The sequence below is a fragment of the Diabrotica undecimpunctata genome, chromosome 6, assembly GCF_040954645.1.
Source record: "Diabrotica undecimpunctata isolate CICGRU chromosome 6, icDiaUnde3, whole genome shotgun sequence".
Taxonomy (NCBI): domain Eukaryota; kingdom Metazoa; phylum Arthropoda; class Insecta; order Coleoptera; family Chrysomelidae; genus Diabrotica; species Diabrotica undecimpunctata.
Genome location: NC_092808.1, coordinates 28664697 through 28720585, shown reverse-complemented (window position 1 = coordinate 28720585; position 55889 = coordinate 28664697). Strand labels below are relative to the sequence as shown.

Sequence of the window (55889 nt, the reverse complement as noted above, 5' to 3'; positions counted from 1 at the left end):
GGATTTATTTTTAAATTTAGAGGGTTTGTTATTCACGAGGTATAGCTGTATTGTAGGCCTTGTGTATGCGATTTTTGTACAGTTAACGAAGATATCTTATGTGATATGTATTTGTGCAGAGCTACAATACGTATGTATTGTAGTAAGTATGTATTAGTAGTAATAGTATGTATTAGTACTATTAGAAAACGGTTAATAAATAAAACGCATAACTTAAAACAATCATGTATATTATATAACTCCGTTACTTTTATATACATTTTTATATTAGACACCGGCTGAAAAAATCTGTCATTTTTCGTCAAAAATTGCCTTTATCTTTTAATAATATAGAGTGGCATATCACAGAAAGTTGAACATCTTGATACATTTACCAAGCAGGTACCTTCAACTTTACGTTATTAATTCATTTTTATGATTTTTCACTGCCAGGTTTTTTATACTCATTCGCTATCTTTTTGACTACAGGAACTTTTTCTTTCAGCTTTTCTTTTGCATTTTCTGCTTCCGATCCTTCGCTCAACATTAAGGTAACAAAATCTAAAAAAAACGAAGTTTTTAAAATTATTCGTTTTAATTCCAACCTAACCTCAAAGTTGATCACATGTTTTTTATGCCTGCGATTAATTTCCGTAATTAAACTAAAATAAGTGATTAATAATAGGTAACTATTTTCATACAAAAAAGTAAAGACTGATAAAGATCTTTGGGTCAAAGTTGTTGATTAGGCAGATATTGTTAAGACTTCATTTTTTCTGAACCAAAATTTTTGAGGTTATATTGTGAAAATGAAATCTTGTAAAAAATGTTTAAAACCAATCAATGATGATCAAATAGAGATAGCTCCTAGATGTGACAGCTGCCGTGTTCTTTTCCACTTGGAGGAGAAATGCTCATTTCTCAGTGCAAGACCTAAGCATTTCTCAGGAACAACAAGAGAGCCATTGTTGTTCAAAAACGGATTATTTCCTGTGAAGACTGTGTGCTTTCCTTAAAAAAAATACCTGTTTTAACTAACAAGTTCATTCAACTTAGAGCAAATCAAGTCCTTAAAGGAGTAGCTAGTACTAATGTCATAAAAACATTATTGCATGATGTTGAGGATCGTGCTGAACGTTTTAATAATTTGATGGTGTATGGCATTTCGGAATCAACAGGTAGTATCATTCAAGAAAGAATAAATGCTGATCACAGCGCACTTACTCCCATCTTCAACAACATTGGTCTTGCCTAGAACGATGTGGTGAAGATATTATGAGTGGGGTAGACATCTGATGGCAAAAACAAGCCCATAAAGGTGGTAACCAAACACCTCAATTAATAAGCGCAATCGCATTGAGGATGGCATAAAAATAGGCTATGATAAAAGAAAACTTCAACAGGAACAGTGAAAAAATTCAAAGAAGCTGAATAGAAAATGATATAAAACAGCCAAAAGCTAAGCTATGATATAGGGAACTTAATGTTGGGCAGTTAAAAAGAAAGAGGAACAAATGCATCTGGCGGAAATGAGAATGCTTAGATGGATAAATGGAGTGATAAAAAGGATAAAATTAAGACTGAGTATATTAGGGGAAGTCTAGGGGTGGCACTAATTGACAACAGTTTACAATGGATAGGGCCAATGAACTGGCGAAACAGACTTAAGAAGGTCGAGGCTCTACTATAGAGCTATAGCACCAATGATGATGATGATAACTATGTATATAGTATTTATACATTTAGTCACATAAGGGTTAAGCTCTGATTTGGCGCCAAATAACTTCTTTTTGGCAAAAAAAATTATTTAAAACAATTTAAAAAAAAATTATATTTACCATGATATGAAGTAAGTTCTGAGGTCTGCTCTTCTGTCAAATATTGCTTTAAAAAGGACAGCACTCCTGCAACATGCCTACCGCTACAATGCAGCATCGTTTGTGTAGCAGCCGTAAAAATAGCAACCGTAGCTAGATGTAGAATTAAAGCTAAATCTTCAGATTTGTTTAGTTCTTCCAAAAGCTGATGCTTGTGATTGAGCACAGTAATACGATCTTTCTTCTTATCGATTTTCTTCAAAATCATACTGCAAGATGCCAACGCACTCTCAGCGGTTGTCAAAAAGTCATCAATGCTTTGTCCAGACAAAGTTTTAACGACCGAATGAAGAGATTCTTGATACTCTTTAGGTAATTCGTTAACGAATTTTATTCTCTGATCTTGGTTGAAATTATCTGTTAAGGAGTTCAGGTTCTCTTCTGCCGATACATAATTCAATATCTCTGTAACGATATCTGTGCACAGTGATTTTAGAAGATACTTCACTAGTTGCGATTGTAAATCAGCTGGAAAAAGTTTTAAACCTAAAAAAATAAGATTAGTAATTATTTTCATATTGTATATGTTCAAAAATGATTATCTTAAAAAATATGAAGTTATTTTAACCTGTAGATATTTTTCAATTAGCGCTTTGTTTTTCAAATTTGACAGGTGAATTACTTGGCCTCGATATTGTAGGGAAATAGTCACGTTTTCAGTTGAAAAAATTCTGAGGGTGGTATTATATCCTTGAGTTGATATCAAATTCGATTTTTTGAGTGTTTGCAATTCATTTTACCAGTAAAATTGACTGTTTCCCTGATATTCTTTAAGGGAACTTTTACTTTCTAAATTGGAAAAAATACAGTTTTTAAATATTCAACAAAAAAAAAACATTATACTTATATTGTAAATATAAAAAATTATATTTATAGTCATAATTTTTTCTATTCATTGTTAAGAAGATTTTGGGGCATACAAAATTTTTTTTGACACTTTTAGTTGCTTTTTACTACTGCAGATGGCGTCTTCCACACGATTAATTTTAATTTGGGAGACACTTTTCTGCCTTCCTGTAACAATTCATTTTTTAATTCCAACGGGATTCAATTCGTGAGACTTAAGCTAACAAATAAAGCTTTAAAAAGTTTAATTTTTAACACCTTTCGTAGGCAATTTTGAATGGAGAAATTTTTTTAAATTATAGAATAGAGAAGGCTAGCAGTGATAATAAAAGCCACAACTTTATTCTGAAGATAAACTCTTCTCGAAATAATCTTCTCGATATTATACTACGGAGTTGAATCCTGGATACTCACTGAAGCGATGGAGAAAAAACTTGAAGCCTTCGAGATGTGGCTATACAAAAGAATCCTAAGGATATCATGGACGGACAAGTTAACCAACGAGTCTGTACTACAAAAAATGGGGAAAGAAAGAGAGGTGATGTATACCATTAAAAGGAGAAAGTTAGAATATCTCGGACATATAATGAGAAACGGCACTAAATACAGATTACTGAAAATAATCCTTCAAGGCAAAGTATTCGGAAAGCGAGGAATTGGGAGAAGAATATCATGTTTCTTTTTTAATTGTTCACTTAGTCGAAATCCACGTTTGAAAAGCTAAATTAATGTTTAATTAAATGTTTTCAACTTAGAAGATAAACAACGACTACAGAAAACAACAACATAAACGTCAAAACTGTCAAAAACAAGCATACATCATCGCAATAAATTTTTCAATTGAGACGCAATATGAATCAGTACATAAAACTTCCAATGAATTTTTATTTTCGGAAATTTATAGGGTGGCCACTTTTTTGCCGTTCAGTGTAGAATAAAATGGCCATATTTACTTTTTTTTACCTCTAATCAACGATTCCTGGTGCATATATATCTTCTATTGGTTTGAGCAATACGAGCTTCGTCGATATTTCCAGACCAACTCGTTGCTATTTCTCCAATTTTTATTTTTATTCAATTTTGCCCAGGAACTAAGTAATTCAGAATTTTTTTCTACAGTAAATTGATTACCTTTGAATTTCTTTTCATACTATGCTTATTTCAATGCGTCCCCTTATTTCGACCACCTTTTAAATGACCTCCAGATTCAGGCCTTTTTTTTTATTTTCAAAACAATTTTCGATAAATTTCAATAATATAAAACGAGTTTTAGAAAGCAATTGTCAAGTTGCAGGTGCACAGGTAAAACAGGGCGTGTGGTGTTGTATACAAACGAGTTTAAGCTCAGGTGCGTACCGTTATAAATATAGCTATAACGACGTTTATATTTCTAATTTCTTAATAAAATTTTACGACAGTATTTTTATGATATTCAGGAATGTAAAAAAACAAAAACGATTTTTTGAAAATTTAGAAAGTAAAGTCACCCTAATAGGGTTGTATTGGGTCCACAATAAAAATTAAATAAACGAATCTCTTAGTCTTTTTATAAACTTCATTCAGTTTTTTCAATAAAATGAAAGATGTTAAGGCGCGTACAGACCTACAAACGCATGCGGTGAGCAGCCACGAATACACATACATGTGTAAATGTGGACGGCGCTTTCGTAACCTCGCGTTGTAAATACACCGCATATGTATCCGTGCTCAAGGCGCACCATCCATTCGTGAAAAAATGTCTGCTTATGGTTAGTGCCGCATTTGTGGTTATTAGTTCATTAAAAAAAAAAAAAAAAAAAAAAACAAAGGAAAAATAGGCGATGGTGGACGACGCATTTATTTAAAAGAAGAACCCTACAAATGAAGTCCGATTTACTAGTAGATTTGGCGTTAGAATCTAATACTGGACAATTTCTGCTCATTTTTTTCTTCATCACTGCTGAATCTATATCAAGATTTCTTGAAATCGACTCCCATGCATCTTCTTTTTTTGTTTTTGAATAATAAAACGTATTTTTTGGATCCCATAATATAGAGTTTTCTTTATACAAATCTATTAATTGCAAACATTGTTCATTTGACCACTCCATTTTACACATAAATCAATAAAATGAATAAAACTCAATAAATCCGAACTTGTCTTGCAAATGCAACAAATCCGTCTAAACTGAGCGCGAACGCACACGCATGTTTCTTTGATGTGTGCGAAAACACCGACACCACTCTGGCTCGCAGCATGTGTGCTCAAGTCATTCACGAGAAGTAACGCATGCGGCGAGAGGTTACGAAAGCGCCGTCCACATTTGCACACGTATGTGTATTCGTGGCTGCTCACCGCATGCGTTTGTAGGTCTGTACGCGCCTAAAGAAACATACGTGTGCGTTCGCGCTCAGTTTAGACGGATAGCGTGGGGATTTGTTTAATTTGCAAGACAAGTTCGGATTTATTGAGTTTTATTCATTTTATTGATTTATGTGTAAAATGGAGTGGTCAAATGAACAATGTTTACAATTAATAGATTTATATGAAGAAAACACTATATTATGAGATCCAAAAAATAAGTTTTATTATTCAAAAACAAAAAAAGAAGATGCATGGGAGTCGATTTCAAGAAATCTTGATATAGATTCAGCAGTTGTGAAGAAGAAAATGAGTAGCTTACTTGGGTCTTTTAGGGCTCAAAGGAGCAACTACAAGAGGTCCGAGGGTACAGGCAAAGGTATTGTGTTTTTACAGTAAGTACAGGGTGTCCCAATTCGGACCCTTTCGTAGGTTATTTAGGTTGTTATGGAAGATAAAGCATTGCGGTTTTAACGAACTTTTTCGTCAAAATTTTAATGATGTAAACAAAAATGAGCTACCAAGGTTTTTGAGATGCCAGTTGAAAATAAAAATTAGTGTATAAATATACAAATGTGGTACATCATTAAATCCCCTGTGGCCAGAAATCTTAATGTTATCAGTAAACGTTCCTTAACAGGTATGGCTTTTCTTAAGACTGTGTTGTTTTTCTTTATTACGGGGCCTATATCATTTAAAAGGCGTTCAAATTCTTCTACTGACGTACGTGTAAAATTTTGAAATTGTCCTTATTAGTATTAGGTTCTAACGCCAAATCTACTAGTAAATCGGGCTTCATTTGTAAGGTTCTTTTAAATAAATGCGTCGTCCACTTTATTATTTTTTTTTTAGTTATTTTTCCTTTAATTTTTCATTTTTAATGAACTAATAACCACAAACGCGGCACTACCCTTAAGCAGCTCCTCAAAAAAATTTTCACGAATGGATGGAGCGCCTTGAGCACGCAAACATGCGATGATTTCTAATTTCAACGAATGCTCTGGGCGCGAATGGTTTGAGTACGCACGCATATGCGTAGCTTCTCACCGCATGCGTGTGCTAGTCTGTACGCGCCTTTAGAATTATTCGTGAAAAAAGGTGTTTTTTATGAAAAACAATCCCGAATAAGTAAAAAAATATGTATAGAACATTTTTTCTCTAAAATGCGCCTCTTTATCCATTTGTGGAGATCTTTTTTTTTAATTTCACCCCCCGAGTCGGTGTGGTATATAATAGAAAAAGCACAAATTGGAATAGAGTAGATTTTGCTTGATGATGTATCCCCTAGTTACTGTTAACATTTCAAGGAAATCGGAGGTGATAGCCTTGATAAACTGGACTATTCCGGAGTTTCTATACTAACGGATTAAATGCCTGAGAGGGAAAATAACTGAATTTAGTCTTAACGAGTAGTATTATCTGTAATTAATTAAAAAAATACCTTTATCAAACAGTCGAACATCTCCGATTAAGGCATTCAATTTGTTTTGAATTTCATTGTGAGTTTGACGACGATTAGCCGTACGATCAGTAACGGTAGTAGCGAAAATTTTTGCTGCAACTTGTATGGCATCTTCGTTTAATTTTGGAAGCAAATAGTTCACAATTTCATCCAAGATATCGTCCTGTACGCCCTCCTCCTCAAGCGGAAGTTGCAATGTATCTAAAAATGATTAATGTTGGATTTTGTTTAAAATACATACAGAGTGATTAATTAGTAATTGATTGTTTCTGAGAAAGCTCAGTAGATATGTTTAGTAAAAGATACAAAAAAAAAAGATATTTCTAAAAATACTAAATAGTATTAAACTCCATATTTTAAAATTAGTTACAATCGTATCAAGTTCAACGCCCTGTACAATTACAAAGAAGTATGGGAACAATAATTTATTGCAACCATAGTTTTTTAATACTAGTCAAAAATTATTAATTTTTATCATTTTGATTAATAGTCTAGGTGCCATTGGTGATTTGTAAGCCAATAGTATTAAACATTAAATAATTATCTAAAAAATGAACTTTGTACTTAGTCCGACGGTTATTAATAAAATTTAAGATTTGCGTAATATCTAAAATTTATATAGATTAAATAAATAAAAAAATTGCTATTTTTTGTCGGACTGCAATTTGGGTACATTATATTTTGTCGGACACATATTCCATGTAGTATGTAAATCTTTCACAAATCTAATTTTTTTTGTCCGACAGTTATTAATAAATTTCTACAGACTCGTCATCAGGTGCCACCAATCACGCACCTCGATGTGCATCGCCCTTCCTTCTGGAACTTATAATTAAATTTAATTGGTTGAGAAATGAAAAGATTTCTTATAAAAGTTAATTTATCTTTAAATATGGGACATTTTCGGATCTCAGGTCAGTGTATAGTATGGTTTTACCCGTCTAGGGTAGCTCCCTAGAGCACTTTGCTCGAAGGGCTCTGCGAATTTTCTAAAACTCTGAAGCTGAGTTTTTTTCTTCTTAGAAAACCTGTGTTTTATTTCTACAAAGTAAATAAACCATAAAGGCATTGTCTTTTTCAAGACAATGCCACAATAAGAGCGTACCGGCTAACTACGCAATATTGCAACATATTGCGCAATAGTTAGAAAAATTAATAAACATGGAAACTTGCACCAAGATGCTAACACATTTTCATACGTTTATTAATAACACCGGAGACGACATGGCGCCCAACCATTTAACGAACTCTACCACGACTCCGAGATATCAGAGTTCTCATGCTCCAGCGATCGAAAATCGCAAAAGTTCCAACACGACGCCTGCATCAAAACCACTCAAGAAAACAGCGGGGAGAAGCATCGGATGTTAGTACACCAAACTAACATGCCGATATCCACCTTCTGCAGCCCTGAAACCGTCGATGTGCCATATCTCCGACGAGCCAGCCTACTTGATGCTAAGTACCGGATGCGATGGATGTCCCCAGAGTAGCCAGTCACTGCCTGCCCTACCATTATGTGGTCCAGAGTCACCACGAAGGCTCAGGCAAACTCGCCTACGACACACCGGCGACATGCAGATGGGAAACGTATAGCTAGAGAGGACGAAGCCGCCGTAGAACGAGCACATCACCGAGGATGGACCTGCAGATGCTGTCAACAACACCGACCACCGCCTGTGAGTGTTTTGTGCAGTGTAAGTGCGTGCTACGCGAGTGTAGTGTGTGTTAGAGAACTGTAAGTAAATTTGACAATATAGACATATCCATTTTTAATATATTTTATGCATTTTTTTCTTTCCTATATGTGAATTGTAAAAAAATTGTTTTCTTAAGTTTTTTAATAGAATCAGCTTTTTTTATCAGCCTCAGAGTCTCCAAATCAGGGGGGATGTCATCAGGTGCCACCAATCACGCACCTCGATGTGCATCGCCCTTCCTTCTGGAACTTATAATTAAATTTAATTGGTTGAGAAATGAAAAGGTTTCATATAAAAGTTAATTTATCTTTAAATATGGGACATTTTCGGATCTCAGGTCAGTGTATAGTATGGTTTTACCCGTCTAGGGTAGCTCCCTAGAGCACTTTGCTCGAAGGGCTCCGCGAATTTTCTAAGACTCTGAAGCTGAGTTTTTTTCTTTTTAGAAAACCTGTGTTTTATTTCTACAAAGTAAATAAACCATAAAGGCATTGTCTTTTTCAAGACAATGCCACAATAAGAGCGTACCGGCTAACTACGCAATATTGCAACATATTGCGCAATAGTTAGAAAAATTAATAAACATGGAAACTTGCACCAAGATGCTAACACATTTTCATACGTTTATTAATAACACCGGAGACGACATGGCGCCCAACCATTTAACGAACTCTACCACGACTCCGAGATATCAGAGTTCTCATGCTCCAGCGATCGAAAATCGCAAAAGTTCCAACACGACGCCTGCATCAAAACCACTCAAGAAAACAGCGGGGAGAAGCATCGGATGTTAGTACACCAAACTAACATGCCGATATCCACCTTCTGCAGCCCTGAAACCGTCGATGTGCCATATCTCCGACGAGCCAGCCTACTTGATGCTAAGTACCGGATGCGATGGATGTCCCCAGAGTAGCCAGTCACTGCCTGCCCTACCATTATGTGGTCCAGAGTCACCACGAAGGCTCAGGCAAACTCGCCTACGACACACCGGCGACATGCAGATGGGAAACGTATAGCTAGAGAGGACGAAGCCGCCGTAGAACGAGCACATCACCGAGGATGGACCTGCAGATGATGTCAACAACACCGACCACCGCCTGTGAGTGTTTTGTGCAGTGTAAGTGCGTGCTACGCGAGTGTAGTGTGTGTTAGAGAACTGTAAGTAAATTTGACAATATAGACATATCCATTTTTAATATATTTTATGCATTTTTTTCTTTCCTATATGTGAATTGTAAAAAAATTGTTTTCTTAAGTTTTTTAATAGAATCAGCTTTTTTTATCAGCCTCAGAGTCTCCAAATCAGGGGGGATGTCATCAGGTGCCACCAATCACGCACCTCGATGTGCATCGCCCTTCCTTCTGGAACTTATAATTAAATTTAATTGGTTGAGAAATGAAAAGGTTTCATATAAAAGTTAATTTATCTTTAAATATGGGACATTTTCGGATCTCAGGTCAGTGTATAGTATGGTTTTACCCGTCTAGGGTAGCTCCCTAGAGCACTTTGCTCGAAGGGCTCCGCGAATTTTCTAAGACTCTGAAGCTGAGTTTTTTTCTTTTTAGAAAACCTGTGTTTTATTTCTACAAAGTAAATAAACCATAAAGGCATTGTCTTTTTCAAGACAATGCCACAATAAGAGCGTACCGGCTAACTACGCAATATTGCAACATATTGCGCAATAGTTAGAAAAATTAATAAACATGGAAACTTGCACCAAGATGCTAACACATTTTCATACGTTTATTAATAACACCGGAGACGACATCGTGGAAAAGCCGATTTTCACTGTCGGACGGAAAAATCGGCGAGTACATTTGTCGGACAATGTAAAAATAGTATTTTTGACGTTATTTTTGAACGATACAGAGAAAATCAGCTTGTTATTACTAAATTTTTTGAAGTTGTTTTTTTGGCATGTTTAGTTTGGTAGACTCCCTTATGAAACCAAAATTTTTATCAGACAAGATTTTTTTCGGATATTTCACGAAGTCGACTTTTGTATTCATTAAACAGCAATACGTTATTAATAAATTTGATACATCACTTCAAAATGACCACTTTTGGATAAGCTGGAGAAAAAAAGCACCCAGTACAGAAAGTATCCCAAGAGATATTTGGAGGTCGAGGTCTTACGAAGCTATCCTGAAAATTGTAGCCTGATATGTATGAGTGATATAGTACAGTATAGTATTTTTCATATAAAAATGCGTGCACGTCATTCAAGATTTACGACGTCAGAACCCCACAGCGTTGCCAAAACATCAGAATAGTTAGTAAGTGAGGAATTTTTAAAATGTCAACTATTTGTCAAACTATTATAGTAAATACAGTTTTAAGATTACTGCAACACACTAAAATACATAAGAAAACATTTTAATACAAAATTATATTATTCTAAATTTTAAACTTACTTCTATTTAGAGCATTAATAGTAAAAACGTCTTAAAAAGTATTTTAAAAGGTAAATTTGACAAGCTCTTACTCTTACCTCTTAAAATACTAGTAGACAACAAAAAACTCAATTTTACCAGTTCCTCTCCTAAAAAAGTGATGTAGTGCCAATAAGCCCGTTTTTAAAAGTGTTACGTCTATTTTGTCCTTTTAATTGTGTTCTGTTTGTCCCTAATTGTCCTTAATTGTTTTTAGTTTTATAATTTTAACATATGACATCACAATTTCTGCCAAAACAGAAATTAAGCCTTTTATCAAAAATTTAATAATTACAAATCAAAGGAATTGCACACCCACAAAATAGTACATCTACTTTCATTCATTGTCATATAATTGTCCTCATACTGTAAAAAAATTTCAATAAATTAACACACATTTCTAAAATATATCTCCTGAATAAATATAAATAACTTTAATAATTTAAATAATATAAAACATCACTTTCATTTAACAAACAATCACATATACCTTACTCCTATTTCATTTGTTAACATCTCTCCCCTCAAGAAACGTCCCCGTTAATTGTCAGACAATTAAAAAATTAACCGAAGGTCACCCATCATCAGCAATTACAGGATAGTTTGAACTATGTATCACGAATCATTATTTAAAAATTCTTGTACCGGAATGTAAGTAGTATTTTGTTTGTTTCTAATTTATTACAATTCAATAGATTATCTCTAACCAATTTGTGGGTTTTCACTTTGTCTGCTAAATGTCTGCTAGAACGAATCATTATTTAAAAATTCTTGTACCGGAATGTAAGTAGTATTTTGTTTGTTTCTAATTTATTACAATTCAATAGATTATCTCTTACCAATTTGTGGGTTTTCACTTTGTTTGCTAAATCAATTTATGCATATTAATTAACATAGACAGGTAATATTGGCATAATTACTATAACCTTTTTTATCTTTATCTTTATTAGACAGCAACCTAATATGGGCTTTTTATAATTTCAGCATTTAATTTACTTTGTACCGTTAGACCTGAAGATGCTTTGCAAAGTGTAGAAAGCGAAACCGGTCGTTTGTTAGTAAAATTAAATTGATTGTAAGTTTAATTTTATTTCTTTTATCTATTTGAAATAGACTCACACAAGCAACACATTCATGATTTGAATAATAGCTGTTTTTAGGCACTCTGGAAAAATACCTTTTTCAAAGGAATCGTTAATTAATGAGACCAGGACTCCCAACACACTTTTTGAGAGATTTAAGAAAATTTTTGTGGATAGTCCATTAGTAAACTCCATTCGCTTAGCTCGGACAAATTTTGACAGATTCATTGTCGGAAACCTACAACACAACAATTCCTACTTCTCAGTATTAATAGCTCAAGTATCCTGCTATTACAGACTTCTTTCTTTAAAAAAAGAAGAATTATTCTAAATAGTCGAAGTGTATACTAAACCCATCAAATTTTGGGTAGTATATATTTAAAAAATATATATTTAGTTGTTATAATTTAACATAACTATTTATTATATGGTGCAGATAAATAAATATTGATTGTCGGTAATTCGCAAAGTTCTATTTTATTTACTATTTAGTTTGTTTACTATTAATATTGGCTATGAGTACGGGTGCTTGGTTGTATAGTAATTTCCAGCCACTTTTAGTCTGTCAAAAAGTAACTAACTTCGCAAAAAAATAATTACTAAATTCACTAGACAGTTCGGACTGGGATTAGCGAACCGAGTTTAGTACTACAGGAAGATTTGCTTTTCATATTACTGATTGTTTGGATCAGTTTGGATTTATCAACTGGTCTTATAAAGAATCAATTCGAGACATTTTTGGAATTGGAGAGATAGGAAATAGGATCTTGTTGTAGCAAAATATTGGATGTTATATTTTTACTCACATTAACGAAGTATTCATTTAGATTTTTAGGGTTTGGAAGAAAAAATATTTGAGCTGTGTTAGTTTTATTTCGAAGATCGTTTATTATGGACCCAGTTTCCATTGCAACATTTTTAGAGCTTCCCAGACGATTCTGATAGTACATTTGTTTAGCTGTTTTGATAAGTTTTAGATAGATTCCTCTGTACTTGGAGGTATATTCAGTTCAGTTAAAAGAGATTCCACTTAATATACGTGAAAAAAATGTAGTTTTTACATGTCGGTGCCCCTATGCACACTAACGAATTAGTGCATGGTGGACTTAATAATCAGTTTGTTGAAAGATAGATTGGAAAGGAATGGACCGGTAAGGTCCATCTCATACTCAGGTCATCAAATTTCAATAAAATTTACTCATTTCTTTGAGGTTACGATATGAATGAAGTGTATAAAACACCCCCAACAAGAAGGGATGATATAAAAGATAGAATTCGAATTTCATTTAAAAATATTTCTTTACAAATGCTTCCTAATGTAAGAAACTCTTTCAATGGCCGCTTTCAAGCATGCATAAATGTTTTGGAAAATCATTTTGAACACTTTACTTAAATAAGATAAGTTAAAATTATTATTGCTTTTTATTTTTCTGTTATTTTTTTTTTCAATTTTCTGTTGGTTATTTTTTATTCATTTAATTTAAAATTAATAGTTTTCTTTTCTTTATCGCTATGTAATTACTAAACTAACTTACAATAATGGCAAACTGTCAGTTTTTGGCAAATCAATCATGGCCAACTCACAATATAATCACTGTTAAATATTTAAATATCTACTAATTTATAAACTTACTTTACTTTAACGTGTCCGGACATGTCATTCATAAAATTTCGACCCAGTATCGGGCTACGTCGGTTCCATCTTGGTTGGCGAGCCACAAATCTTCGAGGGTACATCGATGAGGACAGTTTCTGCATGTAAGAAGATGTTCCATATTCTGTGTTTCTCCACACTCACAGTTCACATCATCTTGATCTGTTTTCCCCATTTTGCCATGTTTGATTTTACTGGAGCGACCCCCGTTCTTATCCTATTCATAGTTTTCCACGTTTTAAAGTCTAGGGACTGACCGGTTTATTGGAGCCGGGGAAGAGGAAAATACTCAGGCGGTTCATCCTGCACTGTTCCAAGGAAGCTTTTCCTAGATTTTAGTCGCTTTCGTGGTGTTCGAGCTTTGTATAGGGCATGCCGCTCGACTGCGATTTGTTTAATTTTCTCTATGTGCTCTACATCGCCTGTGTGTGTTGAGGGTTCTGCAAAACCCACTGCTTTATATAGATTTGAGAGTGGCGTTGGTTTCATGCACCCCGTTACTATCCTGCGTGTCTCATTTAGCGCAGTATCAACTTGTTTGGTGTGGGCAGATCTGCCCCAAACGGGTCCAGAGTTACTGCAAGATATATAGGTTGGTTTGTGTGTTCTAATGTATTACCATTCCACGCAATTTGGAGTTTTCGCTTGGCTTCCTTTGCGCGAAGGTGGAACTTGGGTTTTAGAGGGATTGGGTCTCAGGGAATTCTGCAGGTAGTACGCTGTCATTGTTTTTAAGGCAGTTTCGAGTTTCTTCTCCACTTCTTCAAAACTATTTCCTTGAGCACATATTGCAAGATCGTCAGCATGGAGGAAGTGCTTGGTTTCGGTAGGCCTAGGTTGATCGTTTGTGTATATATTGAAGAGCATGGGTGGTAAAACACTTTCCTGTGGGAGGCCATTTTTTTGAACTCTCCACCTACTTACTTTACCCTCCAGCGTAACGAAAAAACGTCTGCATCATAGGCTGCTGCCAAATCTACAAAAGCAGCCCCTGTTATAAGTATTTTTTCAAAGCCCTCTTCAATGTGTTCTGTTAGTGCGAGAACTTGACCGGTGCAAGATTTGCCTGGTCTGAATCCTCCTTGTTGTGGGAGTAGGTGCTTGTTGACATTTTTTTTCTCTAATTTATAAAGAAAAATAAAAATAACTAAAAAACTAATATATCTTGCTTCATAACACTTAAAAAGTATGGCGGTAATAGTATTTTTCGATACTGGTATAAAATACAGGATGATCCATTTAAAACTTTACTATTTACTACATTTTACTATTATTAAAAAATTTTGTTTGCAATAGATCATTATTCCCATATTCCTTTAATTATACAGGGAGTTAAACTTGACACGATTTTCATGTAATATTGGTTGTAACTATTTAAATACCCATTATAACAGGTTAAAACTTTATATTGTTGTAATTGGAAGTGAAGCAGACCTCAAGTTTAGAATAAAATACCGATAGTTCCGTTTAAAAAAATATATACTTTGACCTGGTATCCCATTATGAAATACCCTGTAAGAATGTAACTAATTTTAAAATGTGGAGTTTACAGCTGCCTGCAATCTTTGTAAATCACTTTTTTTGTATCTTTATAACAGACCTACGAACTTCCTCACACTAATCAATCACCCAGTATTTAGTATACATATTTAGCGTTTACCATAAATTTAAAAATATAATAAAACAAAAGTGGCAACTTTGCTTCAAATATAATATGTACGTACTTACTTTTAATATCATCAAATTTAATAATTTCTAACACTATTTTCTTTTCAGCCACGTCTCCATCACTTTCTGAGTTGTTTCTTTGAGCAGCTCTGTATAACTTTTTCGTAGATTTAGTTTTCGTTTCTCTACCTTGAGTTCCTCCACCGCTTTTTCCGCCAGCTGCTTTCCTCCTCCTTTCTTCTCTCTTGTCAACCTTTTCTTCTATGTCTTCTACTTTTTGCGTTTTAGTTGAAGATGCTTGTAGACTGATATGATACTGCTGATACTTTCCACTTTCTACAATATCCTTGGCTTTTTCTTGAATTAAACTTTCACAATCTTTAACTAGTTTCTCAATGAATGTTTTACTAAAGACGTAGTTCTCCAACAGAACGGTTTGAGAACGTTTTTGGTTATTTAATACTAAGTCTAGAATCATTTCTTGATCTGTTTGATTAAATACTGAAGGTAAATTAATCTGTAAATCTATAAATGACTTGCTAGCTATGCACTCATCAATATCAGCCTCTACGCGATCCAATATAGTTTTAGAGACTATGCAAGAATTGAGAATTTGATAATCTTGATTGGCAAGCTGTTTTTTAATATACGTTTTTTGGTCCGTTATACCAAGGCGTGAAAGAGCATCAAACTCAAGGTAACTATTTTGTTTGTAGAAATGGTTTACCCATTCATTCTGCAATAAAATATTAAGCATTAATATACACTACAGGAATATTTTTAAAATGATTTGGTAGTATACAGGGAGTTTCAAAAACAGGAAACATCGTCTCTAGGATAGGTAAAAATCTGACAAATAATTGGGATTTGCTTAGTAAAAAAATTTGTAACGCCATCCGCTTTCAAGATAAAAGGCATTGAAGAAAAAAGTGTCTACCCTCAAAAAAGTTATGTTGAATAATACTTGGTACGAATCTTGTAACTAGAGCCCTCTATGAGAGTCAGATATAAAAACATATTCATGGATGTACCAGCTTCCAAAACATATTCGTATAAAATTTCATTACAATGTTGACAGTAGTTTCGGCAAAATCGTAAAAAATATGTAACGTTTTTTTTTCTTCAACACCTTTTATCTTGAAAACGGATGGTGTTACAAACATTTTTACCAAGCAAACCCCAATTATTTTTCAGTTTTTTACCTATCCTAAAGACGATGTTACCTTTTTTGAAAACACCCTGTATATAATTTAAAATGCATCAATTCTCAGAGTACGCTACATCTAACTTGGATGGTAGAAAATGAAACGACTGCGTGTCTCTGAACTAATCACCGACTGCAAAGAATTTAAAACACCTCTAAACTTTTAGGAACAAATTTCTGCAAGAAGTTTGTTCCAGCTAGAGGAAGTCATATTAAGCATCTATGTAGAAGACATGAATGCCCTGTCTGTTCTATTTAAAAGTGTGTGCTCCGTCAGACACTGGCAGATTGAAAACAAACTCGAAATGATCAAACAGTTCTGAAAAGATTATAGCCATATTTAATATTGTTTAAACTTTGTGAAATAATTTACAACTTCTTCTTCTTCATGTACCTTGTCCGTTCCGAACGTTGGCAATCAACATGCCTATTCTGACTTTGTTTACGGCAGATCTGAATAGTTCAGCAGATGACAATCCGAACCATTGCCGCAAGTTTTGGAGCCACGAGTGTCTTCTCCTCCCTTGACCCCTTCTGCTGTCTATTTTCCCTTGAACGATCAGCTGTAGTACTCTATATTTATTATGTCTCATAACGTGCCCCAAGTATTCCAACTTTCTTTTCTTTATGCTTATTCCTACCTCTCTCTCTTTACCTATCCGGCGTAGTACCTCTTCGTTGGTCACGTGCTCAGTCCAGGATATACGTAATATACGTCGGTAAGCCCACATTTCGAAGGCCTCTACTTTGTTCATCAATGTTGCGGTCATTGTCCACGCCTCCATTCCATATAACAAAACCGGGTATACATAACATTTCAGAAGTCGAATTTTGAGAGGTAGGGTGAGGCTTTTAGAGGTGAAAATTTGCTTCATGATAGTGAACGATGCTCTTGCCTTTTCTACTCTTATACGTATTTCCTTTGCTTGATCCCAATTTGAGTTAACTGTTGTTCCCAAGTAGATGTACGAATCCACGTGTTCAATTCTTTCATTGTCTAATATCAGTTGCTGTGGTGGTTGTTGGGTTTTGCTTACTAACATCCATTTGGTTTTTGTGATATTTAGTCTGAGTCCGTATTGTGCACTGGTTTTTTATATCTTACTCATTAGGCAACTCAGTTCCTCCATGCTACTTGCTAGAATCACAGTGTCATCAGCATACCTTATGTTATTAATTATTTCTCCATTTATCTTTATGCCTTCTGTGCTTTCCTCCAGCGCTGTCTTAAATACTTCTTCTGAGTATATATTAAAGAGAATAGGAGACAAGATACAGCCCTGCCGTACCCCTTTCTTCATCTCAATTTTATTGGTCAATGTAGATCCTACTTTGACAACACATTTACCCTTCAACAAGTAATTGAAAAACGAACAGCTCGAAACCTCCCTACGCATCTGGTATTTATAGATCTGGAGAAGGCTTATGATACAGTTCCTTTAAAACTCTTATTTAGTGTCTTGACGAAAACGGACCTTAGTAAAACATATCTAAAAGCAATACTGAACATCTATAAATGTCCTCAAAGCACTGTAAAAACAGGAAATACTTTCTCAAGGGTATTTACAGTAACGAAAGGCTTGAGACAAGGATGTTGTCTTTCCCCCACCCTATTCAAAATATATATCCAAGAAGCACTGCACCAGTGGAGACAAAAATGTGCGGGAATGGGGTTGAAGCTTAACAACCATCATCTGACAACGCTGTTCTTTGCAGATGATCAAGTACTAATTGCAAGCTGTGAAGGAGATGCAGATTATATGCTTAGAAAGCTCAAAGATGAATACGAAAAATGGGGGATGAGTAAGAATATGTCTAAAACAGAATATATGCGAATAGGCAGTGAAGACGAAGACCCGGATTTGGAAATTAGACAAATGAAAAGGTGCTACGAATACAAATATTTGGGAAGTATTATCTGCAGTAAAGGAACAACGGAACGAGATATAGACTATAGAGTGCAACAAGACAGGAAGAGTGTTCAAATTCTGAATTCGATACTTTGGTCCAACAAAGCTATTATGAGAACTAAACTGACTATCTACAAAGTAATTGTAGAGCCCATTCTTACATATGGAGCAGAATGTTGGCAAATGACAGTAAAAGGAAAGAAAAAAGTGGACACGGTTGAAATGGACTATCTGAGAAGAGCTTGCCGTATATCAAGAGTAGAACGTATACCTAATTCTGAAATTAGAAGAAAAACAGATAGAGTACATACAACTTCTGAAAGAATAGAAACTAGACAGTTAATATGGTATGGACACGTACAGAGGATGGACGACAACAGATGGCCAAAAAGAGCTATGGAATACAATCCAAGTAATAGAAGGAAACGAGGAAGACCAGCCAAGTCTTGGATACAAGGTGTTATGGAAACCATGAAAGACAGAGCCATTGATGAAGACACCTGGAGAGATAGAAAAAGATATATAAAGATATATATATATATATATATATATATATATATATATAGATCCTACTTTCACTTTAGCTGTTTGACCCCAATAGAGGCTCGCTATTGTTCGAACGTCTCTGTAGTCGACTCCGATCTTATGGAGAACTTCAATAATCTTTTCGTGCTTTACGTTATCGAATGCTTTTGCGTAGTCTATAAAGCATATGTACACGTCTTTGTTCATATCTCTGCAGCGCTGGATGAGTACCTGTAGACTAAAAAGTGCTTCTCTTGTCCCAAGAGAATTCCGAAACCCAAACTGCGAATCTCCAATGTTATCCTCGCATTTTTTGCTTATTCTGTTGTAAATAACCTTGGTGTATGCCTTCGAAATGTGGTTAATTAGACTTATCATCCGATGTTGATCACAAGACTTTGCTTTTGGTTTTTTCGGTATGGCAACAAAAGTTGACTCTAGCCAGTCTTCAGGAAACTCCCCGCTGTTATAAATATTTTTAAAGAGTCTGACGAGTGAGTCTAGAAATTTACTGTTTGTTTCGCACAGCATTTTCAATACTTCCCCGTATACGTTATCGTTGCCTGGTCTTTTGTTATTTTTAAGACCCTTTATAGCATTCTCCACTTCTGATTTTAGAATAGAAGGGCCAGTATCATCATTGCTCAGTGTATACCCACTAGGACGGTCATCATTAAACAGTTGTTCCACATAAGTTTCCCAGATTCTAACTATTTTGTCGGGGTCTAGTTGTAGATTTCCATTATCATCGCACAGCCCTTTCGATAAAATATTGTAGCTTTTCTTTGTTGTGAGTTCCTTTATCTTCTTATGCATATTGTGATAGTCGTATACCTTTTCGCACTGTTCGATTTCTTCGCATCTCTCCGAGAACCATTTCTCTTTAGTTTTTCTTATCTCAGATCTTATTCGTCTATGGGTTTCACGGTATTTGGCAGTATCTTTAGTTTTATATATCCGTCTCTCTTCCATTATGTCAAGGATTTCTGCAGTCATCCAGTCTTTCTTTTTTCTCTTATCAGGTAGTAAAAACTTAGTGCTTGAAGTCCTAATCTCTTCTTTAATTTCACTCCACTTTTCCAGCGGTTCATTGTTATTTTTAAGGATTTTTGATATTTCGGTATTTAAATTCTCCTGCATCTGTTGTTTAATATTACTGTTGGAAAGCTTCCTAATATCTAGCGTTTCGGGCCTGTTCTTTACATTTGGCTTTTTTAACTTTACTTCAAACTTACATACCACCGGATTGTGGTCTGATGCTACGTCCGCACCCGGGTAAGTTTTTACGGTTTTGATGGAGTTTCTAAACCTGATTGGTGCAGCGATATAATCTATTTGATTTCTGATATTTTACCAGGTGAGTCTGCCGGTGATTTCCAGGTATAGAGTCTACGGTGCGGGAGCTTAAAGATAATTTACAACACCAATAAATATTTAACACGTTAAGCCCCATATGCACCACACTGGTGCACAGCACGTTTTAACCACAGACCATGCGTACCAATTTGGCCTAAGTATGTTATCGTGTTTAAGACACTGTGGCCACGTGAGGGACACAGTTTGTGTGTTGTTATGTGATAAATTTGAAAGGTCTGGTCTATAGAAAACGGAAATCTGTCTTAGCCCGGTAAAACCTGCCTGTAGGTTAGGATTTTTGTTGACATTTTTTGAATTTCAATGTGGTATCATCGTGTGCGACAATTTTATTTATTTTCTGTAGTAGAAAAGTATTCATATCTTCGTATAATAAACAAAAAAGGATTATCAGAAGATGAACTTCGTCGAATACTAGAAGAATCTAATTTCAGTGATTATACTATATCAGATTATAACTCTGATGCTGATCCTGCTTAAAGAGAGAATGACAGTGATCAACTTTATTCGAGTAGTGATGAAGAAACTGGACCCAGTAGTTCTATTGATAAAGTGGTAATAGGTAACTAATTTCGCTCACAGTACAGATTGGTGTCTAGATTGTTTTCTTACTTTATAGAAAGGAGTGACGATGTTAGTAGACCAAGAAAGAAACATAAGTTGTATAACGCAGCAGGTCCTTCTAATTTAGTCGATGATTTAGTAATTAATAAGATGTCTTATTTGTAATTTTTTTATTGATATTGATTTTTGTATTGATCTGTTGATTATTTAGACCCAGAGAAACTGAAGAAATCGTCAACATAGACGATGTTAATTTAAGAGCAGATAAAATAATGTGGAAATAAATAGATGGCCCGTAAGAACTACATAAATTTGACTTGAAACTTTGAAACGTTTACTTGGTATTTGTTGATAATGAAATTCAAGATTTGTCAATAACAGAAACAAATAGATATGTTCAACAGAAAGTAGTTAAGGGGATTGTAAATGAAACCATAAAAAATTATTAGCTTTTGTGCAAATGGCAAGACACAGCTATAGATGAATTACTTCGTCTTTTAGCAGTTATAATGTGGATGGGATTAGACAAGAAACCAGATTCGAGAGACTATTGGAACAACAATCCACTTTATGAAAATACGATTTCTCAAAGTTACGGTTTTAGCAGGAACCGATTCGAGACCCTTTTACATTGTTTTCACATTTTCGATAATGAAAATATTCTACCAAATAACAGACTATACAAAATAATCATCTCTTATAACAGTCTTGAATAGAAAATTTCAACCAACAAAATTTCCAGCCAACAGGAAACACAATCCAAAAGCTGTCGTAAATGTAAATGTAAAGCTCAAACGAGGAGAAATTAAATCTTTACAGAGCAACACAAAAGTTATTGTCAGCAAGTGGAAAGATAAGAGAGACGTTCTCTTTCTATCCACTAAGAATCCTCCTTAAATGATTGAAATTCGTAGAAGTATCAAGTGGTACCGGAAAGTGGCTATCGAATTTTTGACTAATACGGAAGTTGTCAATGCGCATGTGCTTTACAAATATGTTACGGGTAACATAATACCTATTACTTATTTCTGAGAAAAAATAATTTTATCATTGCTACACACTAGGAGTGCTCCTGAACCACAACAAGAAAACATTAAAGAAAAAGAGAATAGAGGAAGATGCACACTTTGCACATGCTAAAAAAATACATACATGTTGTCCAGGCTGCCCCTCAACTACTTTTATGTGCATTAAGTGTTTTTTGATACTCATGCAAGTACTGTTAATAAATTTATATAATAGAATATCATAATATGTATATTTGTTGCAATATATTTTGTTCATGCATTACAAACTGTGTGGGACAACCTGGTGCACATGGTCTGGACTAAAACCAAGAACAAAAAATTTTATCCATAGATGTATGCACCAAAAGTGACCATAATGTTTTTTCCTTATTTTAATTGTCAGAACGTCAAATTGTCAAGCACACACAAAAACTAATATAATTTTGATGTCTAAAGCAGAAAAAAAATCCTTTGGTCCGAGACAAAAGGAGCGCGTTTATGCTTTGAGGCTTAACATGTTGTGGAGGAGAAATAATTCATCGAATAATATTCACACAGCTCTAAAGCTTCAACCAAAACTGAAACAGAAGTATACGGAATTACCTATTTTTTTCTTTTATGTATGCCAGTATGCCAGAGAGTAGCAGAGAACAACAAAATAAGTATGTTCAAAAAAAGCGCTGAACCATTCATGGAACCGAATTTTTATATATAGAAATAATATAAACATATTTATATAAATATATTATTTATATAATATGTACTCTCCTCACATATTTAAATTTCTCCATATATACATAAAAACCATCAATATAAAATGTTAGAGACGAAAAATTGTTTATTGTTTTGTAAAGAATGCTGATTACTTACCTGAGACCTGGCATAAACATTCGGTATATACTGAGCACCGGCCATCCTTCCAGTTAAAGATCCATAACTAACAGTTTGATCAAAAAGAGAGAAAAACAACTTATCACTGATATCAATTTGGTTTAAAATAGAAGATATTGGTGTTGGCCTAGTTAAGCCGGTTAGAGCCCCCTTGATTTTAGCTTTTGTTCTAGCAATAAAAGATTCTGTGAAGAAAACTTTGGGATCGTTTTTATCTTGTTTTCCAAAGATGATTTTTCCTAAATTTTTTTCTACTACTTGGTTCTGTAGAAAGTCAGCGGGAAGGTCATACTGAATTGTTAAATCGCTAATACTGATCTGCCCTTGTTGAGCTAACTTCTCATTAATTTCTCCGGCTATTCTCTGTATGTATGAGCTATCAATAAGTTGTCCCAATACTGACTGTATATCCTTATTGCTTTTTAAAACATCATTTAGGTGAGCATTTATGTGTGCCAAATCTACACCTATGATTTTGGCTAATTCTACTAAATTTATTCTACCACTGTGGTCATATAATTCTCCCTTTATGTCTGATACTAACTGAGCAGGTGTAAGATATTCCTTACCATCGCTGGTAAATATCAGATCTAACATTTTTTGATCTATCAACCATGATATGATTTGTATACAGTTTCTTTCAGATAACCTAAAAGTAAAAAAAAAAGAATAAATTTGTGGTCTACCAAATTTTATAGAATATTAAATAATATCAGCGGCGGCTCGCCAGGTGAAGTAGGTGAAGGTGAGGTTCACCAAAAAAATATAATTAAATTGAGACAAATAAATAAAAAATAAAAGCAACATTAATATATCTAAATTCTGAAATCAATTATTTATTCTCTTTTAATTAATCTAAAAATTAAAAAAGGCAGCTAACTTTATTATCGGTGCGGTAGGTACTTGACGGTCAAGTCCTGACCTGTGTAACTTGCTGTATAGTGCGTATGATTCAGGAATAGGACGGTGAAGATTATTTTTGAAATGCGAAATTCATCTGCATTAGCGTTCACGGTTGCCATGGCAACGTGACGTCAGCTTGTCCCTAGTGATAGTTGAGAAAATAGCAAGTGCAGTGCTGTTGAAAAATATCTTATTCGTCTTCACGCACTGGCCACTAGTTGCATGGATACCTATTTAGTATTTGCAGCGACAATATTTTGAAATTTAGTCTATTATATAGATATTTTTTATATAGTATAGTGTATAGTATAGTATTTATAAGTTTAGTTTAGTCACAGTATTAAGTTTATTTGTTTAGTGCACTTTATTAATACATTTCTCTGTGGTTTGTTTCGGATTTCGGATATAAAGTGTTCTCGTGGATTTCATTTGGACAAAAATAATTTTAGACAGACATGAATCCCATTAATGACTTGGTGTGTAATATATTAGAGACTCCGTTTAGCAGGCGAGGTGTTTTAATCGCCAAAAAACCCCCAATGAAATGTCAAGGTTCAGAACTAAAATACCCCAAGCAAGTAGAACATATCGTATCTAGTATAAGTGCCCTAAAAAACTGTTTTCAAGTTATTAGGGCCCTAAACTCTATTTTTTTAACGAATTTTTAATGAGATTTGGACGCGACTTAGGTACCAAAACTCCTTTTGGCTCCGGCAAGCTTTCCTCATCTTCACCACTTTTTTAGGCCACGAGCCGCCGCTGAATAATATACCTATATCATGTTTTGTAAGTTTATTCAACTATTGTTTGCATCAATACAGAATATTTTTGTGGTATCCAAAGTGGATATTAAATAATTTATTTTTGTCTATATAATCTTCTATAAAAAAATAGAAAATATCCTAAATAATAGGTCTATATTTTAAATTGTCATTAATAAATGCTATTCAATAAAATTATCCTCATAAAATCCAATAGGTGGCACTCCCATCCATTTGAAACCATAAACATTCATCAAAACATTCAGAATTAATTGTACTGGGGAATATTAAACTTAATACAAATTATACCCTTTAAAAACAAATAAAGTGGCCCATTTACATTGCCTCCGAAAAAATAGGGTCCAATATTATTTTTTACACTTTCAGTCCATATGTGAACTGTCTGAGGGTATTGATTATGACTTATGCGTAAATTGGGGATTTTCCCTTACGTATTACATACAATTCAGATGGTAGAACTCGTCATGTAAAGTAAAGGTGGCTTCATTGTAAAAAATAATATTTTGTACCAGCAGCAGGACTTGGTGACTTCATCATTGTTTCACAAAATTCAATTCACATATATGAATCTTATTGTTTAATTTTTTTACCAAAAACCAAACACTGAAGAATATTCCCATCATAGAATTATGGCTTGATGATTAAATTTGTCAAAGTTGACTCTGAAAAACACCACAATCACATAGGGTTGAGAAAAGACATATACTAGAGAGGCATGGTTTTTGGTAAATATACTAGCTACTGTATAAGTTTTGAAACCTTGGTTTAGGCTCTTTGCCTCTTCAGGGTAAGGGTTCTCCTTGTAGGAGAAGGTAGGACAACAAATTACAGGTTCCCTGGGATAGCTTATGCTGTTTCAAATGGTTGCATGCATGAAGGTTAGCTGTGGCTAGGTCCTCACCTAGGACAGGTATCATGTAATGAGATTGGGAAACCACAGAAGACCAATCTCTCCCTGTCCTTTGTATGTTGTGTGGTATTATAAGTTGAGTTATGGATGGTGACTGACAAGTGATTGCCTCAAAGTTTGTGTGTTATGAGAGAATTTTAGTGGAGGATGTGTAAGGATGTGGGTGAATGTCTAATGAATTGTACTGTTGTATGGAGATGGCGTGTCCATACTTGTTATAGCAAGTCTCCCTACAGAGTCAGGCCACGTCATTCATTTTATGTGGGAAACATTAAAAAGGATCATAGAAATGAAGTAAATCAATGACTTCATATCTGAGATGAGTTCATATATAGGAATTTGTTTGGGAGTAGATACAGGTTGGGTTTGGTGTGGTCTAGTTGGTAAAGCTTTCCTTATAGGACATCTAGGAGAAAAGGTGGAGTGGTTGCTTCGGCAGTTTGGACAAATTGAAAGATTTGCTGTGGGGAATGTGAGCGATTTGTGTTGTTGAATGCAGTTGTGGCAGATAGTGGTTTTTAGGAGCATTCTATGTTGGGATGTCAGCTTCTATTATTCTAATTTATTATCTAAAATCTACTAAATAAGAAAACAGACAGCTGGAATGTCAAGATTATAACAAATATTTATGGAAAACAAACATTAACTGACAGACTTAATAGAAAAGTAGAAACTCAAAGTAAATACTTTTCAGTGTTGTATACTTTCTCATCAATTTATATACACCCAATTTTTAAATAGATCCTAAATAAGGATCTTTGTAGATGCTAGTACTTTTTCTATAATGTACAAAGAAATGTGAGCTGAATATTGTCGTGAAAAGTGACGAAGGAGAGCAGGAATATATTGTATGAAAATATGGTCAGGGAATACAAAATAAAAGATGAAATATGTTGGCATCTTTCTGTATAAAAAAGCAACTAGTAATAAAAAACACAATTTTCAAACTTCCACGGCATCATCCCAAACTTACAATATTTAGCTGACAATTAATAAAAGTACTGTACAAAAATCTCAACTTGGAACCATGGACTTGTTAGTGTAAACAGTTCAATAGGGTTTAAAAAAAAAAAGAGAACTATTTTACTTTTATACTATATAATAATAATAATAGTCTCCCGTTTTATACCGCTGTCGCGGCTTTGGGAGTATAGCAGGGTAGTCTGCTATATCTAGGGCCTACGGTATACAAGAAGGTAACATGGCCAGTGCTACGCTTCAACCGTCTATTATTACCCCTGGTTTTACCCAAGGTACTCATTTTTATTCAGGCTGAGTCGACCTGGGGCCTATAGACATTTTTAAAATGTCTAGATGTTCTTGCCGGCGGTGGGATTCGAACCCCGGACCACCGGCTTGCGAGTCAAGCATCCTACCGCTTGCGCTACGCAGGCCCTTTGATATGCCCTATTTGCCCTATCATACTATATAAACAACAGAAATATGTAAAACAATATACAAGTTAACTGTAATACACCAAGAACAAACAGAATTTTCAACATTTATAAGGGGGCTTAGAAAAGCATTGATAAATTACTTATATTTAACTTTTCGTAACATTATGATCAAGTTGTTTCAATATGAAATTGAATAAAAAAGGGTTACCAGTATATTGTTTTAAAACTATAACACTTCAAAGGCTAGTAGAGAAAGGAAACCTAGAAAGAAGTCAGTTGTTGATTTCTTAAAAGTGGTATGTTCACAGTTTTAAAACTAATTGACTTCTTTCTTAGTTCCCTTTCTGTACTACACAATGAAATGTTAACTAGATTTATGACAATACACATAATCCGTTTTTACTCAATTTCTTCTTGAAACAATGTGGTCATAATATGTTACCAAAAGTTAAGTATAAATAATTTATCAATGGTTTTCTAAATCCTGTTCTCAGTGATGAAAATTCTGTTTGTTCTTCATGTACTTATGTTTATTGTATATATTTTTTTACAATCTTTTTCTTTATACAGTATAAAACTATCATAGTTCTGTTTCTTCTTTTAAAAAACATTGAACTTTTTATAATCCATGGCTCCAAGTTGATCTTTTTATACATTACTTTCATCAATTGTCAGCTACAAACTACATATTCTTAAAGTTTTTTCTTTGATATTTCCTCTATATGTGTAAGCTTATTTGGGCACTTTTAGATTAAACTGATGATGTGTATGTATTCATATATAAAATATTTTCATTAAAGGATGAAGTAGCCAGATCCTTTCTTTTCTTCTGCACTTTGTGACCAATTACACTCTCACAAGTATTCTTGTGAATATATATATATATATATATATATATATATATATATATATATATATATATATATATAATTATTATTATTATGAATCATAAGAAACAAGACCCGACACAGCCACAATGCAAAGGCTACTGGAAACGGCAGAGATGAGAGTACTGAGAAGAATTACAGGAAATACACTGAGAGATCGAAAGAGAAGTGAAGACATTAGAATAAAATGTAACATACAGTGTATAAATGAATGGACACAAAATAGAAAGGAATAACCACATAAGCAGAATGGAGGAGACCCATGTCATCAAAATAGCAAAACATAAGTCACCAATCAGCAGAAGAAGTATCAGACAACTGCACAAAAGATGGAGTGACAACCTTCCATGGAGGTATTTATCTGCCAATGAACAAGTAGAATTGCTTATAAAGAGGAAGGAGAAGAAGAAGAAGAACAATAACCTTTGTTGCTAATTCTGAAACTTTTAACTTAAGAATAAGGCAAGGAAACCATATTATTAGTTATATAATACAACATGAATGTAATGGCATTCTACTAAAGTAATGACTAAAAGTAGTGAACTTTCTGTTAGTTTTATACATTAAAAGTAAATTGGATTGACACAATAACTAAAAACCTATTTATGTTGATAAGCAGATAATCTCACAAAAAATAGAGATATATTGAACTGTATGTTACTAACCGTGAATATTTTGATTAGTTTAGTAAAAAATCGCAACAATTACTAAGTAGACTAAACGTATATTAAGGAATGGGGTGCAGTCTCTGTGAAAAATATTAAACAATTTTTTCCTATTTTGCTGCTCAAACTCAAAGGCTTATACAACTTATTATGTTAATAATTGTATTTGTCCACACTTCTTTCAGTATATTTTTTTAAACTAAGAAATATTACCAAAAAGTTTTAATAAGACATGTTTTCTTTTTGCGTATTAAATTTTAATGGACAATTGGATTACTATTTATATTTTAGGATTAAAGTTCTAATTCAAATGATTGTTGAGATACTCATTTAACTTAAAATATTATTTAATTTGTTAAGATTGTAATTGATAACTCTTAATGTAAATGTAAAATAATTCAGAATAGGTAATGAAGTTGTAGGTATAATATATAATATTCCTTCAACAAAAGAAACTTACTTTTGAGTCGTAGAACTCAGCTGCACTTTTTGAAAATCGGCAGCTAAACGTTTGACCTCTTCCCAATCTGCCATTTTTCAATCGAACTGGAGAATTTAAATAATTTAAAGAAAATTACTTTAAGGGTAAACAAAATTAACCATATGGAGTATGGACTAAGAAATGTTTTTGCAATTTTGTTTAAACGTCACTCATTGACAAATCACCCAAGACCTTTCAAAACAATCAAAATTGCCAACATATTCTTGAGGTAGGCAACTTGAAATGTCGGATATCTCTATATCTCGTCGACAAACCTGAAATTAGTCAACATATCTTACAGAAATATTATTTGATTAGATGATGCCCTCTTTAAGTTGAAATTATATAATAAAATATTTATCACATTTGAAATGTTTCCATTCTCTTAATGAAAATATTAAAAATACTCAAGTTAAGTAGCTTGCGGCAGATTTAAAATTACATAAATAAAAGTTTAGAATGTGTTTTCTCATGCACAGATTGAGAATTCTATACTGTAGGTATAAATAGTTTTATCTGAAAGAAACCGCTTCTGGTTTGTGGTTCCTATAAATATTTTTCATTACATGCCACAATTTTTATCTTCCACCTAGTTCTTTCGGTATTAGTTTTTTCCATTTCGATTGGTTGCAAGAAATTTGTACTCCTTTTCTTTAAGGAGCATCAACAACTCAATATTATCTGACAAATTTCTAAGATCCTATGACCATACCAACTTTTTCTAAACTGTAATTCTGTTTGCCCTGAGGTAATCCTCATCCCGTAATTGGATCAAAGCATGTTTTTGCCGGTATAAGCAATCCACCATTTAATGGCCAACGGCGGATTAGGGCGGATGAGCTAGTAAGTGGAAGGACACTCTGTTGTTCTGAGACTGAGAAATTGGTCTCGAAGGCGGAAGAACCAAGAAAGTGGTCAACGGCATCAGAATGCAGAAGGCAACGAGAAACCACTGCATTAAAGGTCCCTGATGGCATCTCTAGTATAAATTATAATGGTTAGCACTATTTGTGCAAGAGACATTATTGATTATGGTAATCGGAGACCAAAATCCGGCAGGGAAGGACAGCCATCAGAACGCAGGGCCTCCTCGGTCGTCAACATGCGAAACCTTTGCCCAAAAAAACAAAAAAAATACTCAACCCTCTCAGATAAAAATAGCTACCTGGAATGTAAGAAGTAGGTATGTATCAGCCTGGAAAATTACATAATGTTATTAAAGAGAAAGAGAGGCTAAATATAGATATACTTGGGGTTAGCGATGTACAATGGTCAGGAAATGGAGAGATATCAATAAATAACCACAATATTTATTACACTGGAGGAGACAAAATTGATCATCGATACGGAGTAGCTTTTATCATAAGCAACACTATTAGAAAATCAGTGCTAGGTGTGATTCAAATCTCAGAAAGAATAGTAATGCTAAAAATTCAAGCAAGGAACTGTAATATTAATATGATCCAAGTCTATGCTCCCACAGCTGATAAGACCGAAGATGAGATCGAAAAGTTTTATTCAGAATTGCACAATACAATCAAGTTAACAACATCTAGAGATATAACTTACATTTTAGGAGACTTTAATACAAAAATTGGAGTAGGTACCTACAGTTGAAAATATAGTTGGACAGTTCGGATTAGGAACTAGAAACAAGAGAGGAGAAAGGCTGATAGAATTCTGGCAAGAAAAAAATATGGTAATTGCCAATACTTGGTTTCAGCTTCCTAAGAAAAGACTATATACATGGACGTCTCCTTCACATACAGAAAACCACATTGTCAGAAACCAGATAGACTTTATACTCGTAAATAGCAGATATAAAAACTCTATTACCTCAGTTAAAACTTATCCTGGAGCAGATGTTAACTTAGACCACAATCCGTTAGGTGCTGACGTGAAAATAAAATTAAAAAGAATTTAACTCAAAAAACAACAACCAAAAATTAATGTAAGAATGCTAAAAAACGAATTAAAAAATAATGTGAATGTTAATATGCAAAAAAACACTAACTTACAACAAACAAATTATGGATCTAAATAAAAAGTGGTATAATATAAAAATCACATTACTGAAACCAGCTCAAGAAAGTTTGATACAACATAAAGATGAAATAAAGATAATGAAAGAAAGACGGAAATATAAAGATCTACAGAAGTATAAAGAAATACAACGAGTAATTAAGCAAAAAATCAAAACAGCCAAGAAAATCTATTTGATGAAACAATGTAAAGATATAGAAGAACTAGAAACAAAATATGATAGGAGAAATATGCACAAAAAAATAAGAAAAGTGACTGTAATGGGTCGAAATAGACAGCAAGGACACATAAAAGACAAAAAAAGAGTACTACTAATAGATTTACCAGAGAAATTAAGACGATGGGAGGAGTACGTTAAAGAACTTTTCCAAGATGAAAGAGGTGAAATGCAGAAAATACAAGAATTAAATCCTTTAGAGAGACAGAAGATCATGCAAGACAGAAGTACATGCTAATTACAAAAAGACCACAAAATATACATCACCTATTGACAATAAATGGTAACGTCATAGAACAAGTAGAAAAATATCAGTACTTGGGTATTTTGATCAATGAAACCAATGATCATACTGCAGAAATAAACAGGCGAATAGAGATTGCCAGATCAGCATTTATACGAATGAAGCCACTCCTAACGTGCAAAAATCTAAATTTGGAGATCAGACTACGTACTATTCGCTGTTATATATTTTCAATATTATTATATGGAGTTGAACTTGGACATTAAAAAAATGCAATTTAAAAAGAATCGAGGCTTTCGAGCTCTGGTTATACCGCAGACTAAAAAAATATCATGGATTGATAGAATTACAAATAAAGAAGTACTGGAGAGGGTTGGTAAAGAAACACAACTAATCACCACTATACAAACCAGAAAACTGGAATACCTAGACCACGTGATGAGGGGACCAACATATGAAATTGTGAGACTCATAATACAGGGAAAGATTCAAGGAAGAAGATCTGTTGGTCGAAGGCAGAACTCATGGTTGAAGAATCTACAGTATCAATGCAGATCGATTGATTTGTTTAGAGCAGCAAGTTCAAAAATAAAAATAGCCATCATGGATAGGTATCTTTACTTTGCTTTGTTTGCCGCAGATCGGAACAGCTCAGTAATACTCGTGTTATATTGTTTTCGTAAATTTTGTCTTTTAGTTGAAAACTAATTGAAAAATGCTCTAACGTTTTTGATTTCTCCTTAACTGTCCTAATAGTCATCACAATTTTACATTCGTAGGATACGCTTGGCCTATAAGAGCTATTGCGCCCCACTGCGACTCCGGTTTCAGCTAGAATTGCGGCTGGTCGAATCCAGCCAATTTTACATAGGTTGTAATGAGCCAATGCGCACGTGGCCGTTGCAGTCTACATTTCGGCGATACGACCAGCTTCCGGCCAGGCGGTCGTTGCGACCAAAGTTAGTATGTAGTCTTATGGAACAACGCGCACGAAGGACAGCCAGATTGCGGCCCGACAGTGATCTGTACGTGTATTGTATAGTTTGTGTTGCCTAGGACATGGATTTACTCAACACTTCTTTCCTTCCGTTTTATTATACGATTATACATATACTGCAACGGCTACCTCCGGGAAATTCATCTTCTTAAGCGAAAAGAAAAATTAATGTAGAATGTTGGCAGCATGTAGCTTTTCATTAGACGTCATCATTTTATTTTTATTGATGTAATTTGGCTCCCGAAAATGGGTATCATCCTAACGAACGCCGTTTTTGCTCAAATTATTTTGTTGGGAAGTGATCCCATTGGCTATTTAAATTGGTGCTGAGATATCAATAATGCTGGACTCTTTCGGTGTGTTTCTGTTACAATGAAGTAGGTCGTTTAGCAGAATGGTCTGTAACGATTTTTCTATCATTTGATGCCCGAATTCCCTTTCTAACTATTTTTGCCCGTATTCCGACTCTAGCCCTTTTGCTTATAGTGTCCTCATATGAGGACATAATATTCTTCATTTTTTATATTACTTGAACAACTGTGATAACCGTTTATTAATGTTGTCTCCATACAGGCAGACAAGAAACTTTAATTTAAAACATATATCTCCACCTATTTGTGGGTAGAAGCACTACAAAACGGATTTGAAAATGTGACGTAGAAACCATTGTGGAACTTTCCTCCGACGTTGACAAAATATCAGTTGGTAACTTTAGTGTGTTGTTTTAATGTACTGTAACAGTCGTGATATAGGTAGTAAAGAAGTGTACATTTAAGCCCAGATAATTAGACTTGACTAAAGTTATGCTAGTTTAGTTGATTTCGTTGCCTGAAAAGTATTGTGCTCATATGAGGACAGTGTGAATAAGTGAACTAAATTAGAGGTAAGTTAGTTTTTGCGATAAATATTATAAAATAATTAATTTGCTGTTTTCTTCAAGTACTAGTGCTTTAAAATGAGCAGGAGAAAGCCACTTACATATGAAGAACTGCTTCAAGAATTGGAACGGGGCTTGTCGGACGTTGAATGTTTATCAGATGACGGAGACGAATTGTGGGAAATACAGAGCAATACAGGTAATTTTTATTACTACCGAACTAAACCATACAGAAATCAATTAGGGATTCTTTTGTAGAGCAGCTGGATCAAAATATTAACGAAATTGATGACATTATAGTTGAAGAGGTCGCTAATGAACAAAATAAAGGAACTTATGCTGGTGGAAGTAGTTACCAAGAAGATGAATTTATAAGTTCAATAACACCAAAAGGTGACATCAAATGGCGTACAGGTATTACCTATGTTACACCTACTTTTGCAGAATTGCAGAGCCCATCTACTTTTTTCTTCAAATACTTTACGGACGATTTATTTTCTCGTATGGTGGAATTTACAAATTTATATGCTGTGCAGAATAATAACATCTTTTCACCTACAAATATAGTGGAAATGAAATCGTTAGTTGGTGTTCATATTCTTATGGGAAATTTACACTAACCGAGGATTAAATGTTATTGGGAACCTAAACTTGCTGTTCCGCTAGTTTGTGAAAGCAAGCCAATAAACCGTTTTTATAAGTTGAGGCAAAACTTGCATTTTGTCAATAATGAAGAGGCGGAACAGAATACTAACGATCGCTTTTGGAAGGTAAGGCCTCTTTACAACGCTATAAGAGCTCACCTGCTTTCTCTTCCTGCGGAAGCAAATCTTTTTATTGATGAGCAGATGATTTCTTTCAAAGGAAAGCTGAATGTAAAACAGTATGTTAAGAACAAACCAAAGCCGTGGGAGATAAAAGTTTTTGCAATCTGTGGAAGCAGCGGCCAGATGTTTGATTTTATATTGTATCAAGGTTCCAAAACAGAGTTTGATCATACTTTGCTAAAGACATTTGGATAGTCCGCTACTGTTGTTGCACAACTTTGCAGACTAAACAATTTAAAAAATTTCAGGATTTATTTTGATAACTACTTTTCAAGCTACAATCTTCTTCAGTACCTGAGAAATAAACAGATATATGCAATATGTACAGCACGGTTAGATCGCTTCAAAAATCCACTCTTCAGTGATGACAAAGAAATAAAAAAACGAGGCCGTGGATGTTACGAGCAAGTAGTTAGTGGGAATGGTGAAGTCGTTATGACTAAGTGGTATAACAATAAATCAGTTGTCGTAGCATCCAATTATATGGGCTCTGGTACACCTGATATGTGCGATCGGTGGGATTCAGGTGAGAAAAAATTTATTAAAGTTCAAAGACCCGATGTAATCAAATATTACAACACATATATGGGTGGTGTTGATAAACTTGATTTTCTAATTGCATTGTACAGGATTTCCATTTGATCTCGTAAATGGACATTGAAAATGTTTAGCCATGCTATTGATTTGGCGTGCTCAAATGCCTGGATTGAGTATACAAAAATGCGCCGTATCTCTTGGTGTTCCTAAAAAACATATTTTAGATTTACATTTCAGGGCATACGTGGCGAAAACACTTATTTTGGCTAATCAAACTGTTACTAGGAAAAGAAGTCGTCCATCCAATGACTTTTAACAGCCAATTTCCAAAAGAACTAACGGAAAAAATTTTCAGGTGCAAAAAGCCGGGATGTAAAGGAAAGTCAAAGTATACCTGCTGCAAATGTAACATTCATTTGTGCCTGGATAAACAGAAAAATTGTTTTTTTGATAATCACACAACATAAATACTATTTGTAATTCACTGAAATAAATTTACTATAAGTTTGAGTTTCTACCATTTTATTTCCTCTTATTCACAATGTCCTTGTATGGGGACAACCGCTAACCCGTTTAAGGGTAAACAAAAAATTTTAAAATTACATTTAAAATTCTTAAAACAATAAACAAAAATGATACCAACATAATATATCTTTTGTAATACGAAATAAAAAGTAGTGAGCAAAAGGGCTAGAAGGCAAATGTTTTGAGTATGTTTGATTACTTCTTATATACCTACGTAAAATTAAAAAAATATCTACTAAGTTAATATAAAAAACTTAAAGGACTCAAAAAATGTTGATTTAGAAAAGATTCGAATCAAGTGAATCTCTAAAACACTACAACACATGAAAAATTGAGTATCCGCGGATTATCCAAATTATTAAAATGGAAAAACAAGTCAGCTGAATATGAAATTTCAACTGCATTTATACTAAAAGAAAAATTTGACGAAATAAGTAGTATTGATAGTACGATCAAATCGTGTCTCGAAAATATAAAGGAAAGAAATAGCAAAAACGCAAAAGTCCTTACTAATGAAGTCCATGCAAGTAGGAAGAATTTGCGATATTTGTTTCCAACACTAAAAAGGTGACCTAGAAAATTACTTCCAATTATTAGAGTGAGACACTCCGTAACTCAATATCTCATAAAATGTAATTATGTTGACCACTATTTTATTGACCATAAGCAAACACCATTAGTGTATTTGATTGATCTCCTCTACTTACCTGAATTACGATTATGCTTCAAATAAATAAAATTTATGATATATAATTGCAATATATTTCGCAAAGAAATATGTCATTTCTGTTAACCCAAAACGTTGCCAATTTTTTTAAAGATCCGATAAACGTTTGAAATGTAAAAGGTTATTCCTTTTAACTTCATGTGTTGTAAAACATTGTTGTTAATAAAGCATCTTTTATGAGTCCTATTTTATTTACGGACACTATTTTTTCTGGGTAGATCTTAAGAATCACTTTTCTGCTTGTCTACTTGATTCCCATTAGAGTAGGTGTGTAACTTTCACCACCTTTCTTTTAGGGAGAAAGTTTTAGCTCTGCTCTTTTTTGTAATTTTCTCGCATAGTACTTTTGATAGATCCAGTGAGTCTAGCAGCCTACGTCGCTTCAGTTGTACAGCCTGGTATTTTCCTTCTATCCGTTCTGTATATGGTGCCATACGGTGACATAGTACTGTGGAAAATATTTTATACGCTAATCACAGCATTAAAGCATTAAAAGATATCTCCTTTTTTGTGTATGGTGCGAAGTATTCCAATATTCCAATCATTGGGGAGGGATTTCTGTGTCCATATTTCTTTAGTGAGCTCTGAGCTGCTGTAATGCCATTATGGTATCGTGACTACCTTCTTTATATATGTAGTTCGGCTGGGAGATTATTTATTTCGGGTGATTTGTTTTTGGCTAGTTTTTAACTGCATCTTTAACTTCAAGAATCGTTGGTGGTTCCTCTTCCCTCTCGTCTGTTGCTTTTAACTCATCTCTTTCGTCTTCCAGGTTTTCTTCCTTCTTCCTATATATTAAGTGTCTGGTTAAATTATTCCTACCATTTATTCAATACATCTTTCCTTGTTGTTATTCCATGCATTCTGACTTCTGTATTGTCTTGAATTATTTTCTGTTGATGTTAACTTTTTTAGAGAATGCTCTGAATTCTTTTATTCAATAAAAGACCTATATAAGCGAAGATTGGACCAAAAGCTAGAAGAGTTTCGGTATGAATCATTAGAACAAACATACGAACACATAAAAACTTGCATGAAGACAGCAGCCCTAGAAGCTCTTGGAGAAGCGGACCAAAAATACACCCACCAAACTACGAAATTAACCGAAGACACACTAACATGCATAAAAGAGAAAAAAGAACTTCATATAAAATACCTGAACACAAAAAACTATGAGGACTTGGAACTATACAGAAAAAAAAATAAAGAAGTGAAAAGAAAAGTAGCAAATAAAAAAAATGAAAGATGGGAAAAAACATGCACAGAGATAGAACAGCACATAGGAGGAACGAGAAATTCAGAGTCATGGCGCATCTTAAAATCGCTCCAAAGAAATAAGACAGAGAAAATCAAGATCGGTCAAATCAAAGAAAACGAATGGCAAGAATACTATAAAAAATTGCTAACCGAAGACCGCCCCGAATTCAAACAATCAGAAATAGACGGAATAGAAATCTACACACATGACGAAATCGAATTAAGCCTAGCAGAGGTAAAAAGAACGATCAAAACTCTAAAGAACAAAAAAACAGAAGGTCTCGGCGGAATACCAAATGAATTGATAAAAAACGGATCGGAAAAGTTATTCCGTATGATACATAAAATGTTTGAGAGAGCACTGAATGGAGAAGATTTACCGGCAGAATGGACCCAAGCATATATGACATCAATATACAAGAAAGGAAATAGAAAAAACTGCGAAAACTATCGGGGAATCAGCATTATATCGTCTATAGGCAGACTGTATGGAAAGACCATAAAGGAAAAATTAGAAATATATGTACAAGATAAAATCGGAGAAGACCAGGCAGGTTTCACAGCGGGGAAAGCATGCTTAGATCACATTTACACGGTCGAACAACTAATAGAAAAAAGAATGGCCAAAAATAGATCCGTCCATCTGGCTTTTGTTGATCTTAAGAAGGCATATGACTCAATACCTAGAACTAAGCTATGGGAAGCAATGGAAAACATCGAAGTTCCACGAAGATTAATAAACGCGGTAAAAGCACTCTACAAGAATAACGAAGTAGCTATCAAAACGGGCAATAGAATATGCAGTCCATTTAAGACGACAAAGGGACTACTACAGGGTTGCTCCACATCCCCCACCCTGTTCAAAATATTCCTGGAAAAAACCCTGAAACCATGGAAAAGAAAGTGCGAAGGAATGGGTATACCAGTAAGGAACGAATATCTATATACGCTAAGTTTTGCCGACGACCAAATAGTGATCGCACAAGACGAGGATGACCTCAGTTTTATGATGAGAAAACTGGAGCAGGAATATACAAAGAATGGGATGGAAATAAACCTAAAGAAAACTGAATACCTAACAACGGAGAATACAGAAATAAAACAGCTGGAAATAGACGAAGGTAAACAAATCAAAGGAACAGACAAGTATAAGTATTTAGGTTTCATAATATCAAACAAAGGAACAACGGAGGAAGATATAAAAAATAGACTAGGACAAACAAGAGACTGTATACGAAAATTGAACCCGGTACTATGGGATAAGAACATCAGCATGAAAACAAAGAAAAAAATATATAATACCATGACAAGAAGTATCCTCACTTATGGGTGTGAAAATTGGACAATAAATAAGAAAACCAAAAACAAAATAAGAGCAACAGAGATGGAATTTCTAAGGAGAAGCTGCAGAGTAACAAGAAGAGATAGGATAAATAACATGGAGATTAAGAGGAGAATGGGCATGAACTCCGACATAATAGACTACATCGAACAGAAGAGGTCAACCTGGTACGGACATGTCAGAAGAGCAGACCAAAATCGGTGGATAAATAGAATAACAGAGTGGAGCCCGATAGGAAGAAGAAAGAGAGGCAGACCCCGAAGATCTTTCAGAGATGAGGTGGACGAAGCAATGAGTAGAAGAAACCTACAGGAAGGGGACTGGCTAAACAGGAAAAATTGGAGAAAACGGTTGAGTGAAGGAATACAGTGAAAACTGTGCAAATCCTTGTATATATATATATATATATATATATATATATATATATATATATATATATATATCTGAATTCTTTCTCTCTGTTGAGGTTTTCTATATATCTAAGTGCCTTATTTAGTGGTTTCGTTTTTTTCTTTTGTGTATCCCCTTGTCTCCTCTTCTCTTTGTCTGGTAATTCTCTACAGTTGTTCATCAAATCATTCTCTAATGTTGGTTTTTGTCTCGATGTTGTAGGGCAGTGGTAACTCTTGGTGAATCCGCTGGACATATTTTTTTTGGAAATAGTTTTGTTTGTTATTGAAGCCATATTAACGTCCCTCTGATTTTATTTTTACTGAATTGGTGCATTTTGGTCCTACGATTATGGAAGAAATAAGGGTAACTATATACCTACAGAGTTCCCAATATAGGTACAAAACATTATATGAAACGAGATGATGCAGTCTGGTTATCCAATAGACCGTTTCTAGTAGGGTTTCACAGGGGTGAGCAGGACGCGGGACAGGCTCTTGTCCCGTCACGCGTTCCGCACTTTTCCGTCTGTCCTGTCCCGCAGCTATTTTCGCTGTTTTGTCCCGCGTCTTTAGCCGTGGGAAGTCCCGTTGTCTCGCAAAGCTAACTTAAATTATATTTTTTAAATAAATAAATATATTTTTATAGTACCTAGTGGTATTTATTAATGGTAATTTAATAATGGAATTTTCAAAATCAATTTTGTGACCTGTATGAAGATTGTGTCGATGGTATATTGGTATATATATATATATATATATATATATATATATATATATATATATTATATATATATATATATATATATATATATATATATATATATATATATATATATATATATATATATATGTTGGAAATATCGGGTATGTGGTCTATATTAAATAAAAATCTTTGTTTTTTCTAAAGCTCAATATTTCGCCATTTATTTAATAGCTTCATCGGGAGTAAAGAAATTAAAAGATTATACACATAAATAAAATTGAATATTAACATAACATTATTGTTGATGAAACTGTACATTTAATAAAATGCATGTTAAAATTTAAAATATCTTTGAGCACGTTCGTTAACAATAAATAAGATGGAACAAGATTTGTTCCATCATTTGTTCACTTGTTCCATCTTATTTATTGTTAACGAACGTGCTCAAAGATATTTTAAATTTTAACATGCATTTTATTAAATGTACAGTTTCATCAACAATAATGTTATTTTAATATTCAATTTTATTTATGTGTATAATCTTTTAATTTCTTTACTCCCGATGAAGCATGAAGCTATTAAATAAATGGCGAAATATTGAGCTTTAGAAAAAACAAAGATTTTTATTTAATATAGACCACACACCCGATATTTCCAACATATTTATAAATTGTTTTTTGGTCGAAATAATCACGTTAAATATATATATATATATATATATATATATATATATATATATATATATATATATATATATATATCTTCTTCTTCTACGGCACTACAGCCCAAAATGAGCCTTGGCCTCCTTTATTTTTTGCCTCCACCCTTGTCTGTCTGTGGCTGCTCTTCTCCATACACGGACTCCTAAAAGTGCTTGTGCGTCGCTGCTTACTGTGTCTTCCCAGCGCTTTCTTGGCTTTCCAACTGGTCTCTTTCCCTGCATTCTGGCGTTCAGTGCTCGTTTTGGTAGCCTATCCTCTCCCATTCGTATCACATGTCCGGCCCATTGCAATCTTTGTATTCTAATGAAGTCTGATATATATATATATATATATATATATATATATATATATATATATATATATATATATATATATATATACAACTACCGTATTAGTACTTCCTCATTAGTTTTTCTTGCTGTCCAAGGTATCTTTAGCAGCCGTCTATGAATCCACATTTCCCATGCTTCAATTCTGTTCATACTTGAAACTTTTAGTGTCCACACTTCTGCTCCAAACAAGTACAGACCAAATATAGCATTTTAGCATCCTTTGTCTTAGTTTAAACTAAGATGATTACTGCAAAAAAACGTCTTTATTTTCATAAAAGTAGTTGCATTTCATTGCTATTCTTCGTTTTATTTCTATGTCTGGTTATAGTTGGTCCGTTATAATAGTTCCCAAATAAGTAATTTTGCTACGACTAAAGACTAAAAATTTAGTTTTGTTTGAGTTTATTTTAATGCCCATTTTCTCTCCTACTTCGTGAATACAATCAAGCAGAATTTGGAGACCTTTAATATTTTTTGACAGAATTACTGTATACGACTGGAAAAACAATTATTATCTGATGATTGCATTTTAGATTTTAGAACATGCAGGACTTTATAAAGAATAACTTTTTTTATATATCTAAAAATAAAAAACGTCCTATTTGATGAAGACCTAATTGAACAGACATACTGTATATATAATAGATTTACAAGCCACACTTGAACAAATAAGTACTTATTTCCATATCCATTTATTTTACAAATCTTCATTTATATAATATATCTAGAAGTATTCATTAATTAAATTAAAAAGTATTTTCTCTTTTATCCATGACTGGACCCAAGGTATCGCAGCCACGGAATCCTCGCTGAGCCGGCTTCTTTATTTCCTCATGGTCAAGTCGGCTTTGAAGAAGAGCCTTTCTGCTGGGACGGACGTAGCTGGAATTGATAGGATATCCCAGGCCAAAGGAGCCATGGTAGGAAATATATAATGGTTGTTTTTCAACCAAGATAAGATGTTCACGTTTTTATATTTTCGATGTTCTGCTAGATATCGATTCAGTTCGTCGTCAAAGCGCACCCTTTTCTTGTACAGTGACAAAATTTTGAGATCGTTCTCGTCACTAGAAGACCCAAAAGAAGATTCAACTTCCTTGTTGCTTCCAGGTTGAGGTTATTTTTAATATTTTTTATATAATTTTCTTTTGCTTCTGTTTCTTATTTCAATTCGATATCCATTTCGGCCCAATTCCGATAAATCAAAAGCATCCAATTTATGGTGGGGTTCAATTACTAGAGAAATACAGTACATCCAATTTACTACAATAAAACATCGTAGTATTTGATAATGTTGCTAATCTTGCTCTAAAATTTCTTGCTGCTATAAAAGAGTTTTTCAAATTGAATTTCTCATCATTGTGACATACTCGTGACATACTTTTTCCCTCCTAATAAGTCTGTAACTTTTTTGCAGTTTTTTTTAAGAAACTTTCCATTGGCTTTAGTAAATCCCATTCGGCTTCTTGGATTCTGATTGGTTCTAATTTTGAATTACTGACACAGAAGAAATTAAGGAAAAGACGGTTCTTTTTATTTATCACGTTCTCAGTTAGATTCAAAGGTATCATCATCTTGTGGTGTCGGCGTAATGTCGGGTGACGGTTTATTAGGAGAACCTAAACCAAAACAATTTTTTGCATACCAGGCGTGCATCGCAATAAATCAAAAAGAATTGTCGAAAACATTTAAAGTTTTCTATTATTCTAAATTTATTAATTATATTTCATCAATATAAATGATTAAAACAGAAAACCTTTTAATTTTTATAAATATTTTCACGTTACAAAGATAATGCAGATACTTGTATAACTTTAATTACCAAATCATTCTGATAATAATAAGAACGGTTTTTGGTGGACGTCCCAGCGCCAGTTGTGTCTCATGCCCCGTCCCGCAGCAAACTCGCTGTCACGTCCCGCATCCCGTCCTGTCCCGCGGGACAAAATGCGTTATAAACTAACAGTTAGTTTTAAGACACGCAAGAGTGCCATCCAGCTTTGGACACAGTATAATACGTCGTTAAATTTCTTGCTAGTATTCACTGTTTCTATTCAAGCAATTATTTGTATTCAAAATATATATTTACAATCACCAACATTCTTAATGGAGACATTATATTTAAGACACAGACTCTCTTTTAACTTTACAAACACACAACTTATAACAACCAATTCTAGCCTAATATATCTATTATAAACCCATAAATAGCAGAATATCAGTTAAAATAGTTCGATGCAGTAAGATTGAAAACGTTGCCATGAATTGACAAAAACATTTCTATGAAAATTGAAAACAAAAACATCAATATTCAGTAAACTGTTTTTAACATGAATTTTTATGTCGACTACATTAAATGCACATTTTAGTATTTTCTATTGTTCTTTTCTAGGAAATAACAGCTGAGGTAAATAGAGATTTTGCAAATGTAGTTAGCACCGTTTCATTTATATACCACCTGATTCACCACTTAAGATTTTATATCTGCTCTTCCTTAATTTAATCAGAAAAACTCGTTGTAGAATAAATAATTGGACCGTCTGTCTTATGTCATGTAAAATTTTACAATGTGAAGGTCAAATTAGCATGTTTAAGTACTTACCTATTTATGCAAGTAAAATTATTCATTTTAAAAACATTGTTAAAAAACGAATTATATTAAATAAAAAACGGAAACAATAAAGATTTGTGTTTTAAGAGACGTTTTGGCAAGTGCTACATAGACTGTAGCTCAAAAATCGACTTGATTTTGGATATATTGAATTGGAAATTGATTTATAATATTAATAAATTATAATAAACAACTTGAAAGTAATCCAGTAATTAATACATGACTTAATATTAAATGTTCGAATTGTAGCCCTTTGTTGTATTTGACAGTAACCCAAACGTTGTACAAATTCTTGTAGAACCTTGTTTATGCTTTCTTGAGAAATATTGTTTATTTATTTACGAATTCTTGTTTTTAAGTCTCCAATATTTGCAGGTTTTGGTTTGTACACAACATTCTTTAAATAACCCCACATAAAATAATCCAAAGTATTGAGGTCTGGCGACCTCGCTGGCCATTCAAAATTTCGTTTGGGTACCTTCGAATATCGAAAGCATAATGCGGAGGCGGACCATCCTGTTGAACCCATAAAACTTTTATCAAAACCTCCAAGATTTATTGTAATGGGGAAAAAATTAACTAAAGTAGGTACGAGATACCCACTTAAAAACTGAAGGTATGCTGGCCCGTTTAAATTACCTTCAAAATAGTAGGGTCCAATGATTTTATTTCTTACAATGCCAGCCCATACGTTTACTTTTTGCGGGTATTGTGTACGATGTTCCCGCATCCAGTTGGAGTTTTCTTTTGCCCAGTATCTACAATTCTGACGGTTGACCTCACCATTTAATTTGAATGTAGCCTTATCAGAAAAAATAATATTTTGGACCAAGAGAGGGTTTCGGTGGCTGTTATTTATCATTATTTCGCAAAATTGTATTCTTTTATCTGGATCATCCTCGTTTCATTCCTGCACAACTGTGCATTTTACTTACTTTACTTACTTTTACGTACTTTGTGTACCGTTGTTTTGCAAACATCGAGATCACTACTAACCTTACGAACAAAAGTGTGCGCATCTTCTTCAAAAGCAAGTAGAAGACTTAATGTTGTAACATAATTTACAGAGGGACGACCTGATTTGCGTGCATTTTCAACCGTACCAGTTTCTCGAAATTTCTTTTTAATCTTACTTACTGTTGACTGCGTGATGGGTTTTTCTGGATATTTATCATTAAATAAATTACACACTTCCATCTGAGTTCGCGATTTATCTCCATACCCAATCATCATGAGTATTTCAATTCTTTGCTTTACACTTAAATTCATTTCTACTTAAAATTAATTCTAAGCAATAATACAGAACATAATACAATTATTGTACTACTTAATTGTTATTGAACGTTACTAAAAATAATTACAGTTTACCAAAAACTAGAAGTAGGTTACTTTTTTGCAATTGATAATAAATAATTTATTTTCTAAGCGCATATCTTTCAAATTATATCCATTAGACCCAGGTATTATACTTTTTTAAAATCAGCTTATTTTTATCGATCTAAAAATAGCCTAAAATGCAGGGTGTTCCATTTAAAAGAAGAGCCGATGACGTCATAAAAAGGTTTTTCATTTAGGAAATATCGAATTTATTCCATACTTTACGGACACACTGTATAATGTTTTGCTACACCTAAACGTGGCTTCTTCAGGATTTTTGAGGAAAGAGTAGACTGTTCGTACTGGTAACTTAATTCACTGCTTACATTTAAATATCTACGTTGAATATTTTTGTTATGTACTGAAAATTGATAAGCGATTAAGTACTGGACTAATAAAAAGGAAGCTAAGAGAAATTAGAACAACAAGTGGGTTTTGCGGTCAAAAGCGATACAACACATAATACAGTAACCGTAAAAGTAAAAATAAATAAAAAAACCGTCAACATTTAATATAAAGAGATGAATAAAACAAAGTGACAGCCTCAACCCAGTACTGTTTAAATTGGTGATACATCAAAAAATAAAATATATTATGAAAATAAGTCAAAACCAGTGGCGGCTGGTGAGGGAGGGCTACGGGGCGTCACCCTATCTAGAAATATATTTACTTAACCGAACTAAATTATACAATAATTACATTTAAGAGCGTAGGCGCAAAATTTCGGGCCAATGCTTTTTAAATGCATTCATTTTTTTCGAATCCTGAGAAAACTAATAAATATTTTTGAAAAATTTAAACGCAGAATGAAAGATTACATTATTACTGAAGGCCGAAAGTCCCTTAGAATAAACAAAAAGTTTTTTTAAATAAGATATTTGAAATTAAAAATCACACTAAAATTTCTCTTCTTTTTCACCCCTGTAACTTATTAAAATAAACATTATAGAAGTTTTCAGGACTTTCGGCCCTCAGTAATAATGTAATCTTTCATTCTGCATTTAAATTTTTCAAAAATATTTGTTATTTTTCTCAGGATTCGAAAAAAATTAATGCATTTAAAAAGCATTGGCCCCAAATTTTGCGCTTACGCTCTTAAGCGTACAATATTTTTTTAAACGTACGCCTACGCACTATATTCGGGGCTGATTTCCTAATACTCCATAAAGACATGCAGTTACTATGGAAACGACAAGCCATTCATTAATTTTGATTTAACGAAAATTTACCTAATTCTAACGTCTTTAATTTACCAACAGCATAAATAATGTTCTTTGTTTCTTGGCTAAACTTATTGTTTAAAGATTGAATCATCTTCACACCCAAAAATCCTTATTTTAAACAGATACCGCTTGGAGTAAATAAAATGCATGATATCTAAAGCTATAATAAAATAAAAATATATTATTTGGAATAAAATTGATTTTTCTTTCGCTCTTGCTTTTGGATTAGATGCTTGTCAATTAATTTTTTAATCAATATCATTATAGCTTTAAGCCCATTTCCAAAAATCTCCAAAAAAGATCCTCAAAATTTTTGCCATAAGGTATGTGGGTTTACTAATCACTGTTTTTGGATCCCTAAAATTTGCAGCCATAAGGTACTTATCTCGTTTTAATAATCACTATTTTTGGATCCCCAAAATTTTGACCCACAGGGTATATGAGGTTACAATAATTGTGAGTGAGGTGAAAATTGTTTTTTGGTGAGACTTGCACCATAACCACTCGTGGGAATTAATTTTATTAAGTATTTTTATAATTTTAGAATAGTAATACCTAGCCTTACACCTAATGGTAGAAAGTGTGGTGTGGATACCACGGCACCCTCGACACCATCCGTAAACACGCCTATGCTCAGCAGAATAAACAGTTATTTTGGAGGCATTATATAGAAAATAAGTGCTTTCAGAAATTTCATGATTTTTTTGACAGCAAATGCGCCCTAGAAAAATTAAAAGAACTCCACAATAAAACAAAAAAAAAAACAGAATTAAAGAATAATGGTAAACTTTTAAAGCTAGCATGGATTAAAGTGCACTAATAGTCCACAATTTAGAAAAAGAGGTTCTAAATGTAAATTACATAGTAATTATAAATATACGAGTAGTCTTTCAGATTTAAACATAATTTTCAAAAAATCAGATGAAAGAGGAATGGAAAATTTGATATACTGAAAGTCAAAAGGGAGTATTTTTCAAAAAAACAAAACAAAAAATCTAGTTCCATTTCATATTCTAGTTCGTTTAAAGAGGGCTGAGAAAAAACATTTGTAAAATCTATTTGTAGACTAAGATTTAATCAAATTTTTTATTTTCATCACATATTTTCAAAATAAAATTAAAGCAATATCCATTATGTGATTACGGAGAAATAGAAACAACGATACACATGATCTTAAATTGATAATTGGCATATCATATTCTAAGAGCGGCTTTACACACACCCGGTCGCCGGTTACAAGACACCGTTTACACGGTTTGGCGAGATTTCACACTTAAACGGTTTAAACGATTTTGTGGTCCATGCCGAAATGTTAGTCGATGTTCACCATGAATCGAAAACACATCGTTGCCATGATGATTCTCTATCGGCGTATAAAGAGAAGAAAGAAAACTAGAAATGGGTGGATTCATCCCATTAATATGAAAAGGAAAGAGTTTGGTGTATTTTTTAATTACTGTAGGATGACAATATCCATATTCGATGAACTACATCATCGGTTAAAGGATTCTCTTCAGAAGCAAAACACATTTATGAGAGAATGCATTAACCCAATGCAAATGTTGGCCGTTACAATTATATATATATATATATATATATATATATATATATATATATATATATATATATATATATATATATATATAATGGCTATACACCCCAGTGTGGGGTTAAACCGCAAATGCTTTCTAGATCCGATTTCTTAAGTAGATCAGTCTTTTTTGTTTATCTTATCTTCTTGACAATATCTCTCCATTTTTTCCTGTCTCTAGTTCTTCCTCTCCATTCTCTGACTCCTGCCCTTTGGAGGTCTTCTTCAACTTCTTGCAGCCACTTTGATCTAGGTCTTCCCCTTCTCTTTTTTCCTCCTGGATTCCATTCCATCATTGCGTATGTCACTGCCTCATCGCCTGCTCGCCAAATGTGACCTAACCATCTAAATCTGCATTGCTTTATTTTAGTTACGATGTCTTCCTTAAGTTCTCCCTTAATTTCTGCATTTGTTCTGCTTCTATATTCATTTTGCTCTGTTCTGATTGGTCCTAGTATGGTTCTCATAATCTTTCTCTCTGCTATTCTTAAGTCTTCTTCATCTTTTTTAACCATCGTCATTGTTTCTCCTGCATATAATAATATTGGCCTAATTATGGTGTTATAAATGCTCATCTTACTTTTTTTAGTCAGTGTTTTGCTTTTAAGTAATGTTTTGTTTGCAAAATAAGCTTTATTCGCTGCTAATATTTTTTCTTTTATTTCGGATTTCCTTTCTCCGGATTTACTTATTGTAACTCCTAGGTATTTGAAGTATTCTACTTCTTCAAACTCAGAACTTCCTATTTTGATTTTTTCTTTCATTGTTTTTTTCCCTAATCTTAATATTTTTGTCTTTTCTTGATTTAATCTTAGCCCCATTACCTCCCCTTTCTCTCTTATTTCTTCTAGCATTTCTTTCATTATTTTTCTGTTCTTTGCAATAATAGCAATATCGTCTGCATATGCAATTATTTGACCACCTCTTATTCTGAGATTTCCTTTATTTATATTTCGTAGTACATATTCTAATGCTAGATTAAATAGCGTTGTTGATAAGGCATCTCCTTGTTTCATCCCTTTATTTATAATGAATTCCTCTGTCTCTCCTCTTTGTGTCTTTATGCTTATTTTTGTAGTTCTCATTGTCATTTCTATTAATTTTCTGAGTTTATGTGGAATTTTTAATTTTTTAAGTGCTATCATTAATCCGTTCCTTTTAATTGAATCAAATGCCTGTTTGAAGTCTATGAATAACATTTCCAATTCTAATTTATACTCGTTTGCTTTTTCCATTATTTGTTTTATTGTGTGTATTGCATCTATTGTAGATCTTCCTTCTGTGAATCCACATTGGTACTGTCCTACTGTCTTCTTTGTGATCTTTGATAACCTCTTTTTTATTATTGATGTCAATATTTTATATGTTGTATTTAGTAACGTTATTCCTCTATAATTTTCACAGATTTGTTGGTCTCCCTTTTTATGTACTGTTATGATCTGCCCTACCTCCCAGTCCGCTGGCATTTTCTCTTCTTTCCATATATTTTTCAATAGTGCCAGTATTTTTCCTCTTAGTTCCCTTCCCCCGTATTTTATTAGTTCCATATTAATGCCATCTTTACCAGGGGCTTTTCCATTTTTGCTTCTCTGTATTACTTCATCCAATTCCTCTAATGTTGGTTCTTTTGAAATTTCGATATCTACTTCATCTGCTTCTTCTTCGTGCACCGTTTCCTCCTCATTATGCATTTCTTCTTCTGTTGTTTCCTCCGTCAAGAGCTCTCTGTAGTAATCTCTCCATACTTGTTTGTATTCTTGGTCCTCTATTATCACTATTCCCTCTCTATTTTTTATTCCGTTTGTTTTGCCCTTGTATTTTTTGTTTTGTTCTTTAATTTTTTTGTAAAAACTTTTCGTATTTCTGTTTGTTCTTTCCTGCTCTATTTCCTGCATTTTTTTGTCTACCCATCTTCTTTTATTTTGCCTTATCACTTTCTTAGCATTCCTTCTTAATTTTTCATATTCTTCTCTGTCTTCCTCTTTATCTGTTCTTAGCCATTTATTTCTGGCTTGCACTTTTTTTCCTGTTATTTCTCTACATTCTTGGTTATACCATTCGTTTTTTGTTTTAGCCTGACTTTTACCTATCTGCATATTTGCACCTTCTTCTATTGATTTTTTGATCGTCTCCCATTCTGTGTTTATATCTTCTGCTTTATATTTCTCTTTTATTTGAACTGTTACTGCCTCTTCATATTTTTTTCTTACTTCTTCATTACTCATTTTATTGACATTCCACTTTTTATGTTGGTTTTTTTGTTTTGTTTCAATTTTAACTTTTTGTCTTATAGTGGCTGTGACCATGTAGTGGTCTGAATCTGCACACGTACCTCTGAACGTTCTTACATCTTTTATTGACGATTGCTTTCGTTTATTAATCAATATGTGATCAATTTGACTATATGTTTTCTGATCTGGTGACCTCCATGTTACCTTATGTATTTTAGGGTGTTCAAATTTTGTTGAGCTTATTAACAAATTTGTTCTTGTTGCTAGGTTACATAGTCTTTGCCCATTGTCATTCGTGTTTTCGTGTATTGTATGCTTTCCTGCAATTTGTTGTAAAAAGTCCTCTTTTCCAATCTGGGCGTTGAGGTCTCCTAGTACAAATATGACATCTTCTTTGGGTATTTTTTCTATCTCCTCTTCGACCCTATCATAAAAGATTTCTTTTTCGTCTGCATTGCTTGTTTCTGTGGGGGCGTATAAATTCAAGACTGATATATTAAATGGTTTGCTGTTGACTCTAACATAGGCCATCCTTTCGCATATTGGCTTGAAATTTATAATTTTCTCTCTTAGGTGCCTTAGTATCATGAATCCCACGCCTTTTTGCCCTTGTTTCTTTCGTCCCGAATATAACATTGTAAAGTCTTGTTTGTCAATCTGTCCCTGTCCCTCCCAGCGTAATTCTTGCAGTGCTGCAATATCTATTTTATACTTTTTGAGTTCTTTTTCTATTTCTAGCATTTTTCCTGGAGTTAGCATGGTTCTTATGTTCCATGTGCTTATTTTCAACTCTTTATTTTTTTTGTTCTGTTGTCTTCGTTTTTTATTTTTATTGTAATGTAATTGCCGTTACAATTAGGTAAGTAAAAACACTTATGTTTATTGTAAAATGGTGTTGACAATGTGAATGATATTTAACATTAAATGAAATCAATTGAATCTAATGAAATTTGAGAATCACTAAACTGTGACTGGGGTGATGCTATTGTTGAAAGAGGAGACCGCTGCGACTGGTAAGAAGTATTATTGGTGAGAACTGAGTGGTTTGTATTTGTAGCACATCAGGGCGTACATTTTGCAATGTATGATATGATCGGTTTGTTGTAATATCTGACGTTGTTAATACTGACTTTGGAATGTTTAGATTTGTAGCAGTGGACAGTTGTCTAGAAAGCATCTGCTGTCGTTGTTTAATTGTTTGTAATGTTTGCAGTACTCCCATCTGAAATTTCAATATCTCAATTTCATTGAAACTTTGTAACGAAGGAATTATACCAGCAAAAAAGGATATGTGACGATCACTTTTCTTCTTAAGAGCTTCAATCATTTGTAATTCAACAGGGTCTGCTTTACGTTTTCTTCCTGTTGGCGTTTTCGAAAATTTGTAAGCATGTGGAGTAGTTACATTGGCAGCGGTATTTTCTTTACAAATGTTGCTGTCGGTGAAACTAGTGTCAGATGTTGCTGCTTCTGATACTTCTGATAGTCCAGTGTTAGTTAAACTATCTTCTGTTTGGCGTTCCTCAAATACCTTTTTTAAGAATTGCAACTGCTCGTTATAAATACACTTTTTATGAGTTACTGCCCCAGCTCCCGATCTTGTAACTATCTTAATTTTTTTACAAAATTTTTGAAACGTATCACGGATATTTCCCCATTCTTTCATCACCTGTTTACCTGCAACAACAAAAATAACCTGGTTATTACTACTACAATATTTAGTACAATATTATACTGTTTTTTGCAGATATCTCGCCAGTGGCTGTACTTTCACGGATCTACACTACAGTTATCGACTTGGTATTTCCACAATAAGCAGTATTGTTAAAAAAGTGTGTAATAAAATATGGTTAATTATGCGTTCTGAGCGTATTTCCAAACCACAGAAACAAGACTGGCTGAATTGCCGAAGGATTTCAAAATAGAGCAAATTTCCACACTGTTTAGGAGCAGTTGATGGAAAGCACATTCGAATTATTAATCCGATAGGTTCAATGTAATTCAATTATAAAGGGTACTCTTTAATAGTTTTAATGGCTGTAGCAGATTCCAATATCGTTTTATCTACGTAGATATTGGAAGTCACGGAAAAGATTGCGGTTCGAATATATTTAAGACCTGTTCCTTATGGAAATCCATATAAAACAAGGAACTAGAAATTCCTGAAGAAACATATCTACTAGGATCAATGAGGCCTAAAGCACCCTATGCCTTTATTGCAGACGAAGCATTTGCAGTTGATAGACATCTTCTTAGACCTTACGGTAGACATCACGACCAAGAAAAAAGTTTTTAATTATCGCCTCTCTAAAGCCCGAAGATATGTGGAGTGTCATCATCATCATCAATTAGCCTATATTTGTCCACTGCTGAACGTAGGCCTCCCGTAAAATTTTCTACCTATTTCTATCTTGAGCTTCTTGCGTCCAGTTTGTGGTGATGTGCTTGATATCATCTGTACATCTAGTCGGTGGTCGTCCTCTGCTTCGATATGCCTCTTGCCTTGGTCGCCATTCCAGAATCTTTCTGGTCCATCTATCATCCGTTAATCTGCCAACATGTCCAACCCAAGCCCATTTAGCCATGGCTATTTTTTCAACTTCATCTGTGACCCTGTTCTTCTTCTTATTTCTAGGTTTGGTACTTTATCTCTGATGGTAATACCTGATATTGATCTTTCCATAGCTCGTTGTGTAACTCTTATTTTATCTATTGTTCTTTTTGTCAGAGTCAGTGTTTCTGCACCATATGTAAGAACCGATAAAACGCACTGGTTAAAAACCTTTCTTTTTAAACAAACTGGGATAATAGACTTGAAAATGTTATTCAATCTACCAAAGGCAGCCCATGTGAGATCTATCCTTCTTTTTATTTCAGTTGTCTAATTATCTCGGTCTAAGCGAATCTCATGCCCTAGATATTTGTAAGCTATTACTCGGTCGATGCTATGGCTCTCAATCTGAATTTTACCGCTGACTACAAGGTTGGTCATATATTTTGTCTTTGAGGTGTTAATTTTAAGACCAATTGTTTTTGACACTTTATAGAGCGTGTGCAGCATTTTTGTAGCTTTATCAACTCTATCAGATATTAAAACGATGTCATCGGCAAATCTTAGGTGGTTCAGATCTTCCCCATTTATATTAATTCCCATGTTATGGCTCTGGTTCCATTTGCTTGAACATATATTCAAGAACAGCCTGTCTAATTCCACGTTCTATTCGAAACTTCTTGGTATCTTCATGAAGGCGGACACAAGCTGTACCAGTTTCGTAAATACTTTTAATCAATCAATAATCACACATTGATTATGTGGAGTGTACTTTTGGGATATTAAGTAATAAGTGGCAAATTTTTCATCGACCTATCAACTTGAATCCTAATTATGCTGTCGATATTGTGAAAGCTTGTGTTGTGTTATATAACTTTGTTCTCGATAGAAACGGATATGAATCAGAGAATACTTTAACCATTACGAGGCTTGAAGATATTCCTAGAGCAGAAACTGTACGTAAGAGTATTAACGCAAACAACATAAGAAATATTGTAAGTGATTATTTTCTGACTCCTATTGGATCTGTAAAATGGCAGATGACCAAAATTTCTTGTTAGTATATAAGTAATATATGCATACACACACCCATATGTTTTTACTTTCGTATTTAATTAAGCAACTTAAGCAATAATAAAGAATTATCCACATAAACTTACCGAACTTTGTCATCAGATTCCAACTCCTCAAAGTTATTCTTCAGTTCTTTACAAATTTCTTGCCAAGCACTTCTGGTTTCATTTCTGTCTTTGTATGTTTCGCTTGTCTTGTCCCATATTACAGGTCTTCCATGCACCAAACTTATTAAATGCTCTGTATCAATTTCCACATCAGTAATTTTTCATAAGTTAGTTCACAACAAAAATTCCTTCTACTTTCTAAAAAGTCTAATAACCTTCTACTTTCAAGGAAGTCGTGTACTCTATTACACGGTTTTTTCGCAAAGAATGCATAGATATGAACGCCAACTAAAAGTATAAAACGCTATACTCGTATAATATACTATTTAGGTATAATATAGGTTTAAAATTGTAAAGTATTTATAGTTATGAAAAAAATACAAAAATAATAATAAAACATAACACAAATAAATACATCAATAATTATTTTAATAGTAATATCATTTTTATACAAAGACAGTAAAACTGGAATGTCGTATAGACAAATATTTTGAGTTTTATCAGATAAAATTTGAAAAGAGTCCTAAACGAAGCTTTAATCGCGAAACAGAAATTCTTCTGTTCAATTCTAATAGCAAGAATTACCCACCATTTCCAAAAATGCTGAATTTCAATTCATTTTGAGAATTTTGTAACAAAGTTATCTAAACATTATGGTTCGTAAATCTATATTTTAACCTGAAATAAATATTTATCTTAAGTTTCCTAATGGTATTGGAACTATTATAGGCAAGCAATCAAAATTGTACAAAAATATTTACGGAGGTACAGTCATATATCTTATCAGTTTACAACTAACAGTAAGTAATCAGGTCTTTGTAACCCGTGACAGGCGACATTTAAATCTTTCCGTTAACACCGGAAACGACAGATTGGCGTCTGTCGCATCGATTTACAATTAATTCTCTTCATAAATATTTCCATCTTAAAGAGGGAGTAAAAGAATCAGAATTTTTCGAAAACTGGTTAACTTTTGGCATTTTAGTATAATTTTTTTTTCTAAAATAAAACTCCTTTTTTTCTTTCCGTCTCTATATTTCAGTAATTAACCGAAACTACGATATAATCTGAAATAAAATTAATAAAACGAACAGTATTATAGATTATTAAACTTACAGAATTAAGAAAATTCTACTACTACTAGAATTCACTAGAATAGTGAATTCTAGTTCCAAAACATGTTTTATGACTGTTGTTATTATACAAACAATACATTCCACTATGTTTGTGTTTCTGATTAACTCCTGTAAAAGCTATTATTTTATGTTTAACACTTTAAACTTTTCATTTAAATATGACTAACTAAATCTTATTAGTACGTTCCACGGACGCACTGTAAACGCATGTGAAATCTGAAATTTAAATTAAATTAGATAAAATTTGTCGTTCTAACCCATCTTTTTATCAACGAAACACTTCAAGTTGTCTTTAAATTAATTTTAAATCCTCTTTTACCTTTTTCCACTAGTTTAAGCCGCCTGTTTTATTATCCGTTTAGCCACCCTTTACGTTCTTCTTCTTTAAGTGCCATCTCCGCGACGAAGGTTGGCAATCATCATGGCTATTCTGACCTTCGAGGCAGCTGCTCTGAACAATTACCTTGAGCTGCAACCAAACCACTCTCCCAGGTTCTTCAACCAGGAAACGTGTCTTCTTCCTACGCTTCTCCTACCCTCTACTTTTCCTTGAATTATGAGTCTCAAGATGTTGTATCTTTCGCCTCTCATCACCTGTCCGAGATATTGCAATTTCCTTTCTTTTACTGTATTTTCCATTTCCCTCTCTCTGCCTATTCTCCTTAACACTTCTGTATTCGTGACTCTATCTACCCATGGAATCCTTAACAATCTTCTAAATGTCCACGTTTCAAACGCGGTAAGTCGATTTATTGTATTCCGGTTTAATGTCCATGATTCAGCTCCATAGTAGAGTACACTGTGTACATAGTATTTAATTAGCCTTATTCTGAGAGCCAATGTCAGATCTTTGCTGCATAAAATCTTTTTCATTTTCACGAAGTTGGCACGTGCTTTTTTAATTCTGACTCTTATTTCTGCAGTATAATCGTTATTTTCTGTGATTATCGTTCCCAAGTAAGTATATCTTTTTATTCTCTCAATCTGCTGGCCGCCTACCGTTAATATTTCGTTTGTATTGTTGTTCTTGCTAATTTTCATGAATTTGGTTTTTTTTTTATGTTAAGAGAGAGTCCGTATTGTCCACTATATCTTAATATTTTGTTCATTATTCTTTCTAAGTCTTCCAAGTTGTCGGCTATTATGACTGTATCGTCGGCACCATTTACGTTATCTGACCATTTTTATTTTAAAACTTTTCCATTGTTCTTGTTTTATTTATAAATCGGTCACATTATTGTCACCTATCTAAATTATTGATATCACAATTTTTATGATACAGCCGATAATCCCCAACGAAATGTCATAATTCCTAATTTTTGGTCTCAAATGTTGCAATAATTTTAATAAACCAATAATGTGGGTACGTATATAATCTGTTTTAAGTTTCTTAGAAGGGATTAACATTTGTACTCGACATAAAATTTTCCATTCTCGTCAGTTTTTCCAATTAAGACTTATATTTCTGTCTGTTCAGATCTTTAAACATAACGCGCAAAATTGTTAATTGAATGAACTCGTGGAATAAAAATAGCCCAAACTTTTAATTTTACTCCTGTGCAATTAAAATGTCATTGTTAAATAATAATAATAGTCTCCCGATTTATACCGCTTCGCGGCTTTGGGAGTATAGCAGGGTAGTCTGCTATATCTAGGGCCTACGGTATACAAGGAAGGTAACATGGCCAGTGCTACGCTTCA

At 33.6% G+C, this 55889-nt stretch overlaps 1 protein-coding gene across 1 annotated transcript; it reads right to left on the bottom strand.

Moving 5' to 3' along the window:
* Positions 1–213: 213 nt before the first annotated feature.
* On the bottom strand, positions 214–28733 carry Ufl1 (UFM1 specific ligase 1). The gene is made up of 6 exons (XM_072534525.1): positions 28525–28733; positions 22500–23169; positions 15106–15781; positions 6485–6706; positions 1818–2342; positions 214–540 (listed from the first exon to the last, which is right to left on the bottom strand). Exons 1-6 carry the CDS (start codon positions 28596–28598, stop codon positions 413–415), a joined length of 2295 nt encoding a protein of 764 aa, XP_072390626.1. The 5' UTR covers positions 28599–28733; the 3' UTR covers positions 214–412.
* Between the last annotated feature and the right edge of the window lie 27156 nt (positions 28734–55889).

Bases quoted from the DNA above. Each gene is read 5' to 3' on its own strand.
- Ufl1 (XM_072534525.1), bottom strand. From the start codon at position 28,598: ATGGCAGATTGGGAAGAGGTCAAACGTTTAGCTGCCGATTTTCAAAAA. The intron at 23,170-28,524 runs GTAAGTTTCTTT...TTTTACTTTTAG, and splicing joins CTGAGTTCTACGACTCAAAA to GTTATCTGAAAGAAACTGTA. The intron at 541-1,817 runs GTAAATATAATT...CGTTTTTTTTAG, and splicing joins AGAACTTACTTCATATCATG to ATTTTGTTACCTTAATGTTG.